The following is a 72,089-nucleotide window of genomic DNA, read 5'->3' on the forward strand; positions in this document are numbered from 1 at the left end:
CACCTGGCAATATCTGGTGACATTTCTCGCTGTCACACTTGAGGGAGGGGAGGCTGGTGGTGGTGCTTCCCCTGGTGGGTCAAGACCAGAGATGCTGCTAGACATCCCACAACACACAGCTCAGTACCCTCCACTCCCCTGAGGACTGCCCGATCTAAAATTTTGAGGCTGGAAACCCGTGGTCTGATATAAATTCTGAGAATGTGTATTTTGGAAAAAACACTTTTGAGGAGACCTTGCTGCATAGATCACTTTGAGAACCAATGGGCCAGTGTTTCCTGAAGTGTCTCCTAGTCCATGGAACAGAAACAGCTTAGGGGTTGGGGAATATTTCTGGTTAAATTTGGAAGTGGTGGAATAAACAGAGTTTTCTAATGTAGGCATTTTCAGAGTCTTTAAGACATCACTGTCTACTGAGAATCACCACACAGAGGACACAGCATGTGGAATCTTCCAAGTTAATCATCTATGCAACTCCTCCTCTTTTTTCCTACAAGGGAATAGAATATGCAGGAAGCATTTTGGAAAACAATTTTAACATTTATTCCCCCAAATTTCAGTCAATTCCCTTATATAGAGGCAGATACATTACACCTAAAAACAACAAAACCCCCCATGAAGAACAAGCAGCTTCAGGGGAAGTTCTGCAAACTCATGGAACCACAGGAGCTCAGATCCACAAAGGGAAACCCTTGAAAGACATTTATTTTGTTTCATTTTGTTTTGTTTTAACAGATTCTATAGTGTATTTTCTTTTTTATGATCAGAAGTAAAAATAAGCCAAAGAACCACACCTACATCTTGATCTTGTCTTCCTGAAGATACTTTAGATTTTAATGAATGTAAACAGACAAAAGCTGGACAAACTCTACACCAGCAGTAAAAACATAAATCACAGAAATTGCTCTGTACAGTGTTTGAGCTCGGACCTGAATGGGATGAGTTCATGTGCACTTGAGTGCATGGGAAAGGAAACCACAACACACAATCTTACAGAGGCCTCTAGAATCACCATTTCTTCCACATTAGACAACTAAGGTCACTTGGGAATCATGAAAGTCACTTGTCCTTACCTGAACTGCAAAGTAGAGTCCTGGTACATTAAATAATTTGAACATAATTTCTGCAAGATATTCTCTATTTTCTGGTGTATTCAGAGGAGGTTCTGTCTGTAAGGAAATATTCACTATATTTAGTGTTCACCCAAATTTCATGTAATTACATCAGAACGGCAATAAGTTAATCTAAAAGCATGTTCATTAAGATGCTGTACAACTCCTTAATTTGACAGACAGAGTACACCCAGAGTGATTGATTAAACACATTTTGGCTGTGAGGTTTAAAATCTTTGAGAGAGCAAAGCCTCTCTAAACACTTCTGCTCTTACTAATCCACCCCAAAACAAGAACAAGCTACAGAAAAAGAAACTCCACCTCGGATAACAGAACACCCAAACACCGTGAATCTCAAGAGACGTGCACTGAGCTGCCAAGGGCAATAACAGCCCCACTGAGACCAGATGAGTGAGGACATGGAAAGAGAACACCAGTGACTTCAGATACCAGGCAATATCCAGTTCTCCAGAGAAGAGCAAAAGCAGAGAGCCCTTGCTTGGATTCAGAGTAGTCTGAGCAGCACAGCTGCAGGAGCCTCGCTCCCCAGGCCCCTCCCCTCAGAGCACAGGCGGCAAGGTGAGAAGTTACACCTCCACCATCTGCTGTGAGAAAGACAAGCCTGGGACAGAAGCTGCTTCAGCCAGACACTGCCCACCACCCAGCCTAAACCCAACACACAGCCAGTTCAGAAAGATCTCCCCTCACTCAAAGATGAGGAAAGAACACAAGAAGACTAGCCAAACATCAAATAAAAACACTCATAGAAAAAGAGAGGCTAGAGAGAAAAATAGGAAAAAACAAATGGCAGATAAAAAACATGTACCCAGAAAAATATAAAAATAAAGCAGATGAAAATCATGACATAGATATCCGAGTTTTTTGAAATGTCTATTTAAAATAATAACTATTATCTAATAGGAGGAAATTAACAGGATTACATAAAGATAAAAATAAATAAACCTCCTTTTTGTCATTCAGCAATATGTTGAACATTTTTCCATGTTAATAAATATGGATTTACATCACATATTTAAGCTAGGGAAAAAAAGAGTGAGAAAAGGAGAAAATAAAAAACAAAGAAAGGAAAAAAAATCTAGGCCTTTTGGCAAAAAAATAAATAAAAATCCACATTACCCTTTGTTATATACTGAGCTGTGTGTCCCAAAACTCTTATGCTGAAGCTGCAACACTCAGGTGACTGTGTTTGGAGATGAAGCCCCTAGAGGGGTAATCCAGGATCAGTGAGGTCACAGGACAGCACTAACATCTCTGCAGGATAAGGCAGAGGGATCAGGGAGCTCTCTCTCACTCACACACAGAGGAAGAGCCACACAAGGACCTGGTGAGAAGGAGGCCATCTACAAGCCAGGAAGAGAGATCTCACCATAAACCAACAATGATGGCACCTTGATCTCAGACCTAAAGCCCCCAGAGCTGTGAGAAAACAACTGTCTGTTGTTGAAGCCACTCAGCCTATGGTGTTTTGTTAGGCTTATTGAGTAGAGCAACATACTCTTAAAGCAGGAAAAGGGCAGCCTGTCTTGGCCATTGGCACAGCTGCATGCAGGACACTGGGACACACAGGGCCACATTTACAGAGTTTTCTGGCAGGAAAATATGACCCCAGAATTCTATATCTGGCCACACTGCCAATCAAGTCTGTTGCAAAAACAAAATATCTTTAAACATACAACAACTTGAGAGAATTTGGTTTCTATGAACCCTTCATGAATTAACCATCAGACAATAAGCTTTAGCCAAATAATAAGAATGCATAAAGTACAGCCAAAGACTTACAGTGAGCAAGTAGTCCATTTAAGATATAGGGATAAATGCTTTTCTTTTCTGGGAGAATCTATAGCTATAGAACAGAATGTAAATATTATAAATTAAAACAACAGGAGTAGTATCAAGTTGACAGGCACAGATGGAAAGGAGGAAAATATAAAGACCCTGATGCCCTTGTGTCATGGAATCAAAAGATATTGTTTTCTTGGTAGAGCAACAGAGACACCACTAAACATAAATTCACAAACATAAATATCAGAGTAAGTACACTAACATAAACAATCAAAAGCAGGTGATAGAAGAAAGGAGGAGGAGGTAAGAAATGTGGCCATGTACCAACGTGGTCACTAAGCACAGTTGGAAGTAATCATCCCTAAACAAATACAGGTAAATATCTTATACAAAAGTACAGTTATGTTAAAATATGTTTTACCAATTATCAGAACGAATATGCACCCAATAGAAACCAAAGAGAAAGCCAAGCCTGAGTTTTAAAATATCCATACATAAATAAAACACACTAAAACCAGAAAGCACAGCACCAGAAAAGCAGCTGTGACCACACACACCTGCCACACAGCCCAGGCCATTTCAGCACGGGCAACGGGAGAGCTCCAACTCCAATCAGCCCAGCTACACCCCACCTTCGATTTTACCAAGTTTGGAAAGTGATTTCCTCTCTCCATGCATAATTAGCACTGACTTCACAGGAGTCTAAACAAAGTGCTCATGGCAGCACCTGGCATGGGGAATGTACTCAGTGAAAGTGCATTATTATCACTAAAATCATCAGCATGTACCAGTGAGAAACTCACCTACTGAAGAGAAAGTCTCTGAACAAAGACTATGAGACAAAATCAAATTCCATTGTCAAGCCAAGGGACATCTAAAACAAGGTGCCTCAGAGAGGTGCACAGTTGTCAGCTTCCAAGATCAGAAACTACATAACTGCACATAACAAGGAACTGATTACACAGATTAGGTCACATCCATAAAATGTAACACTTTGCAGCAATTAAAAAGGATGGGCAGTGTGTCTGCAGATATGAAACAATATCTACTATAAATTTGCTACATGAAAAGAGGCCTCTCCATACATACACATTCTTAAATATACTTCTGTATCTACAACATTTTTTTTAAAAAGCAAGGTGTATGAGGGAGAGAAATGAGGAGCTGTTTATGGGCACAAAGTTTTATCTTGCAAGATGGAAAATTTCTAGGGTTCTGTTACACCACAATATCAATGTAGGTAACGTTACCAAATGATATATTTAAAACTGTGTTTAGTGGGTAAATTTCATATATTTCAAATTATAATTTCTAAAATTTTTAAAGTAAAAATCAAAATGTACCATAGTATGTCAATTTTGTTACCATTTTATGAAGCAAGTTTATGTATAATCCATGTGCCTGCACATAATTATTGCTGGTTAAGCACCAGTAAAGTTGGTTTCCTCCAGGAAGGGGATCTGGAAGGCAACACAGAAGTGGGAAGGAGACACTCTTGCACTGGAAATCCTACTGCACCTTTTGAATCCTGTGCTGCGTGTATGCTAACTCTTCAAGCAAATAATCAAATCTGGCTATCAACTAGCTGGGGGCTTTAGTTTATACTCCTGTCTGATACAAAGCTCAAACATCATGCCCCAATTAAGTTTTAATTACTCTGATTAGAATCAATACACTCCCTGAATGGGAGAGAGAAAGCAATCTTAAGACATAGACAAGAAATAATAAAGTCATCAAAAGCAGATTGTAAGTAAGTGATCTAAACATTATTCAACAACACATTACTTATTTTAATGTGCCTACCTCAAGGGGCTGAGATCAAATTAGTTAATACCTTAATGTTCCCAGTACACATTTAGCACTGTGTTAGTGATTACTATATCAGATTTTTTTTTTTAGTTTTCTTTCATTTAAAGCACATGAAGAATAGCTGTGGATTCCAATATTTAGGTTACAATATATCTCCTTATGGCACCTCCTATCAACCTGAAAAACAGGCGTAATAACTACCTACCCCACAATTGTCTGTGGGATTAAATAAGTGAGTTAATTCATGCAAATGCTTGGTGGGGAGAGGGCTGGGCCTTTAGCAAGTGCTGAATATATCAACAATCAACTGTAATATCAAGAATATATCTCAGGCCAGAAGAAATTGAATGAATTAACTCCAGAGACCTAGAATCTTCTCTTACCTTGAAGAGGAATCCAAGCACCTTAATAAGTTAATTTTATAAACATAACATTTAAACTGATTAGAGGGGGGAATAGGATGAAGAGAGGAAGGCTAGAAAGGTATGCAAAGTGGGAGCATAGTCATGCAATGTTTCCTTCCTGCCTGGTTTAAAAAAAAATGTGAGCCTATAGAAGGCATTCCAACAAGAAGTAGATTAACCCTGGCTCTGGATTCTTCCTGGGTTTAATTTCAGTGTCAAGTGATGTTCCAAATAAATCCCAGATGAATGAAAAATATATATAAACATCAAAGGAAAGTAGGTTTACTTACATAAAAATTTACAATTATAGATGTTCAAAAACATAACCTACAAAAAATCAAGTGAGAAAAAGTATCTGCTTATGACAAAAAATTCTTATCTGTTATATGAAAGAGTTCACACCATAAACAGATTGTGGCCATACATACAACAGAATATTATTCAGCCCTAAAAAAGGAAGGAAATTCTGACACATGCTACAAGGTGGCTGAACCCTGAAGACCTTATACCAAGTGAAATAAGCCAGTCATGAAAGGACTAATACTGGATGTTTCCACTTATATGAGGACCCAGAATAGTTACAGTCATAGAGACAGAGGGGGGATGGTGGGGGCTAGGGCTGGGAGAAGGGGAAAGAGAGTTATTCTTTAATGTGGACAGAGTTTCAGTTTGGAAGATGAAGAAGTTCCTGAGATGGATGTTGGTGATGGTTGCACAACAATGTCAATGTACACAACTCACCAAACTGTACATTCAGAAATGGTTAAAATGATAAATTTTATGGTATGTGCATTTTATCACAAAAGAAAAATTTAAGTAGAATAAAGTTCAAAGAAATCATAGCAACAATAAAAGCAATAAAACACTGATATGTACAAAACCCAGGACATGAATAGGCAATTCACAAAGGAGAAAATACAACTAATAAATACATGAAAAACTGCTTAAGATCAAAGGTATTCAAACTGCAAATTAAAAAGTCAAATAATCAAAAATGATATTAATCAATCCTAAGAGTTCAAATAATGTGGCTTCTTGTACATTGAAGATTTCAGTGTGAAATTGTATACCAGAGATTCAAAATTATTAACACATCTGTACCTCCAAATTATATATATATATATAACTTTTATATTCTTAATAAAAAATTCTCTAAATATAGAAAAAATGTGCAAAGATTACTTTATGTTATGTCTTACAAAACCAAGAAACTGGAAACAAAAGTAAACATCTAAAAATAGTGGGGCTGCTAAACAGACAGGAAACAACCACTGGATACATGATTGCATGACCATTAAAGCGAGGATTATGAAAACCGTGCAAGAAAATGGGGGAGAGGGATGGAGGACACAATATTGAATGCAAATCATATAAAAACATGAGTGAAAAGATTAAGTATATCTATACTAAATGTTAATATTTATGATAATGGGATAGGAGTGTGAAAAGCCCCACAAGCATCTTCCAAATTTTCTAAATCGCACTTATAGTTCTATAATAAGAAAAAAAAATTCATTACAAGAGTTGTGAAACCCTGAGTTACAGCCTGTGTGCGAAGGCCACAGAAACTCCCAATACAACTTCCTGGTTTATTTCTCCACAGGCGGAGAAGCTAACAGAAGAAAGACTTCACCCCAGGGCAGAAGCCACAGCACATCCTGGTGTGGCTTTTCCCTAGCCTTTTGTCTCTGTAACGTGGAAAACACTTTCCATATCCAACCACAGTTGTGAAGACAGCTGAATTCTTGATCTGCCACTGTCTTCATACCTGTAGTCACATCATTATGGCAGGCACTGCAATTTCCCTACCCAGTATCTATTCTGCCTTCTGCCTTAATGACAGACCACTGATCAATCACAGGCCCAGAAAACAGCATTTCCCAGACTTCCTGGTGTACAGGGATGGCTAAGTAAGTTCTGGCCAATAAGAAGCAAAAGTTATTGGATGTGTCTTCTGGGAAAGCTCCTTACAAGGTTGAAGGTAGACTCATGTAGTAGGCCCACTTCTGCTCTTAACCCCTTCTTTCCTGGAATATGGAGGTGATGACTGGAGCTGCAGAAGCTAACTTGTGATCTAAGGCAATCTTAGAATGGAAGCCATATGCTAAATATACTAGAGCACACAGATCCCTAATGACACCAGAAACCTGACCTACCAGCTCTGCCCTCCCTGCTACAAATGACTTTAAGAAAAATAAAACCTTTAACTTGCTTAAATCACTGATTTTTACACTTTAGTACTTGCTGCCAAACAATTCACCATCTGTGAAGAACTAACATTAAAATCTATACACTTCCATTAAGAGAAAGTTTACAATAAAATTAGGTTCTCCTGGTTCCTGAATCAAATTCAGCATTATTAAAGACACATTCTTCTGGGTTCTCAGAACCATAATCATAAATCTATGTTTTCCTCAATCCTCCTTTTCTCCTATGTTTACCACCAGTAATTGTTCCTTTAGAGGACTAATTTAAATAAAACCTTCCAAAAACCATTATTTATACATAACGAGATCTAAATTGGAGATATCAAGTTTTTCTTATTTTTTAAATACTGAAGTATATGATTAAAACTTCACATGAATGTAAGTTACATAAGCATTTTATTCATAATAATGATAAAATATCATCAAATATTAATTCATAAATGAATAATTAGTCAGTAATATAAAAATCAATCCATATTTCTGGATAAAGAAAGCAAGCTGAACACATGCAACTAATATTGCTCCAGTCCCAAACCTCTCCATAACTGCAGTAAAGAAATATTTTTAAAAACATAAATCCTCAAGGAAGGGCAAGTAGGAGTGGAGATGACAATATACTGAAAATGGGAAGAACACGGGCCAGCAGTAACAGACTCAGCAGTGCCAAGGATGTCCAGCTCCACACCGGCCAGTGCTAGTGTACAGGACAGAGCAGGTCTGAGCCACCCTCATGAACCAGGAAGGGAGTTACTGCGGTAAGCCAGGACAAGCCACATGTCATGGTGAATATTATGTGTCAGCTTGACTGGGCTAAGGGGTACCCCGAGAGCTGGTAAACCATTCTTTCTGGGGTGTGTCTGAGAGGGTGTCTCTGGAAGAGCTTAGCATGCAGCAGACTGAGTTTGGAGACCTGCCCTTGCCAATGTGGGTGGGCAGCACACAGGCTACTGAGGACTTGATTGGAACAAAAGGATAAAGGAAGGGTGACCCTCCATCCCTGAGCTGGGACACACATCTTTCCTGCTCTCAAGTGGATGGCAGAGCTCCTGGTTCCCAGCATCCTTGGGCAGCACTGCTGCTTGCTCTTCCTCCCCTGATTCATATTCAAAAAGGTTTGCAAATCTCCTCTACAGTTACAATTCAATTTCCCTTCAAGAGCACTGCAGTTCTTTAGAATATATGATTCTGTCTTGAACTCTGGGAAATTCAGTATTAGAGAAAAGAGAGTGGTTCCCATTTGCTATCTGTTTAGTCCACGTGACCAACATGAGTTGAGTCTCTGAAACTTCTTGAAAAACATGAGCCGTACTGAGCTCATTCCCACCATGGATGTGCAGATGTCTGTCATGGCAGTCAGAAGGGACAATTTCATAGGCTACTGAGGGAACTTTAATTTAAAACTTTTAGACTCTTTTACACCAAGAAGCCATTAGCTGATGTAGTGGTTCAGTAAATGTCTTCAATGAATTTCTGGACATGGCCACAAATCCCTGTACCTGCTTCACTCCCCTTCAATTATCCCATTAACTGATGAGGAAGGACATAAGCCTGAGATAAAACCACCCTTCTCATAACTTCCTCTGTCACATCATGCAGCAAACACACCTGCTAACTTCAAAGTACAATAAATGTAACACAATATTTTCCTATGTTTAATGTAATAAACAATTATTTTTGAACATTCACTTCAGATACTCATTTTTGGCAAAGGATTTAAGCTTTTCCATATTCATACCAAACACCTCCAGTTCGTTCCCAGCAATTGGTTTTATTGTACTGCGGTGTATATGCCAGCTAGAGCAGAAAAATTCCTGGTAGGAAAAATTTCCTGTGGGCTGTGTTCTGGTGATTGCATTTGCTCCACAGGCCTAAGACTCAGACTCCCTCTGAGCAGAGCAGGATGGGGCAGGCAGGGAGAGGAAGCTGGGCCCCAGGCCCATGCCTGGTGTCCTACCAACAGGTAGTTATGTGACGTACGAGAGAAGGGAACATGCCAAGCATGGCAGGTGGGAGTCTGTAATTTGTTTTGGCTGTAAAGACAAAGCCACTCAGACATACTGTCAGTTTCCTGGCTCCATGTATTTTACATAAACCATCGTAGATACACAGGAGAGAAAATACACAGTGGCCTGTAAAACACAGTACTTGGATGTGGCAATTCCTAGTTGTGAAGATACAGCCAGGAAAAAGCTTAGAGCACTTTCAAGGACTTGATTTAATAGACACAAAATATATAGATTCCACTAACTACCATAACAGCCTTGTACTTAACATATTTTAAGCCAGATAATTCTAAAGAATATTCCATATTTAACATTAGGAAGAATTATATAATTGGATCAGGGACCATTTGACAATGCACTAGCATGGAAAAAATGCAAAGCTAAATTATGTAGGTTTTAATGTGCAGCTTATGTTACATGCAATTGCTCTCCTTAAAGTAAGTGTTTTATACATGTAATTAATTTTAACTTAAAAAGAACATAAAACAATGAAAACAGGCTCCACAACCAAGAGACACTTCTCTTCATTTCTCTGTATTGTTTTATTTCATCTGAACAAGATCAATTACATCCACAATATCAGGGCCCGTAACTCAGCTCAGTGTTAGAGTGAGATTTAACCTTGGCAAAACAGCACCTTGACTCAGCTCCCTCTGCTGTAAGAAGCAAAGGTCAGAGCCATCCAGTTATTTCAGGAGGACACCTAACTACACAGGTGGTTTCCTACTCAAACCCATTCCTCCCTCCTCATTCCTTGCTGCTGGAGGCCGGTTTAGGTACTTACCTCTTGGGGCCAGGTGATGAGATGTGGTCCCCTCACCAGCAACAGGAGAGAATCTTGACTCATCAAAATGTACCAAAGTAATTTTGTTCCCCTCTAGGGCCCACACTGGGCACGGACAGACAGGGCAAATCTGCTAGGAAGGTTTCTGAGGAAGAGAGTCTTAATTCTAAAACTCTGAAAGTAAATACACCAAGAGTCAGTACAGGAACTCGGGCAGCCACCCTGGGGCCTGAGGGGAACCAGCACAAGAGGCCAAACAAGTGAATTAGGCTGGGTTCTCACCTCCATCTCTCAGCTGCTCAAGTAACCAGCCATGAGTGGCCTGACCCTGGCATCCTGTTTTGTGGGATAGTAAGCCCTCTTTGGTTTTGGACATTTTGGTTGAACCTTCTGTTATTTGCCCAAAAAGCACTCCAACTCATACAAAGAGCTTTAGCGGGAATTAAAAACTCCCCAGAGAAGAATATCCTGGGTTTAAAATCTAAGCAACCCAGAATCCACAGGGCTCTTCTCTCAGTCCCAGTTACTCACCATCAAAAAGTGATGGCCCTCAGGTTCAGCTCAGGGAAAATTAAAAATAACTTGTTCCATGAACCTCTCCATTAGATCTCAGTCTTCAATTATTCCATGTCTTATTGGCCACTAAAGGAAGAGAAAACAAACTATGTCAAGCTTCAGTCCATGTCAGTAAAAGCAACAGTTTTAAAAGCACTGGCCCAGAAGAGACTGAGTTATTAGAGAAAACAGGTCCTTTGCACTGGGTGAATGTTAATTTATGTAAAGAAATAACAGACACTTTACCAGAAATATTAAGTTATATTATCATTTATATTCTACTTCACATCTCTAAGTACAAAGTATCATCTTAACAGTGGAGTAACAGATGGAAAAGTACAGCTAATCTGCCATACCATTCCATTTGGAGTTTGGAGGTTTTTAGAACAAATACCTAGTTAAACAATTTTAGTGCTTCTTTTTAATTAATCAATCTACAGCTCTTCTACATCTGACAGGTTAGTGAGTCAACCTGCAATTTTCCACAGAAGCAGGTCTTGCTCTCACATGAAGCCCAGCATTCCCAGAGTCAATCCTGCATTCCGGGGTTTTGTAAATTCACTTGATTCCCCACATGAAAAATACCTTGTTCAACTAACACAACACTGTAAATCAACTATACTTCAATTTTGAAAAATACCCCATACAAAACCAACAACAACAAAACCTCTTTTCCAACACAAGAATAAAATACACAGCTCACAAGTACAATTGCTATGAAATCTACCATTTTCCATGATTCATCCTACTGCTCTGTTCTTGGTGATACACTTACAGAAGCAAATCCCGGTGGGGAGTTTACCTTTGTGGCATACGTGGGTTTATCTATGGCTTCATCCCCTATGAAAAAGTCCAGGTCATCAACTCCCCTCAGCACCCTCCTTTGGGCTTGGTCAACCACCTTTGCTGACTCTCTGATGGCAATACCTTTGGGAGAACAGCACAAAGATTTCTGTCAGAATCCATACTCATTTCAAGGATCAAGGAAGCATAATATAACCCTGTGTATGTACAAGTAAATTTTCAATGCCAGGGTCTTATTAGGAGTTGAGTGTGTTCACAGAAAAGACGCTATCACAGAGCACATAAAGTAATACAGAAACCTTTCTTATGTTCTGGTATTATTTTTAGTGCGGCACAAAGGAGCCTAGCTGGTCTGCTTTTAATACTGACAAAAGATGAATTACTAAATTTTTCAGTTTCATCTGAAAAAACATCCCTCATGATAGTGAAGTGAAAAGCACATATCAATCGGTTCCAAATTTTAGAATACAATGTAGAAGGACACAAAATTAAAAATATAATGTGAAAGAAGAAAATAAACTGAAAAATGCTCATACACTCTCAAGTCATTTTAATAAAACTGTGTCAAAAAAAAATAAAAATATATTTTTATTCTTGTTACAAAATCACTAAAAGAAAAAACTGAGGTTGCTGACTAATATCTGACAAGAAAAATTCAATAATCAAACAACTGTATTACGTAAAAATATTAATGGCTTTATGATATATTATTTTAATAACAGTTTAACCACGATATTTAGGAATATACTTATAGTTAATAATCATATGAAACTTCACTGTAGAATTTAACATCTAATGAAATGTGGAAAGCTTCATGAAGATTCAATTTTCCAGTTAAATTCCTAACCCCTGGTCACACTTTGCTTTCCCATAAACTCATCTTCATCAAATTTATTCCAAAACAAATGAGTAAACATATACAACCATTTTTAAAAGTAGAGTATTTGTAGTTCCCAATTTATTAGAAATGAAGAATAACAGCAAAGCTAAGGGAGTGAATTTTAACCCTTGCCCTCAGAAAGGCATCTTGAAATAATAGCTTGAAAAGGTAGGAAAAAAAAAAGAGGTACAGGACAGAAATCACTTTGCTCACCTCCTCTTCTGACTCCATCTCACTGCCGCACTTGGTCCAGAAGCTTTCAACTTACAGAAGGTGACACAAATCCAAAGCGCAGGATTTCTGCAGGACTAAGGCAGCAGGCGTGACGTGGACGTGCTGGGGGCGGAGCCCAGAGGAAGCATCCGGGGCAGAAGCAGCGGTCGTGCCAGGACCACGAGGCCGAGAGTGGGGCTGGGGAGGTCTGGAGGGCCGGGATGAACTGCGGCAACTGCAGCCACAAACACACCGGTCCCCGAACACAGACCCCGCCACGGACGGCGCACTGACGGGCACCGCGCAGCCACCTGTGCAAACGCAGCACGTCAGAGGGCCCTGGCGGGACGGCCCGCAGCCGACACCAAACGCCTCGCGCGGCCGCGGCGCTGCTGCCGGGCCGGCGGGAGCCCCTGCAGCCGTCTCCCCGCACCTCGCGCCCCGCTCCGCCCTGGGCGGCGGCGGCAGCGGCGGGAACCGGGGCGAGCTGGCGGCGGGCTCCTGGGAGAGCCGCAGACGCCCGGGCGGAGGCCGCGCTCCCTCCAGGGCGCCCTGGCTGCAGGGACCGGCTCTCGCTCCTCGCCCCGCGTCGGAGCGGCCGCCGGCTCTGGGACTGACCGGCCACGTCTCCCTGGGCCCCGACTTGCCCTCGCCCCCGCGCCCCGGCGGGGTGGCGGCCTCCGCAGGGGCCGCGGCAGCGAGAGCCCGCCTCTGGGATGAGGTCCAAGCCCCCCTAGGCCGCGGACCTAGGACCGCGAGGGCTTCAAGAAGCGGGCGGCGTCCCTGTGCTTCCGGAGCGAGCAGGAGGACGAGGTGCTGCAGGTGGGCAGGCGTCGGTCCCGGACCAGTGGACTGGCCCAGGAGGAGGACTGGAGCCCCAGGAGGAGCCTGCCGGTGCTGCCGTGAGGGAGGCTTACCAAGAGGCTGGAGTCAAAGGAAAGTCAGGCAGACTCCTGGGCATATATGAGAACCAAGACAGAAAGCACAGGACATATGTCTATGTCCTTACTGTCACTGAAATATTAGAAGACTGGGAAGATTCTGTTAATACAGGAAGGGAGATAGAGTGGTTCAAAGTAAAGGATGCCATCAAGTTCTCCAGTGTCATAAGCCTGTACATGCAGAGTATCTGGAAAAATTAAAGCTGGGTTGCTCGCCAACCAGTGGAAATTCCACAGTCCCTTCCCTTCCAGAGAGTAACACCTTGTTTGTAGCTGCTGCACAGCGAACTTCTGGGCTGCCATCCAGCATAAGATAGACAGGGTTGGAAGGACCTCTTCCACCATGTGCAATCTCATGGGCAGAGGCTTCTTTATTTTCCTTGACAAATATCTGAAGGACGCTTACAAACTGAATTTGCCATGCGGGATTTTTTTTAACAATCTGCTTGATTTTTATGTGCTTTCAAATCTTCTTTAAAAAGAAAAAAGATAGTGTAAAATATTTTAATAAGCCAAAGCCATGTGGATTTTTTTTTTTTAGATGCCTTAAATGTGCTCTTCCACCCAGCCCACCCACCTTGTTATTTTGGTTGGCATTTTCACTTTTTCCCCAGTATTTTTTTATCCATTTGATGTCAGTCTGTGGTTTTTGTCAGATCAACATACTTGTGGGTATATTATCCCGGTGAATTGTCTTCTCATTCACAATATTAACATATTCAATGAATCCATTTGTCAACTCGTTTATCTCAATTTTCACAACTGGTACTATGTCACTAGCTACCTGATATGGCCAATTCCCCTGTAACTCAATAGTCCTTTAATACAGAGTTTAACTCTATGTAGCTGGTGAGTTTTAGGCAGTTACTGTAAGCAAAATGCATGTAGTAGATATCTTATCATGGAACCTGTATTCATGGAATTGAATTAGGGTGCTCAGTTGCCAATTCCCTTTATTCATAATCTCTCTTTACACAGAACACACAAGAACCATATTTCCCTCAATGTAAATTGCTGCTTTTAAATATATATTTTCAGTTTAAATTTAGTGACATCTCTTCAGTTAAACTTGCTGGTTACCAGTAAACACCTTAAATAGCAGTCAGTGGTGACTGCATCAGAATTGAGTAAAATGGCCTTCTTGTTCACCTGTTACAGACCTAGGTTTTTAGGGTGCCTCAGAATGTCTCATCTTTTATCGGTTGTCAGCAGGTAGGTACTATTTATCATGTAACTAATTACTGGGACACTGGAATGTACCTAAGAATTATTTTGTCTTATTTTTATATTCACATAAATCCAAGAATCCCATCTAAAACACATAAATACCTAATCTGAAATGCCTGTACTTCCTCAACCAAGTCAGAGATGAGATGGGGCATGTAAAAGATGGTTCTCTATGTAGATATTAGCTTTTTGTAAAGATCATAACTGTTGAGTATAAAGTAGGAATAAGCATAGTTAGACATTTTTTGTACAAATTGTTAACCTTTAAAAATATAATTGCTGCTGAATATAGTGCTGTTATAAGGAAAATCAGTGCCACCATTTTAAAACTGGGCTCTTGTGCCATAAAAGCAGCTGAGCTAAATATGAGTATTAGTTCACAAATTAAGGCTGCCAAAGGAATAAGACAGAAAAACTTTAATCCACTGACATTTCATTCTAAGTTATGTAGTGTGATCAGACATGATCTTCCAGAATTTTTATATTTTTCTTTGTACAGAGGTTATGTTTTCTGGGTGTTTTTTTTTTTTAAAGGAAATACTTAAAAATCCCACAGATTGACACTTGTTATCAATCTTCAGTGGACTAAGTTTTTCCTCAGTAATCTCTGAAGTTTCTTTAAATTATATACTTAACACAGAAGATAAATTGATTGTTTTTGTACATAACACTGTGTCCACCTGAAATGTCACAAGTACTGGGGGGCCTGGGTATGTTGTACATTGATATTCTTAAAGGTAATAATGCATGAATTTCTTTTATAAACTCTTGGACTATGTATTTGATGTGTAAAATATGTACAGTATTAATGTCAACCATTTCTTAAAGGTGAGCCTATAAATATTGTTGTATCATTTTCTTTGGTCAGTAACATTTGGACCAAGTAGTGCCACTTGGGTCAGGATTTTCTTCAGTGCCATTTAGCAAAACATCTGTCTTTGGTCTATGCAACTAGGAAAATTTTGTATAATGCATCAGAATACTTCAGAGTTGTCACACTTTAAATTTCACATGAGGGGTTCTTCACTATTCTTGAACTCAGCCCACTGAAGCTAGAGGAAAGGCCCTGAGGATATTTATTTCTGTTAAGAGAAAAAAGCCTACATTTGCAGGCTCAACAATTGAATCTACTACAGATAAAAAATAGTGTCTACTCTCTCAGTCCCTCAAAGTTTATAGAGTGTTGGGACTTTCATTTGTGCTGCTTTCTGTTGGGTAGTTGGATAAAACTGGGCAGCTAAAATTTTCAGTCCCATGTGCCTACTAAATTAAAAAAAAGTTTGTAAATTGACTTGCAGACACAAAGTAGCAAGTATCCTACATGTTTGATTTTGAGTTTTCTTAATTTCTTCCTTTTTTTTGGTAAACAGGTGAAATTTTCCAACTAGGCACTTGCCATTCAATTTTCTGTCGATCCCATAGTTGTATAAAGTAGCAAAACTGAAGGGGGGAATGATTGTTGTATACACTTTAAAATTGCTTTGTATGGTCTCATTTGAGATAACTGGTGTAAGAATCTTGATGTTTTATATATTTGGAAATATCAAATTAAAAAATTGAAATTAAAAAAAAAATCCTCCCACAGTCTGTCAGTGCAAGTTCCAGTCTATCAGTGCAAGTTCCAGACTCCATCCTCTGCGCAAGATCAAACTTAATTATGCATGGATTTAGCATTAAACTGCCAACAGAACATGAAAGACTATCAAGAGACAAAGGCAAAAAGGTTCTTCAATTCATGACTTTACTCAAGTTCACCAAGAATTTGAGGGCAATATTTCTACTCAAAAGAAAAAAATCACCACCCTAAAGAAAAAGTGCTAATTTAGTGAGAATGAAACTACCATGCTCAAAAATTTAAATGATAACAAAGTAAATCTCATCTTTCCCAAAAGGTAGATACAAGTACTCTGACCCCAAATCATAGTAGACCTGTGTTTTCATGCCCCTTAGAAATAACAACAACAAAGCACATACATTCTGTTAACTGTTATGTGGAAGCACCTAAACTCATGAAAGTGAATAAGGGTATATAGAGCTTATACCCAAAATCTTTTGTTGACACCTATGAAATGCAAGCTGTGGACCAAAGAGCCCTTGTGAACATGATGGAGAACCAAGTCTAGGAAAGCAGCTGTAATGAGTATCTCCAAATACTTATGGAGTATACATATGACTTATCATAAAATGAAGACTTCAGTCACCAGCAGCTGTCTCCAACACACTTCAGCTTACACAGGACCCTGACTCAGGTGTACACAGAAAACACAAGAAATGTGCAGAAGACACTAAGATGGAAGGGAAAATAAATATATCAGGTAACAGGACCAACACCTAAAAAGTGCAAGTGGTTACATACACATGGCATCTCCATGCACTGCAACAGCATGAGGCCATGAAAAATGGTAAAGAAGTTCTTCTTATGAATCCAGAAGGTTCACTAAAATGCAGTGTTATGAGAAAAAAAACAGGATATGGTGTATGCAGTATGCCACCACCTGGGTAACAACGCATCTGTGTATGTCTTGCTGGTATCTGTAAAGTTACCTCAGAAGGAAGCACAGTAACCAGAAGCACTGTTGCCATCTAAGAGGGGAAGTGGGTGGGAGAAAGTTAATTTCACTGTAACTTCTTTTTATATCACTCAATTTGTATGTCACATGAATGTATTACCTATTCAAAGTTAATTAAATTTGGACTTCTGCTTCTGGAAAGATGGATAAACATACTTTTCCCTGTTCTTCCCACTAAGCATGGCTAGACTCCCTAGGCTTTATATTTGAAAGAAACAAAAACATGCTGAGAGGTGAAGAGAATGTGGCAGACTGGCCAGGGATCAGGACCTGAGGAACTACACAGTGGTGACTTCCTGAGTTTTCTTTTTGTCTCATGCATCCCACACTAGGTGCCAGGGAAGCCAACAACCCAGAAACGCCAATGGGAGCAAATAAAAAATGTCCCCAGAAAGCCTGCTCTCTCTAGCCAAAGGAGATGAAGGGACAGTGGAAACACAGAAAACTTACACAGTTACTGCCTGACTCCAGCCAAACATTACAGGAAAACAAGCCCCCACCTGCAATGTAGACACCACATGCGGAACGAGGACCTCCATCCCCCTCACTGCCTCCATGTTGGGGTTATGACAGGAGGCCCAGGGGAACATCAGGAATTCCACCAATGACAGTAGGGCACCCCTTGCCATCCCAGCCAGAAGGTACCTGCAGTGGCCTTGGGGGAAGCCCCAACTCTGGTCCACAATCAGCAGTAACATGGAGCCCCTCCCCAGATGAGTGTCAGCAAAGGCCAAGATTAAAATCTGAGCTTCAAATCCTAACTGGCATTATCCCCTTCTCCCTGCTGGAGCATTAACAGAAATGACTTACTAAAACATAATATTTAAATAAGATCTGGAACCTCATAATATAATAACCAAAATGTCCAGCACTGAATAACAAAAATTCTCTCAACATAGAAAGAACCAGGAACATCTCAAGTGAAAGGAGAAAAGATAATCAATAGATAAGAACACTGGCATGACACAGGTAACAGTTACCAAACAAGACTTTAAAAGCCATCACAGAATGCTTCAGTGAGCAACTACAAACACACCTGAAACAAATGAAAGACAAACAAACAAACAAAAAAGTCAGCAAAGAAACACAAAATCACAGCAAATGTAAAAGGCCACATGGAAATTTTAGAACCAAATAACCTAATACCTGAAATAAAAATCTCAATACATGGACTCAACAGCAGAAAAGAACAGATGAATCACTGAACTTGAAGACACGACAATAGAAATTACCCAAACTGAAAAACAAAGAGAAAATAGACTGAAAAATGAACAGGGCCTCAGGGACAGATGGGCGCAATATCAATGAATATGACATTTATGCATTCTGAGTCCCAGAGAGGATAAAGCAGTAGGGCTAGAAAAGTATTCAAAGAAATAATGACTAAAATTTTGCCAAATTTGTCATGAATGAATGAATGAATAAATAAATAAATAAATAAATATAAATAAATAATCAAACCTAAATATTTAAGACTGAACAAATTCCAAACAGGATCTTAACCCAAAGAAATCCACTCTGACATATTATAGTTAAACACTTAAAAACTAAAGACCAAAGAAAAAATTCTGAATGCCTCCAGCAAATTTCTCATCAGAAATCAGGGAGCCGAAAAGGAAGTTACATTTTTCAAGTGTTGAGAGAACTGCCCACTCAGAATTCTATATTCAGCAAAAATATCCTTCAAAAATGAAGAGCAAATCAACTAAATATTATCTATAAAATAGATAAACAACAAGGTCCTCCTGTACAGCATGGGAATTCAGTACCTCATAATGGCCTATATATATAAAGTTGAATCACTCTGTGGTACACCAGAAAGTAACAACATTGTAGATGGACTGTACTTCAATAAAAGAAAATGTTTTTACTTTAAGTATGTATTTTTAACTGAAGTATAGTCAGCTTACAATGTTGTGTTAATAAAAAAAACTTTTTAAATAGCAAAATAAGGCATTCTCAGATGAACAAAACTAACAGAATTTGTCAACCAACATATCTACTCTAAAAGAATGGACAAAACAAAGAGAAAATGATAAAAGAAGGAATCCTGGAACATCAGGAAGGAAGAAAGAACAATAAAAATAGTACAAATATGGACAATTACACTTTCTTACTCCTTTGTGTTTGCTAAATTTTGTTTGGTAGTTGAAGCAATAATTATAGTGCTGATGCACTTCTCAGTGTGTGAAGAGGAAACATACAAGACTATCATAACAAACTGGTAAGTGTTGACACCAGCAGACTAAGAAAAGTTATGTGTATATGATGTAATGGTTACAGTAACCACTTAAAAAGATACACAAATAGCTGTAGCACAGGGAACTATATTCAAAATCTTGTAGTAGCCTATAATGAAAAAGATATGAAAATGAATAAATCTGTATGACTGAACTACTATGCTGTTCACCAGAAACTGATACAACATTGTAAACTGACTCAACTTCAATTTAAAAAAAAAATGATACACAAAGAGAAGCACTCAAAAACACCACAGATAAGTCAAAATTAAGTTCTAAAACATTTTCAGGGAATCCACAAGAAGTCACGTAAAGCAAAACAGAGAAGTGAAAAGCAGAACAAACAGAAAAAGGACCAATCAATAACCACAATAAATCTAAGTGGTCTAAACACACCAGTTAAATAACAGTCAATTTAAAAAAAAATGACTGAGCTCTATGTTGTCTATAAGAAACACTTCAATTTAACAGTATACAAACATACTTGTTTTACTACACTTCAGTTTATTGAGTTTTACAAATTGAAGGTTAGTGGCAATTCAGAATCAAGCAAGTCTATCAGCATCACTTTTCCAACAGCATTTGCTCACTTTGTGTCTCTGGGTCACAATTTGGTAATTCTCACACCACTTCAAACTGCTTTATTATTATTAATTTGTTTATGGAGATCTGTGATCAGAGATCTTTGATGTAACTACCATGACTCACTGAAGGCTCAGGTGATGGTTAGCATTTTTTAGCAATAAAATATTTTTAAATTAAGGTATATACATTGTTGTTTTAGACATAATGCTATTGCACACTTAACAGACTACAGCACAGTATACACATAACTTTCAAATGGACTGGGAAACCAAAATTTCATATGACTGGCTTTTTTTTGTGATATTTGCTTTATTACAGTGGTCTGGAACCAAAACCACCACATCTCCAAGGTATGCCTATATGTAGGTTAAAACTAGACAGATGAAAAAAGATATTCCACATAAACATTAATCAAAGAAAGTATGAGTGGACACATTGCTATCAGAAAAAGTAAAATTTATAGCAAAGAAAATTACCACTAACAGAGAGGGATACTAAATAATGATCAAAAGTCAATCCATCAAGAAGACATAGCAATTCTAAATGTGCATGTACCAAAGAAGTGTGCTGCAAGATACATGAAGCAAAAACCGAAAGGAGAAGTAGAAGAGTGCACAGTTACAGCTGCAGACTTCAATCCCTTCTCTCAGCAACTGATGGCACAAGTAGAGGGGAACTCAGCAAGGATACAGGACTCAACAATACTATCAACCTGCAGGGTCTAACCAACACGAAGAGAGTACTCCGCCCAGCAGGAGCAGAACGCACATTGTTTTCAAGTGCACAGGGGACCAAAGTAAACTTAATACTGATCATAATACAAACCTCAAAAATTTAAAAGAACTGAAACCATACAGACAATGCTTTCTGACTACAATGGAATTAAACCAGAAATCAGCAAGAGATGGGTAACGAGAAAATACCCCCAAACACTTGGAAACTAAACAACATGGTTCTAAATAATCTATGGATCAAAGAGGAAGGCTCAGGGAAACTAAAAACTATATGAACAGGATGAAAATAGAAAATACAAAATATTAAAATGTGTGGAACATAACTAAAGCAGTGCCAAAAGGAAAAATTTTAGAAAAGAGAAAAAGTCTCAAATCAATAATCTATGTTCTCACCTTAATAACCTAGAAGAAGATAAAAGTAAACCCAAAGCAAGCAAATGAAAGGAAATAAAAAGAGGAAATTAATGAAATGCAAAACAAAAAATAGAGAAAAATCAATGAATCAAGAAGACAATTCATCAAAAGTTAAAACTTTTGCTCAGCAAATGACCCTGGGAAGAAGGTGAAAAGGCAAGCTATGTGATAGGAGAAATTACACACATCTGACAAAGGACTCATATCTAGTATATACCAAGAATCCTCAAAATAACAAAATTATAGAGATGGAAACAGATGAGTGGTTGTCAGAGGTCAGGAATGGTGGAGGGGAGGGGGAGTGTGTAATTATAAAGAAATAGCGTAGGAAAGATCTTTGCGATTATGAGACAGTTCTGTATCTTGACTGTAGTGGTGATTACAGAAATCCACACATGGGATGAAATAACGGAGAACTGCACTTACATTGTACCAATGTCAAACCTTTGGTTATGATGTTGTACTATAGTTGTGTAAGATGTAACCTTTGGAGGAAACAGAAAGAAGAGTAAATAGAACTTTCTAAACTCTCTTTACAACTCCCTGTGGCTCTAAAGTTGTTTCAAAATAAAATATTTTAAAGACAAAAAATAATTTTAAATGATTTAAACAAATTAAAAATTAAAACACCTCAGTTAGCTGTAATGATGAATCAAAACTAATGAGATTAAACTCAATAAAGAACAATGTAAACATTTTGAAGATTTTTTTTTTTAAAATAGAATGTGTGTAACCAGAAAAGACATGCTATTCTCCAAGTGCTAAAAAGTCATCTGAGGGCAATCTAAGGAAGATTATTAGGGACCATGTATCTAAGGAAGATTTCATCTAAAGATTTAGATATAAATTCTGGATCTTAAGAACACCTGCTACAGCAGTTGACAATAGTAATTTTTAAAATAAAAATATCCAATATGTTTCCCAAAATAATGTCATATATTTTACTAAACCTTTACAGAATAAATAATTCCTATCTTATATAAACTGTTTCAAAGAATAGAAAAAGAAAGCTAAAAAATTAATTTTACAAAGCCAGTAAAATTCTGATATACAAACTGGATTAAACTAGTACAAGAAAGGAAAATTATCTCACTTTTGAATATTGATACAAAAATGCCAAATATATGCAAATACAATTTAGCATGTACTTGATATTTCATAACCAATTAGGGTTTACCTCAAGAATGAAATAAAAGACTGTTCAATATTTGAAAATGTATCAATGTAACTCACCGTGTTAGGAGCTTAATTATAAAAGCTATATAATCATCTTTGCTGATATACAAAAAGCCTTAAATGTCAACATCTATTGATAATAAATTTTTTTTAAAAAAAACCTCTTGGTAAACTAGGAATGCAAAGGCACTGTATTAACCTGAAAAAGCATTTCTACAAAAACCTATAGTAATCACCAGTGAAACACTAAAATCATTATTTTTTAAGTCAGAAATACAAAAGTGCCTGCTACTCCCAAGTTCTAGCAAGTGCCGCCAGGCAAAAAAAAAAAAAAAAAAAGTATTGGCATGAAAAGAGACACGATAACCATTATCTGCAGTACATCTTGGATGATTTTAATAGATATTGTTCAAAAAAAATTTACAGAGAGCACATAAAAAATAAGTACAGTAAAAAATGTCCAGCCTCATTAGTCATTAGGGAAATGAAAATAAAAATCACTATGAGATACAACTTCACACCTGCTAGGATGGCTAAAATGAAAAAAAAAGGGCAATAACAACTTTTGGAAGGATGTGGAAAAGTTGGAACCTTCAGCTTTGCTGGTGTGAATATTAAATGGTGTACCCACTCTAAATAACAGCTTGACAGTTCCTCAAAATGTAAACAAAGAGTTATTCTGTGTGTAACAATTGCATTCCTAGGCATATATCCAAAAGAATAAATACATATGTCTACACACACACTATACACGAATGTTTATAGTAACCAAAAGTGAAAACAACTCAAAAAGCTATCAGTTGATGAATGGGCAAAAGCAAAATTGAATACATATATACAATAGAATTTTTTTTTTAACCAATTAAAAGGAATAGAGTACTGATATATACTACAATATAAATGAACCTTGAAAACATTATGATAATGAAAACAGCCTCCAATTGTAGGGGTCAGTTTATATGAAAACGACCAGAATGGCCTAATCTATTGAGACAGAAAATATGTTAGTCTTACCAGGAGCTGAGGGGGTGGGGTGCTAGAAATAACCACTAATAGCTATGGAATCCTATTATTCTAAAGTTTAATAGCTTTCATGACTGAATAATGTTGGGAATATACTAGGAACCACTAAATTGCACATTTATGGGGGTTAATTTTATCATATGAGAATTATATTTCAATAAAGTTGTTATTAAAAATAAGTTATGTATGGAGTACATAAAAATGAAAAATTAAGTTTATTAAAATAAAGCCATGTATCACTTTGGCTAATGGAATCTTTATGAATTTTAAAAAATTAGAAATCTAGAAAGAATGATCAATATGTTTCTCTAAAGAAGAAACACTGAATTACATAACACTGTAAGCTTGAAATATAATAACCCAAACTATGTATGCAAAATGAAAAAACAGATCATCAGTGAATTTGAATCCTACTTACATAGCAGCTATTATATGCCAGATACTTAATCTAAGTAATCCATACATATTGACATATTTGATCTTATAACAAACCAATGACAAGAGACTACTACAATCCTCCCATTTTAGAGCGGGGGATACTGAGAAGTCAAGTCATCTTCTTAGATTCACTTGGCCCCTAGTTAGCAGAGCTTGGCTCAGACACCAGTAGGTTTCCTCCAGAGGCCGGGCTTTTAAGCCCCTACACACACTGCTGACCTTGTCAATCATGAACTGAAATAGGAATAAAGACAGGAAAGGAGAACAAAGAAGCAAGCAGAGAGAAAAATGCCCAAATCAAAGGAGGTCAAATATCCTGATAGGGCTGAAGACGAGAGGCTAGAAATACAGTGGAAATGAATGGGTAAAGGGGAGAAAAGTTGACAGATCTCCTGAGGTCAGGAAACAACAGCCTGTAAACTAGAGTCAAAAGTGGTGTCTTCACTGTCTCAGCAGCAGAGCATGAGGATGACCAGGAGGGGATGGTGCACCTGTCTTCTTAAGCTGTGATTTGCACATTTTCAGTATCTCTTACTATAGGTGTTATTTAAAGGTTTTTGTTCATATATTTGGTAATGATTAGGATGTACCCTCTAAGAATTGTTTATTATCTTTTCCAGTTTTTAAGTATTGAATTTACTATTTTTCATGTTTGTTCTTCAATTTTACTTTTAATGTATTCCTCATCTTTTAATTTTTGTGTAGAACATTTTTGATTGGGATTTTTTTCATTCTTTATGTCAACTTTATGATTAGAAAACCCTTTTTCATTCTAATTTAATACATTTCCCAATACATTTCACTCATTCCCTTATTGTTGTAACAATTCCATCAAACCTTTTAACATTTCCTTTCAAATTTATTTTAAGGAAGTAAGTATCCATCTTTACTTCTTTTTCTAAACTGTAACTAATTGTGTCAGCATCATTTGTTTAAGAAAACTTTCCCTCATCTGTTATTTTTATCCCTGTATCTTTAAAATATTGTAGTATTCAGGGACTTAGCAATATCCACAAAGCATGGCTCCAAAAATCTTCTCTATTGTGTTTCTGAATTTACCTGTATTCACAACATGTGCATTTCTGTTAAAAATGGCTTCCCTCCAACTGATAGACACAGATTGATGGCAATCAAGGAAAAAAATTATTATGGGGCTGTTGAATCTAGGTCTCGAATGATGAAAATATTCTCTCCATCAAGAAAGTCATAGAGAGGGTGAAGAGGAGGAGGGGCTGAAGAGAAAGGGAAACATCCTGTGTGTTCTGGCTTCCGTATTATTTAGCTCAAGAAGAATACATTCTTAATAACTATCAAACAAAATAAAATTTCTCAATGTCATATTATAGAAGATTATGCATATCATGTTTCTGCAGCTCCCAGGGGGAGCTTTTGTAGACTTACAGGAAAAGCCTCATGACCTGGACAATGGGAGAAGATCTGGGGCTTAGACCCTAACAAAGACATAACCGTGTAACACTACTGTGTGATAACACCCCCAACACCACCGTAGGCTATCATGAAAAACAGGGTTCCTGGGCGAGCACTTAGGCAGTAGAACAGAGATTCCAAACAGAAAGGCCAGAGCCATCCCTCCAGTTAACACCAAGACAGGTAGTGGACACATGGCCGGGTATCATAAGGAAGAGGTCAAACTTCTGCAGATACCAATTCAGGATGATTCAAGTTAAAAATATTTTGAAAAATCTCACAAGCCAAAAAGAATTCTCGATGACCTGAAGTGTAACAGTAAGATAACCAGTGTGTGTAAGATAGACAAGCACACAGGGATGCAAGTATGAGAAAGCTTTTTCACAAGCAGAACAGCTTAGGGGACCACATCAGAACAAAGATGAGCCCCTTTGCTGGATGAGAATAAATGGAAACGATCATCCAAACACAAAGTATATCTGATATTTGTAATTACATTTATATATTCTTTTATCCCAAACTGCATACATGTTTTTAAAGTCTATTTTCAAATAATCTTTTAAAAATAACCCTTAAAACCTGAAATAAACAAGTTTTCCACCGTTTTCCTATATGGCTATCTAGAAAGCACAGCCCTTCGCTATCTGCTATAATCAAGATCCCTTCACCCAGTGAAGTGAAAATTATCCAAGAATATAACCTTGAGAATGTTTATTAAAGTATCTTAATTTGCTATCTGTGTCATTCTGCAACAGGAAATCACTTTAATTTAGATATTGTCTCAATCAGAATATTGTGTGATCACTTCTAACTTATATATCTTTCCATGTTTTTTTCTCTTTCTTCTAAGTGGAAGCAGAATCTTCCAGACTCAACTTTACAATCACCGTTCCAGACAGCATTTCTGAATAAGTCATATTTTAATATTGCCTCCCCACTTTGAATAAAGCATGGATCTTTTCACTACATTTAAAGTAAAACTCGATAAATATTTATTGATCACTTAAATATGTCAGGCACTGTGATTAAGAATTTAAATAAATAATTAAACTTCATCCTTTAAACTATCTTTTTAAAATGCACTACTATTAGCCCCATGTTATATACAAGAAAACTGAAATATACTGATGTTAAATTAAGTTTGGGGGTCATCGACCGCTATCGGCTGAATGTGTGCCCCACCCCACAGTTCATCTGTTGAAATCCTGGTGCCTGTGGGAGGTGATTAGGTTGTGAGGGTGAAGCCCCCAGGAATGGGTCAGTGCCCTTAGAAAAGAGACCCCACAGAGATCTCTCACCCATTCCATCATTTGAGAACACAGGAGAATACTGGCTATGAGCCATAAGGTGAGGCCCTCACCCAGGACATTAACGTGCTCATACCTTGATCTTGGACTTAGCCTCAGATCTGTGAGAAAGACATTTTTGTTGTTTATGTCACTAATGTGGTAGGATTTTGTCACAGCAGCCCAGCAGAATAAGACATACGTCAAAGCAATGGTCTAAGATTGGCATCCAAACAGTCAGACTCTAGAACTGACCTGCTCTTGTGATATTACAATTACTAACCCATCTTCCTCTTTCCCAATTCTCCACTACTTTAGCGAAACATCAAAATCATCTGTTGAGTTTTTCTTTAACACAGATACATCAGTTCTACTCTTTACCTCCATCCTGATTCAGCATTTCTGATCTTTTACTCTTTGATTTTCTCAGCATTCTCCCAATCTTAAACAGATGAAGTCAAATGTGTGATTGTGATGTTTAGTCACCAGGGAGAGCTATGGCCTTAGAACCGACACTTCTTATATTCAGGGACAAAATCTTGACTTATTCAGAACCCTTATTACGTCTCTATAGTCTTGCTGCTAATAGACACTCCATAAATATTTTCTCAGTGATTAAATCTTTATAGGCCTCAACACTATTAAACAGTTGCCTCAGGGTGCTAATATCTGGAAAGTCAATAGGAAATACCTAAAATAATGTATTATACTGAGTTGATTGCTAATTTTATTTTCAAGACAGCACAGAAGGGAACTGGTGGGGGGGAAAGAAAATTTGTAGTACATTTCTAAAATTTTGAAAATTATATGGCTAGTGCTAATTGACTGTAATATATTGTGTGAGAATAATAATCACAAGGTTTGACAACCTGTAGGTGATGAGCACTTTTCAGTCAGAATGTACAAGGCAGTGAACATCAGGTGTGTTTACACCGGACTCCAGCAGCTGAATTTCAGACCTGTATTTAACCATAGGCGTTTGTTACGATGTAAAAGATAAATTCTGTCTGTTACAATGTGGTCAATTGTAAATTTAAGTTTATTTTCCCATTTCATATTAGGTTTGTACTCACGGTTCTAAATTACATGGTCTCCACATATTAGTACACTTTAAATGCAGTTTTCTATGTAACATGCATTGCTTTCATATACAGTGACATTAAAGTCGTTTCCTTTCTAAGTTTGATTATGTCAGTATGATTTTTACTTTGTAATATTGTGAAAACTATTTTCCTAGCTTTTAATGTGCGCAAAATATATGTTTATAAAATAGCAATAAAAGTAATTTAGGCAAGCTTCTAATTATTGAAGCTCACAGAAATACTATTATCTAAAAATTTATGTGATTTTCTAAAAATTATGGCAATTTCTTACTGGCCTATTTACTTAGATACTTAATCTTTCATCAATAAATAGCACAGTGAAATATAAATTAAATATATAAATTGAATTTGATAGATACATTACTCTTAACAACTTTCTTTCCTAAAGTAAAAAAATTTCATGTATCAATTCAAAGAAACACAGCAGAAAACGAAATGTACAGGAATTAAAATTCTTATTTCAAATTGGTAGCAAACAAAAAGTGAAGCAAATGCGTTATCTGGTAGAAAAGCTATCACCAGGCGGCGCAGCTGAGCCCCCAGCCAGGAGTGGCTGCGCGCTCCCGCTCGCGCGCGCCGCGCTGGGTGACTGGGAGCCGGACCGCCGCCCTTCGCGCCTGGGCTGGCCGCCGTGGGGCGCCAGCTACCGGCTGGGGTGGGGGCTGGTTTTCTCGCAGGCCATCGGGGAAGGCCGCTGGAGAAAGGGGAGGGAGGACAGGGGGTGGGAGCTGCCGGAGGGCAGCCGGAGAGCAGGGCGAGGCGGCGGTAAGGGGAGGGGAGGGGCCGCGCGGAGCTGGGTCCAGGCCGGGGGGTGCTGGCAGGGTTGGGACCGAGAGAGAAAGTAACTCCAGGACGAGACCGGAGCGCCCCGCGCCGCGGGCACAGGCGGCGTGGCTGCGCCCGAGCCTGTGCCGCCGCTCCCGATCCAACGTAAGCCCGGCGCGGGCGCCACCGTTCAGCGATGCGCACCCCTGTCCCTAACGTGGCTGCGACGCCCAGAAAGTCGCCCAGCCGGGATTCGGACCTGGGTAGGGGCGGCGGGACACGCGGTGCGGGGACATCCAGCATCAAGGCCTGGCGTGGAAGAGGGGACTGCCCGCGTGGCCAGCCCTGGCCCCGGGTAGAACCTCTCCAGGTAGGTTGGGGGTCAGGTCCTGGCACGCAGGCCTCAGTGCAGGGCCGGCGAGTGTCCGGGGTCAGAGCCTGGCTCCCGGAGCTGGGACTTTGGGCTGACTGGGCCCAGCTTGGTGTCCAAGTCAGAGAGAGAAAAGGTCTCCAGCGGGACAGATGTGCGTCCTCTGCCGCCCAACCGCGAGTCCGAATTGGAGCGGGAGGTGCTGGAGCGCTGCTGGTCGTGCCAAGCGCGCGGGATCTAGAGCCCCAGGGGGGCACCTGGGAGACGTGATCGCCCCTCGGGAACCCCGCTGCCCGCGGGCATCCCCGGATCTGGACCGCGCACCGCATACACTCGCAAACAGCCCCCTCCCCCGGAGCTGGAGCGTGCTTCCCTCCCTCGTCCCCAACCCCTGACTGCAGAAAGATAAGCTTCAAATTTTCACTCCGTGTCTCATATGTGCCTGAAGGTATTTAACTGCACGAGTGAATAACAGCATTAGTTTCAATTTCTTTTTAATCCCTGCAACAATAAACTTTGAGAACAACAACAAAAGAAAACTAAAACCAAAAGTATGAAAATTCTATGTGACAATATTATTTGATGGTACATGTAATTAGTTAGATTAATTTTATTTCACTTAAGGAAACAATACTGTAAAAAATTTCTATTAACATGCATAATGAAAATACATAAAAATATCAGTCACTTTTACAGAACTATTATTCAAAGTGTTTTACATATGCGGAGTCAGACTTGCCATGAAGCTGATGGAATTTGTTTCCGAGCACCTCATTTGTACAAACCGTTCCAGGGACCTGAAAACAGTCCTAGAATGTGTTTATATGGTCAGTTATTTTTGTTACATTTAGAAATATATTTATAATTGTGATTTTTTTCTTATTGTAATTAATATTTTATTTTGTGACTGATAGTTATTTATAATTTGTCTTCTATTTCTTAAATAGAGCCGCTTCAAAATGGAGGGGCTTTAAAAGTTAAAGGGTCATATAGCCTTGAGCTGTATTAGTTAGCTATATGAATCGACTGCATTAATTTGTTTAATTAATATGACAATATGCTTTACACACAAAGAAACAGGACAGGAAAATTAAGGAACTTCTATCTGAAGGCTGTTAAGTTAATGATATAATATTCAAAACAAGGCCTTCTGGCTCTTGAGTCCCTGTTCTGAAAGTCCACACTTATAGACATAGATATTAACACAGATGGAACTCCAGACTCTGTCATACATGTATGAGGTATGGCTTAATTTATGTAAAATTCCAAACAGGCAAAAATAAATGGCATGTTTTACAGATACATACATTTACAGTAAAAATACAAAGACTAGCAAAGAACTGGTTAACATAGGACTCATGGTAGGAGTTACCTCTTGAGAAAAAGGAGAATTTAGTGGGGAGGAGCCTCCAAGGGCTTCAAGTGTCTTTGCCATTGTATATTTTTAAATGATTATTTATTCTACATTTATCAGAGTATTATTTTACTTTAAGTCGTATGTAGCTTATAGATACCCTCATGTGTGCAATACGTATAAAAAATTCAATAAAAATTGTCACATATTTCAAAGTACATAGGTTCCCCTAAGTATACATAGAAAATCCCACATCTCTTTCTTATTGCTTTAAATAGACAGGAACTGTATTTTTTAATTTAATGGAATAAAAATAAAACATTTAGATTTTAAGCTATATTTTGGCATATTTCAAAGGAGAACACAATTTTATTTTGGTTTCATCATGAAATATTAATAACATAATAACCAAAAATACCTGGAATCTTGGTAACCATGAATAATTAGTGATTTAATCACATGTATTACAGAGACCTGATTCCATCTAAGGATAGACACATGGAAAGAGTGTCATACTTATCAAACCATAAGAAGAAGCTGGGAAATCTGCAAAATCACACTGCTGCTGAACCCATCAGAGTGCTGATTTTGAACGGCTACCATTAGGGTAAAATTTGAGGAACGCTGGCATAAGCCTCCAGACAGACAAGACACTGGCAATCCCTCACCTGTCCCAGAGCACTGAATGTGTTAGGTAGTTAGATAAGTGGGGGTACCAGGCAGACAGGTGGAGGAGAGAGAGGATGGTCTGGATGATGGTGGCATGCCTGCCTCCAGCATAAAGGGGCTTTACTTCTTTTAAGTGAGTGCCAGCAAGAAACCAGTTAGAACTAAAAGGCTGGAACTTCATGGTAGTGACAAGGACCTAACCGGACATGACCCAGTTCTCATTGTAATATAATTAGCATTGAGGTTCTGGCCCCTCCATGGGTTTTTCTGTGTTTATCATGGATAAGGGCATTCACAAAAGGGGACAAACATGACTGAGCACTCCAGGGGCAAGAGCCATCAATCAATCAAAAGACCACCTCTAAGTGAGGGTACAAGAGGAAGGAGCAAAGACCATTGCTGTCTGCACTTGGATCAGCCTGCCTCCTGTTCTTGGAGGGGTACTTCACCTTTCCTAATAAAATCTTTCACTGCACAATGCTTTCATCTCCCTTGTGAATTCTTATCTTTTGAGTAAGTCAAGAACTGGGGCCTTTTCCTTCCCCCTTTTAGGGTAACAGAAGGAGACAAGGTGGCTATGCAAACAGATACAAAAGTATCAACTAACTCCTTAATGAACTGCTCAAAGCTGAGCACTCCCAGTTGGGAGAGTATGGAGTCCTGGGAGCACAGATGGTCACAGCCCCTTCTCCATGGACCTCACTGTTTGCTTGTGAAAAAGCCTGGGGGCAGGAAAGAGTGGAGAAAGCCTCCCACATTTGGTGTGTTCCTGTTGCCCTGGGATGGCACTGCTGAGGGAGAAAACAATTCTTACCTGGATGCTTTCCCCAGTGGAATAATGTCTTAAGATGCTGAAAATAAAGGGCAGTAAATCCTGTCACTTTCAGGGGGTTGAAAACTCAGAGTTTGGTTAATGGAGACAGGCAGACATCCTCCTAGTTTCAGAAAATTAAAGATTTCTTTTTACCATGGAGGGCAGGGCAGGATCACCAAGGAAACTTGGCTCAGAGACACGTGAGCTACCTAAGACTGATGCTAAATGAGGAAAATGTGGAAAGCCTCTTTGTTCCTCACCACCTGGAGTAACCAGGACCAAGAAACAAGCAACAGCAGACCAACCCCCAGCAGAGGGATAAGAGCACACAGGGACCAAGATGCAGGGTCACAGGGAACATCTACAACTGAAGGTGGACCAAGCACATTCCAGAATAAAACTCAGATAGTCTATCAGTCTAGCTCCCGCCCTAACCACAAGGTGACACTGAAGGAACCTGAGGTTGGCCATGCATGGCAGGTAATTGAAACTACCAGCAAAACAGAAACACAGCTCAGCTCCTCAATGAAAGCCTAGCAGGAAAAGAGGCATGCCTATTTCCAGCCTTAAACATTATTTACTTAGGCTTCTGACCCCCTACATGGAATATGTAGATTTCAACTAAAAGTTATGAGACCTATGAAATGGAAAGAAAAAAGAATCCACTGTTGAAAGATAAAACAAATAATAGAAGTGAAAATCAGACAGAGAATATAAAATCACTATGATTAATACATCACACGCTCCAGTGAAAAGACTTGAAGACATTCATGAATAGATGGGTCATTTCAGCAGAGAAATGGAAACAATAAGAAAATGTCAAAGAGCAGGCTAGGAATAAATTTAAACACATGCCCAGCAAAGGGAATGAAGAATGTCTTTGACAGGCTCATCAATAGGCCTGACACATTCAAGGAAAGCCTTGGTGGACTTGAATATAGGTCAACAGACATTACTCAAATGAAAACAAAAGAGGAAATTCTTGGAAAATTTTAATAATTTAAATTTAAAAGAACAGAGTATCCAAGAGATGTAGGCCAATCAGTCTGAAATATATTTAATTGAAGTCCCAGAAGGAAAAAGAAAGTAAAAGAATGAGGGAAAAAAATTGCAAAATGAATGGTCAAGAATTTTCAACAAATAATGAATTAAAAAACAACCTAGAAGTAAATTCATACTGCTAAAGGCCAAAGATGAAGGGAAGCATTAAACTCTGTCAGAGAAAATTACATGATCATCTTTAGGAAATGGGGTGTCTCCTAGGTGTTTGAGACCAGGTGGAACCAGAATAAAGTTATCAACGTGCCTAAAAAATGATGTATAATTTAGAGGAGTGAATGATCCGCCAAAGGGGTTAAGAGAAATCAGAGAAGGGAGGTAACAAGGTCAGTTATCCCGTGTAAAGTATGCTTTTCCTGGCTAGAAGTTGGATCACCCAGTCATATATAGTGTACAAATCAATGAATCAATTAATTAACTGTATGAACATATATAAATAACTAATAAAGACAATTTAAAATTATATTCTGATGCTATTATATATTCAAATGATAAAACAAAATATGTCTCGGTATTTGTACTCAAATAATATACATTTCTGATTTTTTTTTAATGTAAGTATAGTCAGTTTACAATGTATCAATTTCTGGTGTACAGCATAATATTTCAATCAGACATATACATACATATATCCCTTTTCATATTCTTTATTACAGGTCACTGAAAATTATTGAACATAGTTCCCTGTGCTAAAGAGTATAAGCTTGTTGTTTATCTATCTTATACATAGTAGTGTCAGCAAATCTCAAACTCCCAATTTATTCCTTCCCACTCCCTTTTGATTTGCTTTTCAATAACATTTGCTTCTTTCTTTCAATGTAATTTCAATAATTACCTTTCCAATATCTCAGGTTGATTTTAATATTCTACTAAGTTGAGCTTAATATTCATTGACAGATATTTTAAATTTCATAGATTCAACTGACAAATAATACTATGCAAAATGCACCCAACTTTACTACTGTGAATCATGTCTTGAATCAGAAGAGCTCTGGGACCCTGAAGAAAGCAAGCACATCAGTCAAGCACTAATCCAGAGGCAGGAACCATGTGGTACCTTGAATGTGGACATTTTAATTAAAAGTATTAACTATAACAGGGAAACATCTACTAGAATGTAAAGGGTCCTATAGAAAATCTAGAAATAACAGATAAAATAACAACCAGATCTCCTAGAGATGAGATCATGAACCACAGGGAGAGACTCATTTCCTGAAGTGTGGAGAACACCCAGACCTCTTTTTAGAGGGTGTGTATATCTATGGCTCATGAGAGAGTGGAGAAGTTCACCGAGGCCACAAGCCTCCCAGGGAGTACAGGAAGAAATTTTTAATAGGAGGTACCCTGCTGGAAAATCCCCACTAAGAAGCCACTGTGGAGTTGGTGGAGAAATCTACCCCCCAGGAATATCCTGAGCTGCTTATAAGTCATGTACTTCTGGAGTCAAGGGACTGGAGGAGCTATGCCCTCTGCTGAGCTTGGAAGTTGACATGGTGCAGGAGCCTGCCTAGGAAAACACAGCAGACTTGGAAGAGAAACCCCTTTCTTACTCTAGTGTCTCTCTGGTACTCTCTACTAACAAAGCATGCCATCTGCCACAGGAGAAACATCTACAGGGTCCAAATATATTATTTCAGAGCAGTCATTTAAGGGTGGTTTGCAGCAGAGAGGCAATGCACTGATAACAAGTATATTACAGTTTAATGTCTCTCAATAAAAATGCATCTGGAAAAAAAAACATGGTCAGCTATCTGGTCTAGTTTGAGCCACAAATTTTGCACTACACGCACTTGCTATTCTAAGTATTTGCCAATAATAAGGGGAAAGAAAGAGACAACACAGAGAAAACATTCAAAAGCATCCCAGAGCTGGTTATGTCAGTGTTTTCAATTTGTGAAATCTCATCAAGCTTTAAAGTTAAGTTTTATGCACTTGTCTTATCATTTATATATTTCAATAAAGACTTTTAGAGTAAAGCATATATGTGGCAAAGTTTAGTTTTTGATTATGTAGCACTCCATAGAATTCATGTATTTAGCTCTATTGGCACATGGATTTCTTTATATTTCAATTGCCAATTCAACTGCAAGGACTCTGAATTGAACATAACGGTATTTCCAGGCTCTCAATAAAGGTTTTTTTTTTTTAAATTGAAGTATGAGTGTATTTTGGAAGGAAAGACTTGTCAATCATGCAAAATATGTGTTTTCTTTGACTTCTTAGAGGTTCCTAGTTTGCCTATAACTGAAAGTTATAGTCATTATAAATGCCATCAGGAAGCTAGTAATTATTGTATGGTAATTATTTTATAGTAAAAAACCAAATGACCCTCATTTCATTCACTAAGTTCTTTTATTTTAAACGGAAGTATTTTTGACTTACAATATATTAGTTCTGGTGTACAGCATGGAAATTTTATATTTTTATAGATTATACTGCATACAAAGCTATTATAAAATAGTGACTATTTTCCTTGTGCTATCCATTAGGTCTTTTTGTATCTTGTTTTATGCATAGTAGCTTGTATTCCATAATCCTCTATAATAGCTTTGCCCCACCCCACACCCCTCTCTCCTGACAACCAACAGTCCATTCTCTGTATCTGTGAGTCTGTTTCTGCTTTGCTATATCTGTTCTAATTATTATTTATTATTATTATTATTATTATTAATTATTATTATTATTATTATTATTATTATTATTATTAGTAGTAGTAGTAGTAGTAGTAGTAGTAGTAGTAGTAGTAGTAGTAGTAGTACTACTACTACTACTACTGTCTTCACCCTTCAATGGAGAATCAGTCCCTGTCTTAGAAGACAGGTCTTCAACAGTGTTATTAACAAGTGAATCACCTTTTGTGGTAGGCTAATTTCATTCATGGTCTCATTAATTCTTTTCTAAATCCTGTTATTTACTTTGTAATTTTCTGCTCTTCCCTTTGACAATGGACTTTTCTACGTTGCAAGCTCTGGTCAAAGCAATGTTAACAATTGTGATATAAGCTGAAAATTAATTGAAGATAGAAGAGTGCACTTTTGATTGTCCTGTTCATGACATGACCTACTCTCTCTTGAATCCTCACCATCAACCTGAGAATGAGCTGAGACTAGCTTCCTGGCAGCTAAGAGACCCCATCAAGCTGGGTTAAGTCACCCCAGCTGAAGCCAGCCAAGTCTGGTCAGTTCACTACTGACTCATAAGTTTATTATACAGGAGAAAGAACCTTCAGCAATGTCAGTCCAACTCAATTCAGATTAGCAAGACCTCCAAACTGAGTCAAAACCTTGCAAAAAATAACAGGTAGATGTGATTTTAAGTCACTATATTTTGATATGTCATGGGAAAATATCTACATAGCAAAACTTTTCACTTCTGGCAGAAGTTTTCTCTCTCACTCAATGTTTTAAAATTTAAAAACAATGTTTTTTGTTCCTTAGGAAATATTATTCATAGCACTCCTCTCGAATTTTATGCATTGACAAGGAATTAAGAACCAGAAAAAGCACTGATATTCTTATATGAGATGGTCATGTGAATTTATTATAGTTCAAAAACATTTTTCTTCATCCCAGCAAGAGAAATTGTGAATCTAAATTTCACTATAACTAAGATACAAAATATTACATGCTATGAACTTGTAGGGTTCCTTGGGAAGAGTTAAAAGTTTAAAGTTAAAATCTACAAGTGTTGAGTCCACCAAATGAGAGAATTGATTAGAAACTAAGAATGGTTTTTATTAATTATTTTTGGATCTAGAGATTATCATATTATCTGAAGTCAGAGAAAATCAAATATCATATTACTTACATGCTGAATCTAAAAATGATACAAATGGACATATTTACAAAACTAAACCAGACTTACAGACATAGAAAACAAACTATGGTTACAAAAGGGGAAAAGGCAGTGGAGGGATAAATTAGGAGTCTGGGATCAACAGACGCACAAGGTATAGCACAGGGAACTATATTCAATTTCTTGTAATAACCAATAATGGGAAGGAGTCTGAAAAATAATATATATATACTAAATCACTATGCTGTACAGCTGAAATTAACACAACATTGTAAATCAACTATACTTTAATTTAAAAAAATAAAATAAAGCCAACAACCTCTTGGTGCTGGTCATTGGCAAAACAAAAACAAGCAAACAAAAATAAAACCAAAAAGACAATACTGGTGATCTGATTCCCTCATTAACAGATGTTGCAAGAGTTAAGTGAATTTCTTTTCAAAATTATTTAGAAATATTTTACAATAAAAAAGTGATAATTGAATAAGTGTAGGCTTAATCATTGTTACACCAAGTGTGTGTGAACCCATAGGTTATTAAAAAAACAGGGCAAATTTAATGACTGACAATCAGGCAATTATGAGAACAGCTGCCAAAACCAAACTGTCCTAAGTCCTGAATCATTGTGAAAACTCAGGGAAAGAACCTGTGACTTGACGAATAGCCAATAAATATAATTTATGTGAGAAATGTATTACTATATTTTATGAAAATTTGTATGTGTGTCACTTGATGATGCCATGTGTTGGGCTCAGCTGTGATTCATGAGTCAAGAGAGAATGGGGAGCCTTGCTCTGCTAATTGCACACACCACAGCTAAAACATACATTATATTCCAAAACAATGACTCTTTTTTTTTTTATTACTTTTAAACTGTCTGTCTGTTTTGGAGACAAGAATAAACAAGAATTTTAAAAATGAAGAGCACTAAAAACATTCTGTAAGACTATATTTTTGAGAAATGTTTATTGAACACCTCATCTTTACCAGCTGCTATGAGTCAAAGGCAAAGACTCCCTAACTCTCCTTTCAGAAGTTGAATGGGAAGAAATAGTTTCCTTTTAACTAATCACAAAGAAAAAGATATAATTGATGTTGAGGACCTGAAAAAAGCCATCTGATTCTTATTCTACTTCTAATCTTAAATAATTTCAACTCTCCAATTTTATGTTTGCTTATATAGCTAAGAAGATACTTACAGTATTCTTGGATGATGATTATTTATCATCTCTAAATGTTTTTTCTTTTGACCTATCCTTTCGCTTCTTTGAACTACATTGGATGATATTATCTACCCACATGTGTGCAATAATTTTCCCATGAAAATTAAGCTTCTTAGAGAAAATCTATTGTTGCTTGGGTTAACTTTACAGCCCTTCAGATCCAATTATTTATTTAGGCCATTAAGTGTTTGAAAAATGAAGACTTAGATTTGAAACCCAATTTGGTCACTGACTGTTTCAAGAAATTGGAGAAAATTATTTCCTTTCTCTCTGTTTTGATTTCCATATGTACAAAATTGGAATTAAAGCATTTGCTCACTTTATCTCACAGATAGGTGTAAGGAGAACATGAAATGCAGTTTCAGAAAGAACGTAGTAAATTACAATGAAACGTGAAGCATATTCTCTTAATGATAAGGAATTAAAAGTTCATAAATTGACATATTTGATTTCTCATGCACTGGAGATTTCTAAATGGGAGTAAACCTTTTAGGGTTGTAAGGATGAAAGTTTTATAATTACTTCTAGCCATTCATTCCAATATCACATCCCTGTATTCTTTGTGAGGTTGGTAAATTTAAGATGTTCTAGTTTCCCTTATAAGTGAAGCTGCATATTCTTGCTTTCTCAGGGAAGGACTACTTTTCTAAGGGTCTCTTTCATTTTGGCTGTGAGGGATCAGACAGCTTCATTGTTCAGATGATAGCTTCACATTCAGATAAAAATAGGAAGGAAAAGAATAACTGGAAATCAAGCTATTTTCACAATTTGGAAAATTTAGACACATTTCTAAAATCATGAAAAATCATACAGTAAAAAGTCATGACTATAAATCTTAAAAGAGCAATTCTAATGGGTTTCTAGACTGAATATATTATAATGCCTTTCTAGGAAATCATTAGTACATATCACTAAAAAATATTTCATATCTTAGGTTAACAGTTATAAGGGGGGAGACATATGGTACAATAAAAGAAAATGTCATGAGTGTTTTTTTTTTGAGAGTTTTAAATTTATATCAGAAAAGAATATCTTATTGCCTCTCCAATTTTATCTCCTGCCATCAGACTTGGCCCAGGGAGGCCTCATCCAGACCCTCCAGCAGCCCAGGATCCTTGGTATCTTGTGGTCCACATATTTGTCACCTGGGATACACTTTTCAGAATATCTCCTACATATCCTTGAGACATTAAGTCTCTTCTGGGATAACATAAATTAGGTCCCCTTTGTAAATCACTTGGATGTTAAATAATTTAAAAAAAAAAAGTCCTGTGTTTGTGGTGAACATGAGGTTGTAATATTCTGCTGAATACAATCCTCACTGGTATATTTTTATAGTTGTATAATGGGTATATTTTTGCTGAATATCTTTCAGGTTAAGAAATATTATGTTGCTTTAATTTCCTTAAATCAAACCACTTGTATATTAACACCTCTTCCTTATGTGGTGAGAAATATTTATTCTATTCAGCCAAGTTACTCAATCGGGAGCTGTTTCCTCCTCACTGGAAGTTTTACATTTGACCCTTGGGGACTTTCACTGGCTGGTAAGTTAGACAATGCTCTCCCCTACACACAGACTCCCTCCCTGACATGATCTATTCAGCACATCAATCTTAGGTCTCTGCTCTTTTTGAAAGCATCCAAACTAGTTGGCTAATGTCCTATCACTACTATCATTCACATAGACAGAATTGAGTTTGTCAGGCTCCAGGCCAAAAGCCTATGTCTAATTTAAGTCCAACTATAGGCAATTGCAAAGGATTTACTTGAGGAAATTCACAGGGGAAAGCTGCTCAGCCCACCCAGACTCAGTGCCCAGCCAATGAATTGCAGTCTCAGAACCCAGGGACCCTAGTCATGCATGTCTTTATGCTTACCTCATTTCCTGGCCCAGGCCCTCCTCTTGGAGGCTTCATCATCAGTGTCTCACTGCAGAGGAGGCTCTCAGGCACCTCTGCCCTGATAACCTTATCAGGGACCCTTGAAAATATTTTTCTCTGTGGTATCCTAGCCCTTACCATTTGGCTTCCCACAGACCTCAGATCCAACATGACAGGAGCATTTCGTTTGGGGGATTCCTGGAAAGTAAGACAAATATTTTCATTGATCCACCTGACCACTGTCTTGGGCAATATCCTGGGGGAAAGTGAACCACCATGGGTGCTGGCACTTTCTCCTGTTTAACCTCTAACTGTGTCATCTCAACAAGTGATAGAAGGCTTGACTGTTACATTCATCTGGCCTTTTGTCTTGATCAACTACTTCAACATCTGACAGCTTATCTCTCTTTAGCTCAGCAAGAGACCTGGCAAGACCCAGAGATGGTGCACAGCAACAAATGCAGCATGTAGTAATAGAGCTAGAGCTTAGGAAAATACTCTATGAAAATCATCATTTGGGGCCATGCAGCTGTCTTTCAGTTACACTCTTTTTTCGTTTACACATTTTGGAATACTCTAATTCTAAAATTTGAATATTCAAATTAGATTCTCACCATTGTCCGTTTAAGTCTAGAATAGCCACAATTCCCAGGACACAATGCTTCTCTGACTTTGAGGAGGAGGGTTACCTTGGTCTCTCACTCTTTGTTGTGTGGGATACAGTTGTAAGAATAAAACAGGAATTAACATGTATTAAACAATCCTGTCAAATCTGTGACAGGAAAATCTTCTTTCTGTGTTATCTTTCCAAGGCTTAATTTCTCCTGTATCTTAAGTCAATTGCTCTCTTTCTGGGTCACACCTGCTACATTGCTTCTGTTTCCTGTGTGTTAAATATTTATGCTAGTGGATTTTTGACAGCATTCTCTCTTATGATCTTCCCCTCCCCTCTACTCCTCTTCTCTTTCCTTATTTTTTGGGGTTTGTGTTTTACAATTGTACTTTTTTGTTTGTTTGTTTGTTTATTCATGTATGCTTTCTGATGGAAAGGATAGTTCACCAACTTCTGGCCACTCTGCACTGTTACATAGTGTGAGAACTTAATGACAATACAATGGGGAAATGGAGAATGTGCACACAATCAGAAAATTGAATCTTGTATCACTCTTGTTGTCATGCTTTATTCCTCTTGACAGTATATTTTTTTATTCTGGAATTTGCCATGCATCAGTGTTTCATGCAGATTGATTGGGTGGGAGCGGTGCAGGGAAAAAGACACCATTTGTACCCTTGACTCATACAACATGGTTCCTTGACTCTGTTGAGAAATTCCAGATCCTTTTTTAAAATATAAAAATTTTTCCCTAAGGGAAAAACTAGATTTTGAAAGGAATAAATTCAGAAGAATATATGTCCTATGGAAAAACATGATTGGCAGCTTCAGGTTTAAAACAAGAAAGAAAAGAAAATAGTAGAACAAAATGTATGGTTATCCATATTTTTTTCTAAAACTGAGTTTCATACTTGTTTCTATTTATTTACAATCCCCAAGTTTGAAATGGAGAATATAACTAGTCTCTTAAAATATTAATTCTCAAACAGTATTTTAATATTTTAAAGAAGAAAATATTTTGAGTTTATTCCTTTAATAATCTTACAACAATTAATTTTTGAATGTCCTAAAAATAGCTTTAAATGCATCTGAAACTATATACATCAGGTATGTTATTAGGATCTGATAGACAGCATAATATCAATAGATGAGAAAGATCATCTGCAACCCTTCTTGTCTTCCTTTATGAGTATGGAAATGAGATACTGTCAAATATCTCTTTTCAATTATCTATTTTCAAATATCCATTGTCAATTGCTCAAAGTTTTGACATTGTCTGGGGTTTTTATGACTTGTAATAAATCACAATTGTAACAGATCCAAATTTTTTAAAAAGCAACTTCCTTATAAAAAAGTGTTCCCAAATTTGTATTATAACCATATAAACTGACTTTTTTATTTTCTTTGATGTAGGGCAGCTCTCAGAGGGTATTATGCCCCTTTGGAGAATTACTAAGGAACAACACTGATAGAAAGTGAATACTGTTTGGAAGAAATCTGTGAGAATCAGATTTGTAAGAGGACAATAAAACATGTTTTACTACTGCATTATTCAGTAACCGTTTGGTTAAAAGTGACATTGATTCAAACTAGTTTAAGCCATAAAAAATTACTTATCAGTCCATACATTGAGAAGGTTAGATACTGTGATAAGGGAAATAAGAATTATCATGGTTCTTAGGGAACTGAAAAAAAATTAATGAGAGATAGAAAGTGTGATATAAGCAAGGTTTTTATTAGTAAAGTAAAAAGGTACTAAAAGAGAGTACACTCCTGAGAATCGGGAGCAGGCCAACCAAGGGGAAAAATGCTTATTTCAGGTGAGAATGGATTCCAGGCTTCAAATATGTAACTAGCAACCTGTATCATTTTCTGCATCTCATTTCTGACTTCTTTCTGAGACACCCTCTCTTCATCATTATGAATGCTGCTCAGAGTTCCAGTTTAACAAGGAACTTATTTTTCAGGACCTCACATGCAGAGATATCCTCCTTTCCAAATTCCACGTTGAAAACTCCATATATGTCTACTTCTACCACCCAGAAAAAAGAATCAATCAAGATAAATCAAATTAATCAAGCAATCAGGCAAGCAAGCAATCCCAATTCTGTCTTGCTTAGCTTAAACCACATAATCATCCTTAAACCAATTGCAATCTGTGGAAGATACATTCGAACTGAAATGTTGGTCTCTGTGTTTTGCAGTGACTGCTTCTTGACAAATTATCAAAACTTTTGTTGTGAAAATTCATTTTGCTGGTTGGTTCTGTGGGTCAGTGTTTCAGACAGGGAATGGAGGGGAAGCCATGTCTGCTTCACTTGACATCTGCCAGGGCATCTCAGAGGCAGGGGTCTGAAGTAATCTGAAGTCTCTCTCACTCATATGTCTGCAGGTTGAAGTTAGAGGGAGTTGGACAGCTTAGGGACAGAATAGACAGGAATCCTATGGCATCTCTTCCTTACTCCATGTGGTCTCATCACCTGACCTCAGTATGAAGCTTAGGGTAATCAGGCTTTTAATGTGTCAGCTCAAAAGTTCCAGAACAAGAGATCCAGGTGGAAGGAAGTTGTGTTTCCTTTTTCTTAGAGTTACAAGTTATACAATGTAACTTCTGACACATTATATTCATTAGAAATGAGTCAATAAACCAGTCCATATTCCAAAGACTCATATATCTTGTGAGAATTTGAGAACATGTTTGAAACAACCTCAATGTGCCTAATTTTGGGAATGGTAAATGACACATTTTGGTAGAAATTTCCACAAAGTAGAAGAATAGATAACCAAAAAAAGGGGGTGTATGTGTTTGTTACAACCATGTAAGAAATAAATACATAATAATCACAATCAGTTTTAGTTTTAAAGGTCCAATATGCTATAGATATTATCTTATTAATTATAATTTGCTATTACAGTTGTAATAAAGTTAACAATTATTTATATCATCTCTGAATTATCATTAAGCCTTGTTCATTGTTCGACATTTTAATCAATCTTTCTATTTAACAGTATTAATTTTCCTTTTTCTATCAATTGGTTAAAATAGATCTTTATTTATTTATTTATTTATTTTTAGGCAAAGTAAACAGGTTTAAATTCTTCTTGAGTCCTGTTTAATTTAAGTGGATTTTATCTTGAAAAGGAATATCTGATCATGAGCTTTTATTTTCAATATTAAACTATGGATGATGCTGTGAGTTTATTTTTTCTTCTATCATTTTGTGTTTCAAAAGAAAATGTGAGGAATATGAGTTTGTTTATTTGCTATTTTTAGTATGAAGCTAACCTTTATCTTTGACTTTTCTGTTATATATTTTATGGGATGAATTTCCTTCCTCTCTCCTCTGTGTTTACATGTAGGTGTCTTAAGAATTATATTACATGTAACATAGGGAGCATTTCATTGCACATGCAATGATTTTTAAACATTTTTACTTGTCTAGAAAACATATCCACACTACAATTTTGGCTACCACTTCTTCCCTTTTTGTTCTGTTCTATCAGTAATCACCAGTAATCTGCATTTTAGAATCACCAGTTTGCAGCTTCTATAGATACTTGCATATTTTTTCTGTTAATTTTCATCTTGTCTTGTGAATTCAGGGAAACCTTTTCAAATTGTTCCCCATGTCACTTAATCAATAACATTCTTCTGAGAATTCAAAACAATTTCCCAAACATTTTCCAAATTATGGAACAGATCATTTTCAGAATGAATACCCTCCTTTAAGTGTTTTGTATTTTGTTCAATATATTTGATTCTGCACTATACTTTCATGGCTCACAAGTTGTTAGTAACTATGTTTTTCTTTTAATATCATTTGAATTGTAATCCCTCCAAATTTGTTTATCAAGAGGTGGGTTATGTTAACTTGATCTCTATCCTTCTGACAGTGCCACACCATCTTGAATAATGTAATTTATAGAAAGTTTTGAAATTGGGAAATGTGAGTCTTCTACCTTTATTTTTCTTTTCCATTTTTGTGGTATCCTGGACCCTTGAATTTCCATATAAATTTTACAGTCAGCTTATCAATTTCTGTGAAAAAGTTAGGTAGAATTTCAATAGGGAATTCACTGAATCTAAATCAGTCTGGGAACTACTGATCCCCCCAAAATATTGTTTGCCAATGTATGAATACAAGATTCCTTTCCACTTATGTAAGTTTATCTTAATTTCTTTAAAAGAGGTTTTAAAGTTTTCAGTGTACAAGTCTTATAGTTCTTTTGATAAATAGATTTTAAACATTTTATTCTTTTATATGCAAGATCATAAATGTATGAAATTTGTCCACTGCTATTGTATAGAATTACAACTAATATTTTATACAGATTTGATATCCAACAATCTTGCTAAACTCATTTGTTACTTGTAATTGTGTTTGAGTGTGTGTGAAATACTTTGTAATTTCTGTATCCACTCACATGTCATCTGTAAGTATATGGAAACATTTTTATATTTAGCAAGGCATAACTCTTATATTTTCCTTTAGTTCATTAAACATGATTTAATTTGATTCTTGGGAGATATTTGTAGAAGTTGATATAAAGTCTTTGTAAAGTGTATCCCACATCTAAGTTTTCTCAGGGACAGTTTCTTTACTCTTTTTTCCCTATTGTGTACCATAGTTTCGTGATTCTTTGCATGTCTCATAAATTTTTTTTTTTTTTGAAAACTGAACATTTAAAGTAATATAATGTGGCAATTGTGGAAATAAGATTTTTGTTCTTACTGCTTTTTTTTTTTGGTACATTTCCTGAACAAATCTGTAAAGTCTGTGTTCTATATCACTTGTCACCAGAACTACCTTTTTTATTAGCTTAGCGGTCACCTAATAAGTGCACATATTTTACTTAAATGCGATGTTCCAATAAGTCTCCTGGATATTGTTGAGGGGTTTTATGTGCATGTTAGACACATCTTTAATGCTCCTTCAGTTTACACTATGCTTCATCTCTCACTTTGAAGTTTCAATATCAGCCAGAAGTGAGATATTAATACCTTCTTAGTTCCTCCTGGGCTTAAAAACTGCCCTATACATGACCTTCCACATTCTCAGGAATATATCAGAGCTATTTAAAACCCCCTATGGATGTCCTATTTTCCAATTTTTCCTTTTAAGTCTTTTGGTCATCTTCCCATTTGCTCCAGGTGTTGTTATTGGCTCAAGCAGTTGTGGTACTAAACAATTATGGCTGATGGTTTTTAACACGTGTCCTGGGGTAAAAATTTCCACTCTACATGCTGACTCTTATCAAATAAAAAGCAGCTGTTGAATTTGGGTTTACAGGGGGCTTCCATGCCAAATAATAATAAAAGATATCTGTAGGAATAAGGCTCTATGGGGTTGTCCAAATCTATTCTACCCTATTGGGACATCAACTTCAGGAAGTGCTTTATATTTGTTTATATTTAAATAGATACATAAAAGTACTTAAAGAATATTATCCTATTAATGCAATGAACAGAGGGTAGCTATTTTAAGAATGTAAATGATATATAACTTTCTGTAAAAGTTAAATGTACTAGAAAAATTTATATGGGTTTTTTTGGTATTAGTTTCAGGTATGCAGCATAGTGATTCAGTATTTTTGCAGATTTTATTCCAGTATGTGTTATTACAAGATATTAGGTATAATTCTCCATGTTATACAGTAAATCTTTATTGCTCATCTATTTTATATATTGTAATTTGCATTTGCTCATTCCATATTTTCTTAAGATTGACAATAAGACCAGGTCACCCACTATCACTACCCAAACCATCATAACTTCAGTGAAGTTTAAATTATAATTCCTGACAAATTATTTTTAGTAAATACTCAACATACATACACAAGAGCATCAATTTAATAATAGTTCAATCATTTCAAAAAAAAAAAAAAGAACCTGGAAGACTTTTCCTACCTGAGAAGATGTCATATTTTAAAGAAACAAAACAATGTAGTATAAACATCACAGTAAACAAATCAGCTTCTTGGAATAAATTGGAAATTTTTAAAATAGAAATAAAACACATATGAATGAATCTATTCTGTGGTAAAAGTATCACAAAAATTGGACAAAGTGAAGCTTGTTTAAGGGAAGGTATTGGAAAAACTGAATCATGGAGAAGATTATAACTTTGGACCTCTACATATCAATATACACAAAGAACTATATGGGAATAGTAAAAGTGTAAAGGTAATAGAATAAAACCAAGGAAACTATATTCACCATTGTGTTCAGTAAGGGATTTTAATAAAGCATTTGAAAGCACATATACAAGGCCAAAAATTAAAAATTCTGGTTCAGTATTGGCAAATTTAATATTGTTGTTCAATCAAAGGCACAACTGAAAAATAAGCTGAGATAATAGAGAAATGAAGGTATTTGCAAAATTAGTATCTGAAAAATATTTCACATCTACACTATACAAGTTTATATCAACATAATAAAAAAGAGTAGAGACCAAATGCGAAGAGGACAAAGCTCACTAATAAGCAAAGGAAAGAGGGGCCTCTATACATGATATGTCCTTTAGTGTATATTTTCAAGACGTTTATTACAGCATTCTATGTGGAAGCAAACAATTGGATCCATCCTTGTTACTGATTACTAAAAATAACAATGTAAATGTAGGATATGTGTAATACATACGATGCCATAATAGGTAGCAAAACAAATATGTATAAACTAGAGGCCCTCAGAGCATTTTGATGGATCTTAAAACATGAAGTTGAGCACAAACAAGAAGAAAAATAAAATGTCATTGTATTATCATTTCTCAATCACATTTATGCATGTAAACAATGAAGATATGCAAGAAAAATACATTATACTTAAAAGGATACATATATATTCAACATATGTGTGTAGACACATATATTCAATTATTCATGCCCAAAGCATTAGAATATCTCTGTTGGGGGAACTGGGGATATTGAAAGCATGTAGAAAGTAGAATGGGGAAATATGTACTTAATTCTTGTACTACAAGTCTGCAATAGTGAGAGGAAAAACAAAAATAGAGCTATTCTAACCTAATGGGTGAAACTTAAATCTTAACCTGTGATACACTGGTTTTATACTTTACCTCCTACAATCTCTTTTCACAATCAACCTATTATTTATATAATAAATAAATGTTAAGTTCCTGGATGCTGATGCCCAATATCTTGGATGTGTTTTCCTATAATATCAAGATAATACAGAAACCTAATTCATGGTGTTGTTTTAAAGATTACATGATTTAATATGTGAAAATATTTAGAACAATGTTTGAGACATATTAGATGCTCAGCAAAATTGCCTTCTTGAAATATTTGATTGTTTATATATATATAAAAAATTTTTAAATGAATAAAAATTTATGTATGCTATAATATGTACAATTTTTAGAATAAATGATATTGCAATGTTATTTCTTCATTATTAAGTGATTAGAAATCTGAATTCAGCATTGTTTCACTTACTTCTAAGGCTTATTGGTAGTCTCAATTTTGAACTTGGTCTTTGAAAAATTTAAGAGATTTATAGTTAAATATAACTATATACATAATATATTTAATATATTAAATATTTGTAAATAAATGTATATATACTCATTTAAATAAAAAGGTAACTGTTTAGATCACAGAGCAGAAAACTTAAAAAGAGCCCTGGATTCTTTTGAATGTTAATTTCCACATTCACACATCCTCAGAAATTTTGCTTTATTTCTGTGTATTCTGTGATGTTTTGGGCACTTTTTTTCCTCTGTGAGTCACTTTCACCATTAGGACAGCTCATCTGATGAGTAAAATATATATAGGAGTTCCTAAAATCCCTATGCTACTCCAACCAGTCCAATATTCTGTTGTTCTCAAGGAGTTAGACAAAGCTTCTTTCCTTACTGCCTTAGCTAAGTGTTCTCAATGTCACATGACATGGATTAGGTCTTGTGGTCATCTCAGAACTGAATTCTGTGGCTAGGAGAATAGGAGTCCTTCACGGAGCTTAAGATAAATCATTCCCATCGAACTCAAGGAGAGAGTGGAATGGGAATGCCATTTCACAAAAGAAAAACTGAGTGCTCTAGTTAGAATTCTAGGGAGTGAGTCTTAAGTAAAGAACCAACAAATAGAACCTTTAAAATGAATACACAATAGTTCCATGCATTCCCTCTAGAGTCTTTTTTTTCTTTTTGTTTCTTATTATAAAGGATTATTCAAGATGTATGTCTCCATTTAATCTGTTTTCCTCATGTTTTTAAAGACTTTCCCAATATATCTAAGTTCTTGGCTTCTCCTTATGACAACACTTCAGATATTAACAAATCCATTGGTTTCATTTGTTCATATTGTTTGTGGAGTATTTAGAGGCTCTGCTGTAAAAGGCAAAAAAAGAAGAAGCAGCACATATATTTTCCTGAAAAAAAAATTGTCCTACAAAGATATTCAATGTTGTATTTCTTTGTTATTCTTTAGCTTTAGATGAACAAAACCAAGTGCGTATAGTTCGATGAAGTCTAACTGAAATTATCATGGTCAAGCTAAAGTATATAGGTTGGTTGCATCATCTAACTACACATTCAGTTTTCCCTACAGTGCAAGCATAAAATCACAGATGCTGACAGTCTGAAAAGGCCCATCAACATGATGCTGGAAATGTGCCTAGTGAGGGAGCCAGGAAAATTTCAGAGGATGTACTATGCTTTTCTTTAGAGGCATGATATATATTTGAGAATGCTTTCAGAGAATGTGTATAAAGAAAAAAATGAGTGTAGGGCTTTTTCTCTCTCACCTATAGGTGTCAGATTGCAGAAAAAACACAAGCAAAAAACCTCACATTTGGGGGATTGAAAGATTGTTTAGATAAAATAAAACATAACAACATAAATAACCATAATAAATTTATCTCTGACCACTGAATGGCAAGGATTATATTTTATCCAAGGAAACTTGGATTTTTTTTCATGATTAGTCTAAGCTGCAAGTGAATATTTTACTTGATGCTGCAATGTGTAACATGAAAATCACTAACTCAGCTTGTTTTGCTCCTTTCACTAAGTATTTAATAAATAAAGAAGGTACAAAAATTAGAGGAGCATATCTCAGTACTGCAAATTTTGCTATTTGAAAATAAAAGTTAGAATATATTAAGGTACAGATTTTAAGCCTTAGGCCATAGTTTATAAAATTCAAGTGTTAGATACAAACCTTCTACATCCCAGAAACAACATTGTAAGGCAATAAAGTTGATCAGGAAATTTTCTAGAGAATCAAGCACAACAGGTCGGTGCATATTGTTAGATTTCAAATAACAGAAGACTCCAAAACAATTTGCATTTAACTGTATGTATATTATTTGTATACAAGACATTTAGAGACAGGACATCATGAAACTGTATTTGTTGACATGCAGTGACATCAACAAAGACCCAGTTCTTCTCATCTTTCTTCTCTGCCATTCTCAGTGTTTGATTTGTCCAGCCCTCAGATGAGGCTAATGGCTGATGAACAGGAAGGAAGTTGCTGCATACTGATGTAGCCAAGGTGGGTAAATTCATCCTGCAGTAAGAATTTCTTTTTCTGAAGACAAAGTCAATGAATTTATCTAGAACAAAGTCCACAAGCTGGGATTAATAGCCCAGTGGCCTGCATTATCAAAAACTCATGAAAATTATCCCATAGTGCATTTCACAGCCAAATAAGCATATGAAAGACTGGGCTAGACTAAGAATTTCAATGAGATTTGTGTCCTGAATGGATGAATTTTTTTTTCCCAGCAGGGATTCCTACAGAATTGAGAATTTTCTTAACAAATCTGAATAAGAATAATAAGCTTTCTCATCTAGTGTGATACTGGAGGCCACGAATGTGGTCATTCTTTGATCCCTATGTGTTCAATTCTGCTTTACAGATTTTTTGGTTGGCAAATTTTTGAAGCTGGCTTTACTTGTTTTTGTCTGGGAGTAATTTTTCAAATGTCAAATCTGTGAGTAAATTTTAATCTATTTTGCTGATAGAAAATTTTACTTATTTTATATGTCTTGATGATTTCATTAGAAAAGTTGGAGACTAATCTTGTGGGGGGAAAACACATCTGATTTCAATATGTTTTAATCTTTACATGATACCATGTGAGCGTTTCTATTTTATGCATATGGACATTAATACATTAAAAATATTTTGCATCATTATGAACATTTTGATCAGCTGTTTTATCTTAAATTACTTTATAGAAAAAAATGAACTGTCATTGATGGCAGTACTATAGGATAAGTAATTATTGCTATTCATATAATTCATTAACAGGAAAAGATAACAAATTAGTTTAATGAGTCTCCCAGACATAAATTTGTTTCAATCTACAAACTCATTTATGGTTTTGTGATATATCCAAATTAAATTGTCACTCTCTGATATTCTCAGAATTGTTCTTTCTTGTAAAGTAATAATCATAGCACATAGATCAAAACAATTTCTTTACTCAAGTGTTATAGCACTTCCAGGAAATTATTAACACTTCTGGCAAACCTTCTACTTATGATTTTAAAAAACAATATCATTTTCCATTCAATATGGTAAACTCAGACATCACTATATGATTATGTGCAGTAGAACCATGAACAGCCACTTATATAAAGAATCTTATTTAAAATATTTCTAAATTATTTTATCCAAACAATTGCAGCTATCACTACATAAATGTACAAATGTTTAAAATAGTAAACTCTAGAGTAAACTGCGTGGATTGGAATTCTGGCTCAGGCATGTTCTAGATATAATCAAGTAACTTAAAGCCTTTGTGCTTTAGTTTCCTTATCTGTAAAACTAAGGATTAAAATAGTACTTTCCAAATGAGTGATTGTGGCAATTGATACTACAATATAAGTAAAGTGCTCATTGAAGGCATATTATTTTAATTATTAAATATGTTTTCTTATCTTGAATATATGAATATATGTGAAACATAGGATATATATTTGGTCTCTGCCACCAATTTCTGACCCAGAGCTTCTAAATCTCTTGTAACTTCCTGGATGATGAGAATATCTTTTGTTCTAATGAGTAAACTCTTGGTGGGCTTTTGGATAGCTTCAGCATCAGAGCTGGTCACCAGGCCAAGCCATTATCAGAAGTTTGGAACTTTCAGCCTCATCCCCTGTTCTCCAGGGAGGAGAGATAGGCCAAAAATTGAGTTAATAATCAGTGATTTCTACCTGTACCTCAGCACCTCCCTGTGTCTCAGGGCTGACAGCTTTTCCTTTTCTATGTGAAAAGAAGTGTTTCCTATGTTCTGTGCATTCTCTGAAAGGCAGAGAAGGGCTTCTTGTTTCCTTTTTTCTGGACCACTACTTATCATCTGCTTCTAAGCAAAGATAACTCATGCTATTTAAACTTGAAAAGATTCAGTTCTACTATCTTTAAGATGTTAATAAGAAAGAAAAAAAAAGAAAAAAGACAAAGATGGAGAGGACAAAAGAGAAATAAGCAAAGAGAAGAAAAGGAAGGAAAGGAAAGGAAAGGGAGGAAGGAAGAATGATATATGGAAAATGATAGGCAACAAAAATAACATTTAACATTGTTTTGTTAGCTAAACTATAGAATATAGGATGCAACAGAAACATCAGAATTCTTTGATATGACCCTTTAACATCAGATGAGAAAACTGAAGAACTGCTGTGCTTGGTATCCTTGAGTTCATTCATCAGTGTTTATTTAGTGCTAATGAAAGTCAGGCTTTGGTCTAGATGCTAGAACACCGCAGTAAATAAAAGAAAGTCTGGGGATTTTCTTAGCAGAATTAAGATTCTTGTTCTGATTTCCCAATTCCTAATTACTCTGCCTACCTCATTTCACCCATGCCCTAATGAAAGTGACCTCACTGATGCCATGAGCCTGGTGTGTATTTTTGGAAGAAGTGGCTACATTTAGCATTTTAACATGCTAAGAATCTCTGGTCCTAAAAGTAATTATTTAAAACACCAAATTATTAATTAGAAAATTATTTCCATAACATGTATTCTACTGAATGTGTGCTGGCCTCACTAAAAAAAGAATAAATGACTTGTGGTTGGTAGATAAAAGCAGCAAAGGGATCATTCTTAGAAAGTTACTTTATTCTTTGTTTATGTTTCCAGGCTTTTAGTGTGCCAGTTATTCTGGCAAACAAACAGCCATTAAATATTGTTACAACACAGAAAACATGCTTAGGAAAAGATAAAGGCTATATTAGAGAGGATTTAAAAATACTTGGAAATATTGCATGTGCAAAACAGATAGAGGAGTTGCAGAAAATGCTACATTTTTACTTGTCTTGATTGGCATAGGTAGGGGAATGTAAATTGCTTGGGGTCCATCAAAACATGGCAGGTGACTCAAAATGCCCCATGTGACATTGTACAAGCTAGACAATTTGTCACTAGAAACCTCTTTTCATTTTTGGGTGTGTCTTTGTTTGGAATCATATTGTTGAATTATCACATTTTATAGTGCATTCAGTATGCATTTATGTAAAAAATAAACATTATTCTGCAAAAAATGTTTTCTGAGAAGAGATAAAAAAAGTTTAAGAGCTTTGTAGCAGGAAAGCATAAACTGAACAGTCCTATGTCAGGGAGGTCTACAACCTTCTCCTGGTTTTACCTTCTTTTCTTCTTTATCAAAGTCTCTGCCTTTTCTTTTCATTTTTTACCCCCATGGGGAAATGTCTGTCTCTTTATCAAGGTCAAATTTAAATGTCAGCACATTGTGAGGATGGTCTCACCTCCAGTTCTGTCTTTCTTTTATCAATCTCTTCGTTTTCTGCCATTCTGAATCCTTCACATTTACTTCCTTTATAGTAGTTTAGAAAGATCAGTCCTGCAGTGTTGATAGGATTAGAGTAATGAGATGAGGAGGCAGGAACACTAGTTAAAAATCTGATTGCATAATCCAAGTAAGAATTGATGCTGACCTGATATAAAATAATGTGGTGGAGATGAACGGAAAACAATAAGACAGGTATTAGGAAATATAAAATAAAAATATGAAATTAAACAAAGTAAAGCACAAAACCAAAAAACAAAATAAAAGCAAAAACAGAAAACCAGATGAAATAAACTAATAAAAAAAAAAACCCTTGATTCATCAGACTAAAGAAAAACAGTAGAATAATTTGGGTGAATATATAATTTATCATCTGAATCAGGAAAGAGTTTAGGGTGAAAAGGAGCACTATTGATAATTAAATCAAACAAGAAACTTCTAACTAAAGCAGGCTGTGAAAACCTGGGCATCTGGTCACCCTGAGGATAATGGAATCATTGCTGAATTATACATTGAAATGTATTTAACTCCTAATCTTAATTAATCACTACTTTTCTGGGAAAATTTTTGAAAATTAGCTAAATGATTTGATGGTTAGTTTTATCTTGCCAAAATTGGTCTAGATGTACTGAAGAATGGTGGGTGAAAAGGACTGGAAACTAAGCATCTAGCTATTTTTCTAAGATTGTATGGAAACAAAGAGGATAAAAGCTCTCCTTCCTCTCCCTTCCTTCCCCACCCATCCTCCAACTCCTGAACACAAATAAGCAAACCAAACCTCCTCTGAAGAAGCCAGGTGCTCACCATGGTCACATTGTCTACCTATAGGAAGATGTTACTCCTTGCTAACCAAACACACTCTTTAATCAAATCATTAATTTCCAAAGCTTCAACACCATGTTTTTACTGATGCTTTCAAAATGCGTATCTCCAATCTCAATATCTCTAATGAATGGAAGACAATATATTTAATGGGGTACTCAACTCAAATCTTTGAAAACTAGCATGTATTTTACACTTAAAAGATATCCCAATTCAGATACTAGATTTTCATCAATTACTTGATCTGTATTTGGATTTTATAAAATTTGCAATTCAGAAAGTAGAGTCACAAGCTAAGTTGATCCAAATACAAGGAAAATTTTTCAGTGAGTTGAGTAGCAGCTTTAAATTTAAGTTTAACTTCAGTAGATTAAATAAAATGTAAAATTTGGTCTCTGCTAAGTACCAGAGGCTACCACATAAAACAATGTAGGAAAAACAGGTGTCTCAAAGTTACAGATTCACAAATTGCATGTTTACCCTACCCTCAAATCTGCTTCTCTCCTAGGCTTCCCGACTACAGTACCTGGCACTGTCATTTGCCTGTGGGCTAAGGTCAAAAAACTTGAAGTCAGACTTAACTCTAGGCTATTTCCACCCCTCATATCCAGTGTCCAGGAAATTGTGATACAAATGTAAAAAAAAAACAAAACTGACCACCATTCACCACCTCTGCTGTTAAAGCTCAAATATTTATTGATTCTTCTTCTTTCACTTTTAGTGCCTATATGGTATTTCCAAGGCTAACTAATCCTTTTCATCTGAATGTGCTACTTAGTTGCTCAGAGTTCCTCAAAATGTTTTCATTACTCATAAAAAACATACTGCAATCAAAAGTCTGACATGATCTGGTCATTTCTCCTTCTGTTGACTCATCCGCCATCTGCAGACCATTCAAGGTGTTTTCTTGATTATGCCCTGACCACAGGAAGCACATCCCACAGTAAGGCTTTACCTTTGCAGACCCCTTTGAAGTTCCTTCTCATCTAGTTACTTGGCTAACTCCCTTATCTTCTCATTGAGGCTATCCTATTATTTTTTTATTTTATTTCATTTTTTTAATTGAAGTATAGTCAGTTAGAATGTATCAGTTTCTGGTGTACAGCATAATGTCCCAGTCATGCATATATACATACCTATATTCATTTTCATATTCTTTTCCATTAAAGGTTATTGCAAAATATTGACTATATTTCCTTGTGCTATATAGAAGAAATTTGTTTTTAATCTATCTTTATATATAATTTTTAACATTTGCAAATCTCAAACTTCCAAATATATCCCTTCCTAACCCATTTCCCCCAGTAATCATAAGATTGTTTACTATGTCTGAGAATCTGTTTCTGTTTTGTAGATGAGTCCATTAGTGCCCTCTTTTCCTTTTCTTTTCTTTTCTTTTCTTTTTTTTTTAGATTCCTCATATGAGTAATATCATATGGTATTTTTCTTTCTCTTTGTGGCTTACTTCACTTAGAATGACAACCTCCAGATCCATCCATGTTGCTGCAAATGGTATTATTTTATTCTTTTTTTTTTAATCACTGAGTAGCATTCCATTGTGTAAATATACCACAACTTCTTTATCTAGTCATCTATCAATGGACATTTAGGTTGCTTCCATGTCTTGGCTGTTGTATATATTGCTGCTATGTACATTGGGGTGCATGTATCTATTTCCTTAACTAAAAACTCTCTCACCTTTCACACATTCATGCTATTTTCTCTTAACAAGTTACACTCTAATTTGTTTTCAGAACTCTTCTTACATGGAGAACTGTCATAGCATAGTGAATAAGAGTACAGATTTTGGAGCCATATTTCCTCAGTTTTACTTTTTAGTAGTTATGTGACCTTGAGCAATTTTACCTACCACTCTGTGCTCTGGTTTCCATAACCCTAAAAACGAGGCTAATAATAGTACCTTGATAGTGATAATGTTACTTTATCTAAGGGGCTATAAACAGTGCCTGGCACATGGAAAATACCCAATGTTAGGTTATATATTTATTTGTTATTATTTATTTCTCACATTAGAGTGAAAGATACATGAGAAGGGGCAATTTGTCAGTTTATTTACACAATCTTCCTAGATCCTAGAAAAAATTGCCTGGCCTATACATGAATAGAAAGACCAGAGTTAAAAAATATACATACAGATGTAAGAAGATATCAACAAATAATTATAATTAAATAAGATAATGCCCAGAAGAAATATTCAAATAGGGGAATTGGGAGAAGAGAGGATTAAAAAGAAAATCTATCTGTACTGTTTTGAATTAAATTAAATTGTTCTTTTAGCTTCACTCTTGTTAGCTCATTTCTGCATCCATCCTTCATTTAATATTTTACATAGGTAAGGCTAACTTGCCTTGGCTTATCAGCAGGGCAAATCATGTGACATCCAAGATGCTCCATTTGAAAGCATGCCATGTAATGCAGTTAAGAGAGGACCATGTCAGTAAATAGGAACCTGGATTCATTTCTTGACTATACCACCACAGGGATTGATACTGCTTTGTGTCTCTCATCTTAGTTTTATCATGAATGGAACTGGATTAAGTAGTTACTATTAACCTTCTAGCTTTCTAATTTGTTGCATTTTTGTGGTATGCTCTGACTTTTTCCTGAATGTTTTCTATCTTTGCCCTCTCTCTGTCCTCAATTGGATATCATGGTAAACAGAGCATAATTGCAAAGATAAACATAAGGCACAAAATTATATGATATACATGTGTACTCACTGATAGTTGAATGTTATGCTATTTGGATTAGCATGGGTAATAATTTCTTATCTTGCCCAACCAAATATGGTAATATGAATTGATGTCAATTGATAGGATAAAGCACATGAAAATGAAGCAGTAAAAGTAAGTGAAATAGAGAAAAGAAGGGTACCAGATAAAATTACAAGTGGACAAAATGAGGGCAAGCAGATTCTATAGCCATCATAAATTATATATTTCCTATGGCTTCAAATTCTTTCTGGTTTCACAAATTAACCAAAACTGCTTCCTAGTGGAATAAGAGAATGGAGAAAATCAACAAATATGTGTAATCCTGAATCTGATTTCCAAGTGGGCATCTGATTCAGTGAGGATGTGTTGTCTTCAAGTTGCAGAAAATCTGAATAATTTTGGCTTCTACTGTAGGCACTTGTGTGCTTTCCTTTAATAGAAATTCTAGAAAAAGAGAATATCAAAAACGGTGTTCCAGTGATGGAATGATGGAATCCTTTTCAAGCATTCTGCTGAGTATTTGGGCTACTCCCCCATTCATCAGATGGTGCTGGGGTTTCAGTATCAAATCCTCAGTTAACAACATCTGAAAGCAGCAAGGAAGAAGTGTGTAGAGGAGATCTTTCTTACTACTCTCCCTTTTCATCAGGAAGAAATAATGTTCCCTGAAACACCAAGTATTTTCTCTTATGTTCTCTTTGAAGACAATCCCTGACAAACTAAGCCAATTGGGCTGAATATTGGTCATTTCCTGAGTTTAAGGTGTCATATGAAAACACTGATAACCTTATTAAGTTTATTTGTGGTTTTTAACAGAGAAGTGGGAAGGAAAGACAGGCTTTTGGGATCAAAGGGTGTTTGTTTATTTGTAGTTGTTCTTGCTTTTCACATGTCCTTTAATAGGTAATAGTTCTAAACAAGATCTATATTATTTTTGGCCTTGCATAAGGTTGTGCTCCATTTCTTTACCTTTTATTTTAATATGATTGGCCCCTCAGGCTGAATATCCCCACTGCCTTCCCAGGAGCAGGAGGTGAAAAGATGGAGTCCTTCTTTGGAGTTTTGCTGTAGGCTTTTGTATAAGTAAAGCTGATAAACACACATGGGAACATTCCTGGACCTACTATGTGGTGGTGCACTTAATGCTTTTTAGATTTTTAAGTATCATAACTGCTGACTTCCATTGATCTTCACAAAATGAAAAATAGAAATAAGTTGTGAACAAATCACTCATAAACTCTTTAGCCACAGTTGAATCAGTCATTTCCTTGTGATGGCATTTTGGGAAAAGAGGGTTACCAATAAAGCAAAGTCCCTACTGGGAGAGTTTCAACCACCAAAACAACAAAACAAGTGTTAGATATGACACTTTCTTCTTAAGAAGGAGCCCTTAACATTGGCCAGTATAAGATTTTTTGTGTTAGTGTGTGAGTGTATGTGTGTCTGCATGTGTGTGTATGGACTAAATTATTAAATATCAGGGCTGCTGTTAATTCTTAGAATTATTTGTATTACTAGGAATAAAGAAGTATTCCATAAGGGCAAAGCATTTGCCATAACTTTTTGTGTCCTTTATTATAGTATTTTAATAATTTGTCAGAAAACTATATAGCTATATATTTTTATTAATTATATAATTTTTTGTAACTTCATAAACATTAACTATATAATTTATTACAATAATATTTATAATAACATTAGAAAAGTTTAAGGTGCTCAAATGTTTTATTATTTTGATATATAACAGAAATATGTGAGAAATTATCATTTAATATATTAAAAAATCAAATAAGGATAAAAATTAAAATAAATTCTTAAATGCTAAGTAGTACACACGTTTCATGTTGTCATGGCAACCTAAATATCAGCGATCAACTGGAGCATCAGGCAGAATGACAGACAGCTTTAATGCATTTGTTTTAGAATCTTTGCCTCCTGTAGTGATAGTTTATGCATTTAACTACAATTTCATTCATGTATTATCATCTAATGAGTAGTATAAATGGCTGTCAATGAACCAGATATGTTACTGTAGAAAATATATTTTTAAAAGACATGAAATCAAAGTGAATATTGTACAAGTACCATAAATGCAGAGTTCCTTCTCATCACACATTAATTAAAATATTATTATTAAAATTCTCTCAGTACAATGATTTTCAAACAGAATAACATATATTCAGCTCTTAAAATCATCTTTATATGAGTGTCCTGTTTTCCTGTGGAGTTTCAAGTTAAGTGACCATTTCTTCCTCTTTTGCTGTTGTCAATCAGCCACATATTCAAAACATAGAGCTTACACAGTCATTGTCAAATGAAGGGCCAATCCGAAGGAAAATAAAGAAAAATAATTATCATGGACATCCTTTGAAAGCAGAATCTAAATAGCCAAAACTAATGCCAAGTAAATGCAAGGGTTTTTTTTTTTTTATTTTTTCTCTCTCTCATTACTGCTGTGTTTCCTCTGAGAGTAAAATTCTTTTTAAAACTGCTATATAATTTTAGTTTTATTGAAAAGTCTCCAATTGATTCTAAATACATGAGAATTTACATCAACCTATCTGAGACTGGCCTTTGGGGGCAGGAAAATGGATATTTCAGCCTCTTGAGGTCTTCAGGGTTTTTACGAGTGACAAGATGACAAATGCTAATGTCATTGTCCTGGATGAGCATATCAGTGATTTGATATATGACATTCTGTTTTGAACCACTTGTTTGGGATATTGAGATTGAATGCTATTGCATCTATGTGATTGAAATTTTATTAAACTTTATTCTCCACCCCCCATATTCACAATCAAATGACGGGGGAAATATTAAATCCGTGGTTATAGACTATTTCATTATGTTTCATTGATGGATTTCAGACAAACACATAATCCTGATACTTATCACAATTAAGTCTCGATAAATGCTCTATCCTTGGTCACACTTTGGGGAAAAAATATCAAAGTATTTTGAGAGAAGTCCTTAGTGTTTATGAATACTAGCTTTACAATTGGTAGCCTCCACTCCAGTGGTTGTGTTTTAGTGCCAGTCTAGCAGTTGTACATTCTTAAATAATGTCCTAGGATTTAAATTTCCTAATGTCCAAAATTACTAATTTTTTGGCTTCAATCACCAAATATGTACTGATGCATCTCTAATCTTTATTTCCAGATTAAAGAATCTTTGCATTCATCTTAATTTAATGTTAAAATAAATAGCAAGGTGAGTTTTTAGATTTACCAAATTCTCTGTAACTTACAGGTTACTATTTTAGTGGGTCATTTTAGGATAAAGAATAAGAGACTTTGTTCCATTCTAAAGAATGTGTTATTAACCCTTTAAAATAATAGAAAAATTTCAGTCTTTTCTCTTTAGAGCTTGAACTGAATTTAGGCATTAAGAAATAAAGAAATTGTGGTAACAATAGAAGTTACATATAGAAAAGTGAAGAAAATGATCACTTTTAATTCCTAATTTTAATGACTTTGATAATGATAATAACATAAAACTATAGTATAAAAGTCTAGATGTTCTAATAATTTAATGTATTTTATCCTTTAAAGCCTCCCTGATAATTCCATGAGCTAAGTTTCATTATTAATCCAATTTTACAATCAAGAAAACCGATATTAAGAATTTAAGTTACTTGTCCAAGATCACACTACTTATAAATGACAAACTTAGTATTAGAGCCAAAGGAGACCCGGCTTTTTACACTAGGTTGATACTTCTTTCTCATAAATTTCAGACATCTTTGGTGTCCAAACATCACAAATTTCTCCCTGCTTCTTCTTAGTCTATACATTGCTTTTATCCTGCTACCTTTTGAATATATATGAACCAGAGTTTAGTTCTAAGATTTTATATTCTCACCTTGTACCTAGTTAACTTGTTAATGTAACTAGAGTAATTTACTTCACAAGGCAGCAATCTTTTGGAGATTAAGACATTTTTACTCCATATTATTCAGTGGCTGCTGGAGGCATCTTGCCAATGATATTAAATCTTAAATGCGATTGAACTCTGCAGTCATCACATAAGGTAATACAGCCAGACTTCCAAGTTTTCATGCTGTTGGGTGTAAGCTTCCTGGGAACCATGTGATAGCTCTGCCCTGTTTGCCATCAAGTAGAATCTCATAGAAATCAAACCCTTCTTGCATTTCATCCAAGAAAATTTGCAAAGACTTGTATACAAAAATTCTTCCCTTTAATGCACCAAGCTTGTAAATATCTTGTGAACTTGTTTGATGGCAAGTTGTTTTCCAAGGCAGGGCAAACTTCTTCAATGAGGAAAATTCATTTTTCAAAAAAAAAAAGCATAAAGCAATAAAAAAGATCAACTTATATCACCTTTAACAAATAGAACTAGGGGACTTAAAGTTTTTCCTGAATGTTTTTCCTTTGACGAATGTCGTTAAATTTTATGTCACATATCTAAGGACAAAATGATGAGTTTTCATTCTTTGATTTACAAAGGCCTCTCATCTACTTCTGCTCTTCAACACACATGCCACTTTCCCCTTCATAGGACATTATGGAAGAGAGTTCTGGATTTAGAAATAAGAGATCATGGAGTAATAGTCCTATTTAAAAAAAAGATCAACAATCGCTTAGGCTCCTACATATGGATATGTGTAATGCAGTCTTTCTTATACGCAAAATGTGTTTTAAAAATAAGATACCACGTGCATAGTTCACACATAAAAAAGGAAGTCCTCTATATAAGTTTACAAATATATATAATGGATATTTTGTATGTTTGCTTCTGGGTGTGTGGATGTGAAACTAAGTAAATGTATTCATATACACACATATATATATACACATACATATATATACACATATACATATATATTTATATACACACATTTACATATATATATTCAGTGCTGTTCCAGAAGGTAGATTATTACCTACATTTTTCAGACATACTGGAGGTACAAATAAACTAATAAACATTTTTCAAAGACATTAATCCATGCATAAAGTCTCTATCAGTTTAGCTATTTGCTTAGTTTCATCATTTATATTATAGTGGGCCTCATGATGTTAGATATGAATGCAATATGGTCAATTATGTCAGGCCCCAGGTTGTTAAACACTCCCAGTGAGCTGGTAGCCTTTTCAGAAAATTGCATTGTCATAATACTTGTCAACCACAAGCAAATATTAAGAACTTACTTCTTCATTGTGCATTGCTAATTGCAGGATAATTAGTTGAAGGGTTTTGTGACTTACAGAAGCAAAGTCCGTGATCTCTCTGGTATCATAGACACAGTTACATAACAGCCTTAGGAAATAGAGATAGGGAATGTTAATTAAAAATGAATATTTGGATAAGTACTAGAACAATATAAAACAGACATCCAGGAAGCTTTTCATATAGAAACACCAGAGAAGAATGCCATAGAGGTTTGAAAGATTTGGAAAAAATTTGTAAAGTGAGCTGGAAATTAGACATATATTTTTAAAGGAGGAAGGGATATTGATTTGGAATTGGATCAAACATCTACCTTCTTTATGTGATTTAAAGGACTTTTCAAACATTTCTTCTTCAATGATTTGATGAACTTAACAACCACAAAACAAGTTTTCAGTAATTCCTGTTAATCCACTGAAGAACTTCATTCTAACTCAACTATCCACATATATATGAGTTTTATGTTGTTATTAGCTTGTAGTAGCAACCATCACCCATAGCTGAATAAATAATTGTACAACTATTTTGATGTCACAATTTACAATATTCTCACTCTTACATTTGAACCTCAATATAATGTGAGTTAAGGAGGACATGGTATATATTTTTTCAATTTTGCAGATGAGAAAAATGAGTATGGCATCTTGAATCAGATATACTTGATTTCAAATTCTGGCTTTATAACTTACCATCAATTTGCATTCCCATGCATTCTTCAGTATTTTTTAAATAAAATTGTTTTGAACAGTTAAATTAAATAGGGGAGGTAAAGCTGTTAGTACAGTCTAACAGATTAAGAAATGGTAGTTATTTTGTTTTAAATTTAAAGCGAACATTTTCTCACTCTGTCAAGTTGAATGCTAAATCTCAATCATTGAGGTATTTTAGAATTTTTGTATACTAGACAGTGTATTCATAAATATTCATGCAATTTAACTTTTAAACCCTGAGCTGTATGTTTTGGCACATATTCTATTCCCTATGTAATGACAAAGACATGAGAGTCCCAGTCATTAAGTGGAGTTAGGTGAGGCAGAAAGGAGAATTGACACTGATAAATAATTCCAGGCCATTTCTGTGAACCACAGATGTTTACATCAAGCTGATTAATATTTTCATAATTCACAATAGATTAATTTATTGTGGGTTGCCACCTCCAGCTCTTTTATAAATCAAATTATTAAAATTGTATTTAATAAATCATTTTCATTTTCTAAAAATATGTAAAAAATTTAGCTGTCATATTAACATATATTGTGAGTCCACAAAGGAAGATTTTTTGAACTCTAACTCCCATAATACAGAGAGATTTCATATATTGAAATACAGACAGCCTTTGAAAACATTTGTACATCATTATTAGATAATAAGTTTAAGGCAGGTGTCATCTTTTCATCTTTATCAATCTCATCAAGTTTGTCCAAATATTGGTCAAAAGAAGAATCTGAGTCTATAATCTTATTCCTGTCTCCTGCCCTGACAAAGGTTTAGTTTAGTTTCTTTAGAGACCTCTGTTGGAGGTACATATTTCTTGTTAACAACCCTCTTTCATCTCTCTATATATTTTCTTCTCTCACATTTTATGATTATAGTTTTCATATTATCTTTAAAATTATAAGCAGATTATTCAGAATGATTTTGTAATCAAGTAAGTTAATTATTCATACTTGACCCTAAATAGAAGCAAATCTATAAACTAAAAATGCTATTAAATAATTGATTTCCTGTCTTGTTTTAAGCGACCTGTTCAAACTGTGATTGTTAATTTTGCTGGAAATTTCAATTTAATCTCCTCTAAGATAGCATGAAGTTATTTTACTAGTTTCTTCTCTCCCCATCATAAGTTTTTAAAACAATTTTCTAAATGTATTATTGATGAACTTTACCTACCTATCTATCCATCTATCCCTTCCCTTCCTCAGGATTTAACTCATTTCTCATCTCCACCCTTCTGCTTATCTGTTGTGGACTGAATTGTGTCTTTCTAAAATTCATATGATGTCATATGATGTCCTAACCCCCAATGTGATTGTGGCCATACATAGGACACTTATGAGGTAATTAGTTAAATTAAGTCATTAGGGTAGGACCCTAATCCCACAGGACTTCTGTCTTTATCAAAAGAGGAAAAGATACCGGTTCTCTCTCCATGTACATACAAAAAAGGGGACATATGAAGACACAGAGAGCAGATCATCATCTACAAGGCAGAAAGAGAGGTCTCCCAGAGACCAACCTGTTGGCAACTATATATCAGACTGCCAGCCTTCAGAATGGTATGGAAATAAGTGTGCCTGTTGTTTAATCCACCCAGTCTGTGGTATCTTGTTATAGCAGCCTGAGCAGTCTCAACCTAAGCAACCAATTTCTACCACCCTTTCAGATTTCTGTGTAAATATCACCTTTTCCAAAGCCCTTGCTATCACATCCATTTTAATCAACACCACATTACTAGACTTGCTGCATTTTTATATGTTCTAGCTAATACTGTTTTGGATTTCTGTCACCTGTGACTGATTTAGAAGCTTCTTCAGTTTAGAGACTGTTTCCCACCAATTAAACATCCTTAAGACCTATCACAGTGAGTGGTGAATGTTAGGCTACAAGAAATATTTGTTGAAGTGCATTTTTGGAGACATATCAGTACCTGGAAGGCTAGCTATCATAAAGTTGTCAAACAATTGCACATGTTCAATTTAAATTGAATTGAAATTCTAAAGACCTTTTTTATGTGATAAAATCATGGGGTTCTTCCCTCCAGTGAAGTAAAATAGCTACCAATGAGATTATTAATTATATTATGCTATATCAACTCAATATACATTTAAGTGGCCTCTAAAAATAATGATTATGATCTCTGTGTAGCATTGTGGAAACATTATAATAAAATGTATGTGAATTGCATGTAACATAATAGAAACATTATAATAAAATGGAAAAGACAGGAGGTGAAATTGCTCATGAACTATGATTCCAAGTGTTAACAGATTGAAACATGAGAATATTTAGAGAATAATAGTTATAACATGGTGTCAATATGAATATTTTCTCCATTTTCCAAATTTCTGTGTTGTTTTCTATTTTCACCATTAAAATATTAAATTTACTTAAAAACGCAAGGAAACTTGTGAGTAGCATAGATAATACGTATTAGAAGAATATGTGTTAAAAAGGTGAAATAGCATGGCAGCTGGACTCGTGGGCATGGGCAAACTTGATGGGGTTAAATCTCATATTTAATGCTTACTAGCTTGATGATCTTGAAGAAGTGATTTGCATGCTCTGAGACTTCATCTCCTTGTCCTTTGAATGAGAAATGATATTAACATAATGCCCACCAAAGAACTAAGACTGCTGGAGTATCAGGAGTGCTCTTAAACGCCAGCTAATAATTTCCAATACAGTGTAAACTCTGTGAGGCGAGGGACCTGTGAATTCACTACTATAGATTAGTGCCTGGCATTTGGTAATTTTATAATACAACTTTACTTATAGATAAATGAATAAAAGGGTGAATGTAATGAAGCTAATAGAAAAGACTTCATAGAAAATCTAGGAATTTTGAAGAAAAGAAGAGCAGGACTTTATATACATATACTTGCATATCTATCTATAATTTCATTATATGCCTGATGTCTAAGCAGATAACTAAATAAACAAACACTTTTTGCTTCCTGAAGAGAATTAATCCAATTTTCCTTTAAGTTGTTTCCTGAGTAAGATAGTTTTTTTCATAAACTGCTTTAACCCATAGCTTGTGATAATTTACTGTGTCTCTGTTCAGAATGATTTTCTTGTGATAGGTTAACTCAGGTTCTAGTAGAATCAGCCATGGTAAATATGTAAAATAAAATTACTGTAAGAAAGATGAATAACATTGGTAAGATCATTTAATATTTTTGGAAGAGAAAAAAAGCAGAAACTGCCTAAAACTTAGAATGCTCCTAGGAACAAGCTGCATTCCCTGCTTTCAAAATCCTTCTTGCTACTTCTGCTCAGTGATGGCACTGAAATTCACTGATGCCTCTGCACACAGTTTTCTTTTTTCAACCTCAGGTCATATCACATTTACAGTTTACTGTCTTAAAAACACATCTGGAATGCACCCAGTGTATTGATTATCTCTCATATTTAAATTGAAAACTATAATGGACTTGGAAGGGAATAAACCAAGTGGTGGCCAGCTTTCTCTATCACTTTTTCTGTGTGTAGCACAGCAGATATATCTAAACATTTTCAGGATAAAAGGAGATTCAAGTGAGCCACTCAGTGATGTCATAATAAACTTCCTCCCCACGCACACATAGGAGTGTAACACTGACTTACATGTGTTCCAGGAGATAAACCACTCACCCATTCTTTAGGAAATAATTATGAATGGAGTAAGTCAAAGTGTGTCTCCCTGTCCCCTCTCCAGCCCTTATTAATATATTCATACATCTATTGATTCAAAAGGTTAGTCATTCAAATATATATACTATGTATTCATCACACATTTTCTCTATACTAAAGGGCTGTGGAATTTTTGTATTCCAAGAACTTACATTCTAACTGGGAGAGAGACACTGTAAATGAAAAAAAAATAAGTAAATTAATTTCAGAATGCAAAAAATAAAAATGTAAAGAAGAAATAAGGGGGCAGAGGTATAGAGTGAGGATGTTTTCATGGCTATTTTAGAGCTAGTGTTCTGAATGTCTTCTCTTAGGGAGTTATATTTCAAGCTGGGGTGTGACAAATGGACACTCAGCCACAACAGGATATTGGGAGAAGAGAATGTCAGGCTTAATTTCCAAAGAGGATAGTGGCTTGAGGTTTCCAAAGAATTGAAGAAGAAAGGGAAGGAAGGAAGAGGGAGAGAGAGAGAGAAAGAGAGAAAAAGATGAGAAAAAGTTAGTGGGATTGAAGAAAACCATGACAAGTTTTATGGGGTGGATGTGAAGGAATAATATGGGCTCAATTTGGCCATGAAAAAGTCTTAGATATTCTTCTAATTTCAATTGATCTTCAGTGGAGCATTTTCTCTAAGGCAGTGATATTATCTATTAGATAATTTCTTAAAAAATTTACACACACACACACTACTCAAACATCTTTTGTCTTATGAAAAAGTTGTCTAGACACAGAGATAGGACACCATGTACTGAAAGATGTCCAAAGGAATCAATGTGAGAACTGAATTGTGAAAGCTTTGAGTTCCAGTCCAGATGAACAAGAGGAAAAAAGCACTTTTTAAGTATTTAAGTATTGGTGAATCAACTTTACACTAACATTTTTTAAACCCTTGATTTTGTCAAAAAACATAAATATCAGCAAGATGCCACTGAAATTTTTTGACATCCCTGAAGTTTTAAACAGTCTAGACGTGTTTGCTTAAAGGTTGAGCAAAGGTTGAGAGGTTGACTTCTCAAGTATCTGCATATATTTTATTTACTACAAATATAAAAATTTCTTGTATAACAGAAACAGAATAGAAAGTGGTTCCTCAAAAATATGTTGGTGTATATTTGTAAAATATCTACCATTTATTGAACTATTACACTGTCTGCACATATTTTAATTTTTCAAGAATTCAGATTTGAGGAGGAGGGTAGAGTTCAGTGGTAGAGTGCATGCCTAGCATGCACGAGGTCCTACGTTCAATCCCGGACCTCCATTATACAAACAAACAAACAGACCAAATTACCTTGGTCCCCACTCACCTCAAAAAAAGATTGTGTTAAAAAAAATTCAAAATTTACATTGACACTAACAGGGAACTATTATCATGTTCAATTTCCTGTTGAAGAAAATGAGTTTCAGGGAGGCTCCCCCAGCTCATTTCAGATGGCAAATGTCGGGGTAGGACTAGATCTGAGCTCAGGTCCACCGAATTATTCTGCTGTCCCACACAGTTTAAACCATGGCTTCTTTCAAAGCATGCTTGAGTATTCAGCAGTAGAATGTGGGTTTCTTTTACTGTGTGGCTTACTCTGAAAACAGTAAAAGCACATAAAATTATGAAAAAGAGGAAAGAAAACATACATTGCTTTTTTGTAATTTTTTTAAACTACTCTATATCATTGTCCTCCTCATCCTCTTTTCTATTGTCCTTTCTTACTTAATGGCTTCAAACTTTCTTATGTCCCTTCTTCATGTCCTTTTTCATACTGTGCTTTGTTTCTTTGTGGCATAAGCCTTTATTCTTAGATCTACAGTCTTATAGTACATTTGTGAATATATCTTATTTTTTAAGAGAAAAATATATAATATATATATGATCATAGAATAGCAAACTTTATAGGACTCCTAAATCTATAATTTTATACAAATATTTTTGTCATTTTTAAGCTTATAAGCAAAATCTCCATGTGAATAGTATGTTTGCAAATACACAGACACCAAATATAAAATGATATAATTTGGAATTTTTATATATTAAAAGCTATGGAAATAAGCCAGAAGCAAAGTGCTTATAATTGTTGTCATGGCAGAGAGAAAGTTATGTAGTTTACATAGCCTCAGAGCATCTGTTATCTGAATATGAACCAAAAACACTCTTTAAAAGATCCTGGGCACATTAATGGAATCATGATTTCCCCTAAAAGTAAATAAACCTATAGATTAATATTACAGGAATCTGTGTAAGAGGATATAGTAAAATATTTATTCAATGTTATTTAAAAAAAATACTACTTCTGTTCTACCACGTGAGGACATCCAAGTATCAAGAATTTGAGTGGAAAGAACAAAGGAAGAAAAAGAAATAAGTAGAAAAAAGGCTTGCAGTCAATTTTCCTAGAAGCAGTACCTTTTTCCTGGGCTTGGCACTTTATAAAATACAATTGTCTATGCCTGCTCTTCAAATAGAATCATTTATAAACATTGTGCAAATCTATATTATAAATTTCATAGCTCCTGCCAAAATTAAGGATATTTTCTTTGAAAAACACCTCCTATAATTGTTTTAACTGCAAAATTAATGAAATTCAGAACATCTAAGAAAAATTACAAAACAAATGACCAACATATTTTATAGCACCTCCTATTCAAGAGATGGAATCTGCATCTCAGTTCTGTGAATCTGGGCTTGTCTATGACTTGCTTTGACCCAGAGAACCTGACAGAAGTAATGGTTATCTTTTTAAGTTGTTAAGTTTCCAGGTGTTTCTTTCATTCAACACAAAATAACTGATACAACACTGACCAACAGGAATTGGACAAAATTATTTCAATAAATTTTCCCTGACAAATTAAATATCAAGTGATATCTAGATATTAAGTTCACTATTCATGCCCCCTGCCAGAATGTGGCTTTCTTCACCTGTCTAGAAATTCTAGAGACCCTGAGCTGTGGTTGATTCTTTCTTAGAAAGGATGGATGAGAGTGGACTAGCCTGCTTATTGGCCTTGTCCTCTGTCAGCCACATCTGAAGGTAGCTGCTCATCTAAAGGTGGGATTCTGCACTGTTCCTATTTATTATTTTCTCCAGAGCAGAAACTGTGGACCTATGGTTACATGTGATCACAATCCATGGAAGGACACATCACCATGGTCTTTTAAATAGATGTAAAATGTCAACAGCCCTGGCTTATTAACACATACATGTCCTTAATAAAGGCTTAGGTAAAGATTGATCTTTGAGCTTCAAAAATGAAACAAAGAGCTATTGGAGGTCATCAATGAGAGTATGTGACTTCAGCTGACTCATGAGCTGGACCCACCAATCAGAGGCTCCTCAACCCCTCCCCTGCCCTTGCCATGTAACTTCTGACCACCTTTCCCACAGCTGGAGCTGTTTTCAAGGACACAGCCTTGAGAGAGCAATGTATGATGCAGACCATCTTGAAAGTACATGTGACTGAATCCAGTAAAGTCCTGCAAATAAACTTTTAAGATTCTGGTGGGCAGGTTCAGAAGTCTATTTGTCCCACAGCCACCCAAGACAAACCTCATATGTAACTTCCCATGCTTATTAAACCTGCCACCTACCAGTCTGGAGTGGTTTGCCTCTTTCTTCAGGCTCTCTTTGCCCTCCATGCATGGGGTCAGTTTTTGAAACAACAAGAGCAGCTTCATTTCTCTAATGTGGCTATTAGCAGAAACCATAGATTGAATAAAGCACATCTGGTTACTACCTCCATCTACCTTAGAGGGTGGAGGAAGAGGGTAAAGGATAAAGGGCTCCTGACTTGAGTCCATGATGTTTGTAGAGAGGAGATTGCTCACTGCTTGGTAGTGAGTTCTTGAGTGCAGTATCTCAGCTTTACTACTTCAGACAAAGGCAGTGATTTTCGTAGGGAATGGCTGACAGCTGCAGCACTGATTCCACCAGGTATCCAAGGAAGAGAGGCTGAAGGATTATGCTTTTAAGTGGCCAGGTGGGTTGCTCAGAGTTTTTTATTTATTTATTTATTTTTTTAAGCAGTAGGTCTCCACCTGGAGTAATTCATCCCTGGGACATTTGGTAAGATCTGCAAAGATTTTTGATTGTCATACTAGGAGTGCAATGCTATTGCGATCTCGTCTAAGATGCTGCTAAATGTCATAAAATGTACAAGTCAGCATCCCTCCTCACTCCCCCCTACCACAGACACACACAGAAGCACAATTCCGTCCAAAATGGCAATAATGCCAAAGTCCAGAAACCCTGGTCTGGAGGAGATAGGCCTTCCTTCCCAGATCAGGAGCACACAGGTAGTTTTTGCTCTCAGTCTTTCAAATTGTGTAATTAAATCCCAATGACACTTCTATAATTGAAACAGAATGGTTGTGCTTAAATTTAAACTACTCTATTATAACTAAATAATGTTATCCTATTTAAAATTTACAGGGAACAGATTTCAAATGATTTAGGGAAGAATCTGTTATTCAAAGGGAAACAATAGGCCCAGGTCCCCAGTGTGGGATTCCATGAAACAATTTACATAATACATTTACCATTTAATATAATAAACCCTCACTTATTATACAATTTTAGTTTTATAAAGAAGCTTTCATGTACCTTGTTATTAAAAATAGTCCCAAATCACTGCTTTAAAAACTCATCTGTTACCGAAGTTGTAAATGAATCATTTCCTTGTGATGTCAGGGATCTTGGGGCCCATAAAAGGAATTTTTTTAGTGTCTATCAGAGTACACTACAAAACAGATATCATTAAGCATATGAAAAACAATATAATGCCCTTGCTTTTTGAGAAGACTTAGAAGAAAACACTTATTTAATGAGATCCTCACACTGAACATTATACAAAGATATGTGTAGCTTAATTAGGATTAAATTTAAGCCTTGTTTAAGTTGTAATTTAAATTATGCTTTTATGTTAACTTTTTAAAAAATTTATTTATGTGTATTTCTGAAATTTATTTGGATGGATATTTAGTTATATCATATTTACTCCTCTCATTCTTTCTAAAATAGAATCTAAAATAGATTGAGGGTTGTTTATCATCTGAAAGTTAACACTCAAACTATAGATGATTTTTAGCTCCTTACGCCATTCATTTTTCCCTCCATTGTGAACTGGCCAAATGCTGTAGTTATTTAGAAGTCTTTTCCATTGTCTCCTGGAGAGAGTGAAAAGAAACAGAAATGGGATAGGAGAAATTAGCCTAACGCATTGACTTTAGAAGAAATAAATGTGAAAGCTGTTATTGTACAGTTTTGCAGTTGGATAACTATTGTATAAAGTGACAGAAAACCAATTTTTATAGAAGTTTTATACCATTAAATGTATACTTAATTTTTTTTGAAATTCTTGTTTTTCCCTTTGTTACTTACAGATCAAAATTTATAATGAGTGCTTTTTGTTATTTTTTCTTCTCCATGAAAGTCATTTTGATAATTAGTCAGTTTATTACTGTGTTCCTTGATTTTAAGTTATTTCTGCTTCTTCATTACCTTGATTACATTATCTTATTCAGTGATCCAAAAAACTGCTCTTACCCCTTTTATTTACTGATTGATAAGGCAGTGAATATAGTTAGCAGAAATTTTGTAAAAACTGAAGTGTGTCATTCATGTGGAAGGATTTAATTTTATTTTTCTTGAATCTATATCCTGACATTGATGTTGTCATTCAAAACTGCTTTAAACATTGCTTTCTAAATTCTTACATTTATTCAACAAATATTGAATACATATAACACATCAGAATGTCCTTAGACAAAGGGGTATAATGATTAAAACAAAATATGCCTGCCTCCACGAAACTTGCATTATAGCATCCTCTATCCTTCTGATTATGGTGTTTCTCTTGATTCTTTCTCAATCTATGCATTCATCTTTTTAACAAATATTTATGGT

General features: G+C 35.8%; 1 protein-coding gene across 1 annotated transcript; it reads right to left on the reverse strand.

The window, feature by feature from the left end:
* Positions 1–9,853: 9,853 nt before the first annotated feature.
* Positions 9,854–29,203, reverse strand: LOC141576738 (uncharacterized). The gene is made up of 5 exons (XM_074360148.1): positions 28,472–29,203; positions 12,575–13,498; positions 11,480–11,604; positions 10,654–10,764; positions 9,854–10,296 (listed from the first exon to the last, which is right to left on the reverse strand). Exons 1-2 carry the CDS (start codon positions 29,201–29,203, stop codon positions 12,626–12,628), a joined length of 1,605 nt encoding a protein of 534 aa, XP_074216249.1. The 3' UTR covers positions 9,854–10,296; positions 10,654–10,764; positions 11,480–11,604; positions 12,575–12,625.
* Positions 29,204–72,089: the final 42,886 nt, after the last annotated feature.

The sequence above is a fragment of the Camelus bactrianus genome, unplaced genomic scaffold, assembly GCF_048773025.1.
Source record: "Camelus bactrianus isolate YW-2024 breed Bactrian camel unplaced genomic scaffold, ASM4877302v1 HiC_scaffold_28, whole genome shotgun sequence".
NCBI classification, from domain to species: domain Eukaryota; kingdom Metazoa; phylum Chordata; class Mammalia; order Artiodactyla; family Camelidae; genus Camelus; species Camelus bactrianus.

Bases quoted from the DNA above. Each gene is read 5' to 3' on its own strand.
- LOC141576738 (XM_074360148.1), bottom strand. From the start codon at position 29,203: ATGCGGTGCGCGGTCCAGATCCGGGGATGCCCGCGGGCAGCGGGGTTC. The intron at 13,499-28,471 runs GCAGCTCCCACC...CTTTGACTCCAG, and splicing joins TGCTCTCCGGCTGCCCTCCG to CCTCTTGGTAAGCCTCCCTC.